Source organism: Lactuca virosa, chromosome 2 (genome assembly GCF_052849685.1).
Source record: "Lactuca virosa cultivar CGN04683 chromosome 2, Lactuca_virosa_CGN04683_v6, whole genome shotgun sequence".
NCBI lineage: Eukaryota > Viridiplantae > Streptophyta > Magnoliopsida > Asterales > Asteraceae > Lactuca > Lactuca virosa.
In genome coordinates, this window is record NC_136427.1 from 124,801,350 (window position 1) to 124,873,438 (window position 72,089).

General features: G+C 35.4%; 1 protein-coding gene and 1 pseudogene across 2 annotated transcripts; one reads left to right on the top strand and one right to left on the bottom strand.

Annotated features, from left to right (window-relative positions):
- The first annotated feature begins 28,239 nt into the window (after positions 1-28,239).
- On the top strand, positions 28,240-30,156 carry LOC145159449 (malonyl-coenzyme A:anthocyanin 3-O-glucoside-6''-O-malonyltransferase pseudogene; annotated as a pseudogene). Its single transcript, XR_013737737.1, has 2 exons — positions 28,240-29,813; positions 29,974-30,156. The product of XR_013737737.1 is annotated as a malonyl-coenzyme A:anthocyanin 3-O-glucoside-6''-O-malonyltransferase pseudogene (transcript).
- Positions 30,157-39,171: 9,015 nt separating this feature from the next.
- On the bottom strand, positions 39,172-40,540 carry LOC145159450 (Thioesterase superfamily protein). Its single transcript, XM_079078438.1, has 3 exons — positions 40,247-40,540; positions 39,938-40,084; positions 39,172-39,439 (listed from the first exon to the last, which is right to left on the bottom strand). The coding sequence occupies exons 1-3, from the start codon at positions 40,421-40,423 to the stop codon at positions 39,296-39,298; spliced, it is 468 nt and encodes a 155-aa protein (XP_078934564.1). The 5' UTR covers positions 40,424-40,540; the 3' UTR covers positions 39,172-39,295.
- Positions 40,541-72,089: the final 31,549 nt, after the last annotated feature.

Below are 72,089 nucleotides of genomic sequence, written 5' to 3' on the forward strand. Positions count from 1 at the left end.
TCTTGGAGAGATTCGGGAAAAGACTTCATATTTTTGGAGAGATTTGGGAAAGGACTTCATATTCTTGGAGAGATTTTGGAGAGAGAGAGAGAGAGAGAGAGATACAATGGGAGAGATTGAGAGAGACTTTGTCGGGGGCCTTTATTAATGTTTTTCTTCGCAGATCAAAGGTCGTAGACTTAGTTATATCCCATTTCGAGTGTTATATACCCCCGAAGGGCACTTACTAATCTTTTATAGAGCTGTTACTTCCTCAATAAGATTAGGGTTTTAAGTTTGGAACATTTAAAACCTTCAAGTGTTACTTTGCATTTAAAATTTAGAGTCATACATTTGCAAACATAAGTAAACCCTAACAAATAAACACTAGATGAGTTGACCAGATGACTCGATGACCTTGACTCGACTTTGACTTGACCAGAAACTTGCCGGTTGTCACATCCTCCCCCGCTTGAGGGAATTTCGACCCGGAATTTTTCCTTGAAGTAGCCTTCAAGGGTTTGCGAATAGATGGGGGTACTTCTGCAGCATTTGATCTTCACGTTCCCACGTGAATTCAAGTTCGCGTTTGGCACTCCAACGAACCTTTACAATTGGGATGCGACTGTGCTTAGTACGTTTCACCTCTCTGTCCATGATTTCAACTGGCTCTTCCACGAACAAGAGATTCTCATTTACCTTGATCTCTTCCAGCGGAATTACAAGGGTTTCATCCGATAAACACTTTTTCAAGTTCGATACATGAAATACGGGATGCACGTTGCTGAGCTCTGAGGGCAGCTGCAGCTTATAGGCCACGGGACCAATTCGGGCAAGAATCTCGAATGGTCCGATGTATCGCGGGTTTAACTTTCCTCGTTTCCCGAAGCGGATCATCCCTTTCCAGGGAGAGACTTTTAGTAGCACACGGTCTCCCACTTGGAACTCCAGCTGCTTTCGTCTTTTGTTTGCGTAACTTTTCTGTCTATCCCGCGATGCTTGAAGTCGTAACCTAATTTGAACGATTTTCTCAATTGTTTCTCAGATGATCTCAGGTCCTGTGAGGGTGCTATCCGGTAATTACACTCGTGCCAGCTGTATGTCACCCACCTTAGCCCAAGAAAGGGGCGATCTGCACTTCCGGCCATACAAGGCCTCGAAGGGGGCGACTCCTATGCTTGTGTGGTAGCTGTTGTTGTATGAAAATTCGACTAGGGGCAAGTGGGTATCCCAGGCTTTGCCAAAATCTATCACACATGTTCGGAGCATGTCTTCTAGGGTCTGAATAGTTCGCTCGCTTTGGCCATCAGTCTGAGGGTGGTAGGCAGTGCTCATATCCAATCGAGTTCCCAATGCTTTCTGGAGCGACTGCCAAAAACGAGAGGTGAATCTACTATCCCGATCCGAGATAATAGATATGGGGACTCCATGCAGTCTCACCACCTCTTTCAGGTATACCCGTGTGAGCCTTTCCATTTTGTACGTCTCCTTTATTGGCAGGAAATGGGCGGATTTTGTCAGTCGGTCAACGATTACCCAGATAGCATCCAGACCGTCGGTCGTCTTGGGTAATTTGGTTATAAAATCCATTGTTATCCTCTCCCATTTCCACTCGGGTATTTCGGGTTGCTGAAGTAGACCCTAGGGCTTCTGATACTCCACTTTAACCTTGGCACAGGTGAGACACTTGCCTACGTAAGTGGCAATCTCTGCTTTCATGTTCGGCCACCAATAATGTTGTTTGATATCTAGGTACATCTTATCGGAACCCGGATGGACAGAGTACCTGGTCTTGTGAGCCTCATTCATTATCACGTCTCGGAATCCACCGAACCTCGGTGTCCAGATTTGGTCCATAAGATAATAGGCTCCGTCTTCCTTGACCGTCAGATTCTTTTCCATTCCGCGCAATGCCTCATTGGTGACGTTTTCCGGCTTCAAGGCTTCGTGCTGAGCTTCTTTGATTTATGAGGATAGATGGGAATAGACGGTCATTGTCAATGTCTTTACTCGGCGACCCGAGTACTCCTTTCGGCTTAAGGCATTGGCTACCACATTTGCTTTGCCTAGATGGTACTTGATTTTGCACTCGTAGTCGTTTAGAAGTTCGACCCATCTTCGTTGTCTCATGTTCAACTCCTTTTGATTCAGGATATGCTGGAGGCTCTTGTGGTCTGTGAAAATGGTGCACTTTGTACCGTATAGGTAGTGCCTCCAAATCTTCAATGCGAAGACCACAGCTCCCAGCTCGAGGTCGTGGGTGGTGTAGTTTACTTTGTGGGTCTTTAGATGCCTTGACGCGTAAGCTATCACTTTTCCTCGTTGCCTAAGCACACAACCTAACCCTTGGTTAGAAGCATCGCAGTATACTACGAAGTCCTCTGTTCCTTCTGGAAAGGACAACACTGGAGCAGTGCAGAGGGCTTGTTTCAGGTTTTGGAAAGCAGCTTCTTGTTTGTCGTCCCAATGAAAAGGTACGCCCTTCTGGGTGAGAGTGGTGAGAGGCTTGGCAATCTTGGAAAAGTTTTGGATGAACCTTCGGTAATAATCCGCAAGGCCCGAAAATTGTCGGATTTCAGTTGGGGTTCTTGGAGTTGCCCAGCCCTCAATAGTTTTGATCTTGGTAGGGTCCACATGTATTCCCTCTTCACTGACTACATGGCCCAAAAATTCTACTCTACGAATCCAGAGCTCGCATTTGGAGAATTTCGCGTAAAGCTTTTCTGCTCTCAATGTTTCCAAAGTTTGTCGTAAATGTTGGTTGTGCTCTTCCTTGCTTTTGGAGTAAACGAGTATATCATCGATGAAAACAATTACGAAGTTGTCAAGGAACGGCCGACAGACTCTGTTCATCAGATCCATAAAGGTTGCTGGTGCGTTTGTGAGACCAAACGGCATGACCACGAATTCAAAATGCCCATAACGGGTTCGGAAAGCAGTCTTTGGGATATCCTCCTCTCGGACTCTTAGTTGATGGTATCCGGACCTCAAATCTATCTTGGAAAAGTAGCTGGCTCCTTGGAGCTGGTCGAAGAGGTCATCGATTCGAGGGAGTGGGTATCAATTCTTGACGGTGAGTTTGTTCAGTTCTCAATAATCTATGCACATTCGGAAAGATCCGTCTTTCTTCTTGACAAACAGAACCGGAGCTCCCCAAGGTGAAAAGCTCGGCCTGATGAATCCTTTGTCGAGAAGCTCGCTTAATTGACTAGATAACTCTTGCATTTCAGCAGGAGCTAACCTGTAGGGTGATTTGGCGATTGGAGTGGCTCCAGGTACAAGATCGATTCGGAACTCGACCTGGCGCTCGGGAGGGATTCCTGGTAAATCCTCAGGAAATATGTCAGGAAAGTCATGTACTTCAGGAATATCGTTAAGGTTCTTTTCCTCCTTTGTTTTATCAATGACATGAGCAAGAAAGGCGTGATTCTTTTTATGTAAACACTTTTGTGCTTGGATGCAAGAAATGAGTCGGAGGTTTGAACCGGGTTTATCGCCATAAACTATTAGGGTTTCATTGTTGGATAGGTGAAGGAGAACGGCCTTCTCGTGGCACATAATTTCAGCATGGTGGGGGCTTAACCAATCCATGCCAACAATCACATCAAAGCTCCTAATATTAACAGGCATCAAACTGATTGGGAAGGAGTGATTATTTAACGTTATCGTGGTAGATATCATTGGTTGATTCTGTTTTACCGTTGGCCATTTCGACCGTATAAGTTTCTTTCAATTTGTGGGGATTTTGATTGAGTAGGTGTTTGAATTTGTGACTTATGAAGCTTCGCTCAGCTCCACCATCAAATAAAATGCACGCATAAGAGTTGTTGAGGAGAAACGTACCAGTCACCACTGTTGGATCTTGCACCGCCTCCCCTTGCCCCATGGTTAGGACCCTTCCAGCGTTCTGATTGTTGTTCTTAGGGCAGTTGCGTTTGAAATGGCCGGTTTCCCCGCATCCGTAACATGCGCGGCTGGCTCCGGCGTTGTTGTCATTGGGTTGTTTGTTTTGTTGTGGGGGCATCTTGCAATACCGGATAGTGTGTCCCTTTCGATTGCAGTTGGTGCATTGGAAATCTTTGCATGCCCCATAGTGGTGATAGTTACACTTGTCACACTTGGGATTGGATCCCGCGTATGGCTTTGTTGGTGCAGTTGTGGTTGAGGCTGGAGCGGTTGGGGCTGGTGCTGCTGGAGCGGTAGCAGAATGGACTGCTACTGTCTGTGGTTTCTTGGATGGACCTGAATTTTGTCGCCCTTTACGCTTGTTGTCTCGGTTCTTCTTGTTCCCTCCTTCTTGTTTGTTCTCTCCCTCGGCTGCTTTGGTGCTTTTCTTATCACTGTGATCGTAAAGTTTCTTGGACACGCGTTTTGCACTGTCGTAGGTCTCGGGTTTTGAGGAAATCACGTTGCCTTGAATGGGAGGTGTCATCCCCCAGATGAAACGCTCGACCTTCTTTCCCTCAGAGGTAATCATACAAGGACACAAAAGGGATAGCTCGTTAAACCTTGAGATGTACGCGTCAACGTCCGAGTTTTGCACTGTAAGGTTCCATAGTTCTTGCTCGAGCTTTTGTATTTCCCCTCGGGGACAGTATTCGGCGATTAACATCTCTTTGAGTTCTTCTCAGGTCATGGAGTTTGCAACGGGAAGTGTCATGGCCTCGATGTGTCCGTTCCACCATGACAGGGCCTGGTCGATGAAAGTGCAGGCCGCGAATTTGACTTTACTTCCTTCCGGGCACTCGCATATCTCGAACACCGACTCCACTTTCTCGATCCATCGTTTCAGAGCTATGACTCCTCCGGTCCCATTGAAAGTACGAGGTCTCGCATTGGAAAAATCCTTGTAGGTATAGGCCTTTACGGGCCCTTGATTCATCCCGTGGTGGGAGCTTCCTGTCCCTTGGCCTTGTCCACCACCATTATTTCCGGCTTGGATGTGGGCTAGAGCTGCTGTTACTGCGGCTGAGACTGCCGCTTGGAAATCCTTAGAGTTCATTTCCGGTGGGGGCGGCGGTGGTGGTGTGTTGTTATTCCTACGGGTTGATCTCCTCGGCATCTTTCTGTCATGGATCAGAAGGACAATGAGTACCCAAAGTATTTTATTTCATCATTTTATAGAATATAATTGGTGATTTGGTTGCATATAACGAGTGTGTGCATAAGTTCAACATGTAATAATGGTAATAGAGCACATAACGAGCAACACATCACAAGAAAATATATATCCGATTTTCATTAATAATAATCTTTTGAGTACATGAAAATTTTGCCTTATAACGGCATACAATACACGCAGTGAAATAAAAGCTAACACGAAATACATAGGGTAGTGCACAGAAGGAAATTGATACGGCAGTGAGTGAACAGGTACTAGTCGCGGCGAGTCCGTTCTGGTGGTGCGGATAATGAAGTAGATGCGCCCTGGAGCTCAGCTAACCTGCGTTCGGAGATCCGTACGCGTTCCTCCAAAGCGGCGTGTCGCTCCCGATACTCTCTGACCTCCGCTCGCGCAGTGGCAAGATCTTCCTCGAGTCGTTCTATTGGGTATAAGTCTCGCTCTAGGTCTCGCGTGCGAGTATCCGTGACCTGCATGGCTGCTCACATCTGCACTACTCGGTCGGCGGTCACTTGAGCCTGGGCACCGATGTCCCTAATTCGTCTGACCACGGCAGGGAGTGCGCGATCTGCTGGTCCTCCATGCCGAAGATCGTAGTAACCTCGGTTCATCCCAAATGGTGGTTGCTGACCCTGGCATCGGCCCCACCTCTCGATATCGTCAGCCCAAGGAGGTGTAGGGCCATTGTAGCCCATCCTATGCGGTGGTACTCTTGCCATGTAGGGAGGGTTGATAACTTCAGACTCTGCGTCCGATTCCTCGTCCTCCTCAACCTCTTCCTCGTCATCTTCCTCATCGATGTCCTCTTCCTCCAACTCTATCGGTTCTTCAGGGTCCTCCATGGGTTCCTCGGGGTCTTCTTCTGGGTCTTCCTCAATCCAACCTCCATTCCCTTGATTGGGAAAGTAAGGGTCTCCAGGGAGATGAAATCCATCCATAGAGTATGTACAAGAGGCGAGTAATCGGTAAGGAGAGTGTGTGCGTGAATAGGTTCAAAAATACTCCTATAGTATTTTAATTGTTTAGGTTTGGTTCCTTACAACTTTTGATCTTAGTTTTGGTAAGTTTCTGGTTCATTAGGCACCATGATCACTCCCAAGCACATGTTAGTCGTATTCTGAATAAATATAGTTGATCAGGCTATATTTACCCCTAATACGGTTACATAACTGCCCGGGTTTGACCGTGATGTCCAACTCTTCCAAAAACTTTTGTTTGTGTCCTTGTTATGATACAGCCTTAGCAAGTATGTATACTTTTAGTCAGAGTGTTTTAGTCCCATTGTATTTATAGTTGTATATCTTGTATGGCTAGATATACTAGTTCACTATAAACAATGCTCTGATACCAATCTGTCACACCCCCGGACCAGAACGGCGGAAACGTCCGGAGGCGGGTGACTTCATTGTGTAGTATCATAACAATTGCATATAAATGAAACATAGCAAATCCAAACATCATACATTATAACAAGCTTACATTTGTTTTACATCGTGTTTATGTTCTCAAATATTACACAAAAGAGACATTAGTAAGCAAATTTCAAAAGATAGCAAAATAATCTTGAGTCTGCGATCCAACAACCTGCTTATTGGTTTCCTGAGAATACAAGTCGTTTGAAAAGCGTCAACATAAAATATGTTGGTGAGTTCATAAGCATTTTCGTATAAAACTTGATGATAGTTTAGAAATCCAGAAAATCCAATATTTTCTTATCAAAATTGTTGTAAGTCTTGTTTCAAATCGAGTATAATTGCATGTGTGTCTTAGTTCTTTGTTTTCAAAATCATATAAAATCGTTTCCTCCAGAAAATCCTATATTTTCTGATGTATAAAATAATAGCTTTTAAAACAATAACACTTGTGTGAAAAGTCTCGTTTGAGGTGATTCAAAACACAGTTAATTATAAACCAAAGGTGAAATCTGTATAATTACACTACTGATATATTCTAGTGAGTCGTTATAACCATACTAATATGACGGAGTGCCTGTTATGACGTTCTTCAGGCGTCGTTTTGTTCAAGACATTTGTCACCCTAGACTGGCCGGTCTAGCTGTAGCGAACAGCGAAGGTGCGGGGTGTCCCGTATAGATCTATTCACAAATTCCCGTTCCCCCTCCAGGAGACTTTGGTTATAACTCTTATAGGGCTTTTAGGCGTACACTATTGTATATAATATATGTACTGTGAAGATTTGTCTGACTAGAATACTAACTGTTTCGAGTAAATCAATGAAATCCATTATTTACTAAATAAATAATAATAGTTGTACTCGTTGACTAAATATTCCGTTTCGTTCCGTTTGATGAAAATAATGCGCTTTAAATGTTTATCATATCGATTTAATAGTAGCAAAGTCGGATAAAATGGCTTTCCTCTCTATATATTACTAAGTGAGATCCCATTTACCGGAAAATGTCAAGTTATGATTTTTGTAAAACTATGCCTTGTGTGAAGTTATGACAGCAGCTTTATGACATGCAAAATTTTCTGTCATAAAGTTTCTATTTGCATATAATTCTTGGTGAACTTACTTATATCAAATTTTTATAAATAACCCCTTTACAGTTTGCAAATAGTCATTTATGGAACACAAAGTTCAAATCTCGAAATTCTAGACTTAATGTCAACATTTCAAGGTCTATTTCAGCAACTTTTATTTCTAGTTATGAAAAGCATGGATTCAAGGGTGCATGTTGAAGACTCCCCAAAACTTGGGAGGCTCCTTTTGTAAATTGTATTGTTCATGTAGTGATTAAAATATTATTTGTTTTCATGGGTTCTGTGAAACCTCACGTTCACAGGGAGTTGCAAAAAAAATATAATAATTCTTTCAACACACATAGCAAACACACGTATACATGCAATCATTCAAGAATTTAGAACAAGAGATGACTTGTACTCTCCCCCAAAATCAATAAAAGCTTAGTAAAAAGATGGGGTATGAAGCTCACCTTGGTTTAGCTTGTTGGGTGATTTGAGGAGGTGTAAGGAGTTTCCAAGTTCCAGCACTTGGAAGTGTTCTTTAAACTTTAGAAAATCCTAAGAATAATTCTATGTGTAAATATAAGGAAGTCTTAGGAATAATATGAAGTGTCACTAGTAAAGAGGATGAACACTTACAAAAATTCTGGAAATTTTCCTTAAGGAATGAAGCTTGAGTCTTGAAGGAGTTTGAGAGAATTCTTAGGAGGTTACTGGATGAGGAAGTGAGAAGTGGAATAAGGGAGGAAAGGTTCACGTATCAAAAGGGGAAGATAAGGGTGACTTGACATTTGCATGGAAAGCTGGTGGGTAAGGCTTAATTCCCTTGGATAATACATGTTTATTTGGAATTTGCATGGGAAATGAGGAATTAGGGTCACATCATAAAGTCAAACCCCTTTATTTGCTTAGAATCTCCTTAAAAATCATGGGTTCTATTTTATATAAATATATTAAAATAATTGATTTTGGCATAAAATAGTGATTTAAGGGGTCTAAGATAGGAAAAATATGAGTTTGGTGTGATTTCCAGCGTCAAAATGCCTTCAAATGATTAAAAGGTCCGAAAATGGAAAAAATCTGGAGTGGGGGCTGGTTTCTGCGAGGGTCTGAAGGCTTAGGAGGGATTCCGGAGCCACTAAACAAATTCCGAAGCATCTTCTCGGATTTTCGGAGCATACAGAGGAGTTCCGGAGCTAAATCTTGCAATTCCGGAGTCATAGCCGAAGTTCCGAAGTCAGGAGGCGGCGTCAGCGGTCCGGACCGACCAGGTGCGAAGCGGCTCAAAATTCCGGAGCAGGTCAAGACATTTCCGAAGCAGCCTTAAGCGAGATCTTCCGGAGTCATGCGAGAAGGTCCGAAATACAAGGGTTCCGAAAATGCACTCCTCTTGGTTCCTTAGAAGGTGTTCCGGACTAAGAGCTTCCGGACCAGGAGGGTTCCGGACCAAGAGGGTTCCGGCCAAGAGGGTTCCGGACCAAGAGGGTTCCGGCCAAGAGGGTTCCGGAGCAAGAGGTTCCGGACCAAAATGTTCCTATTGGGTTTTCTTCTCCGGTTTTGGGCTGATTTCGACTTCGTATGATTTTTCTAAAACAGTGTAGAAAGGTTAAAAACTAGTTAACAGCTTACAACTTTCATAACACTTTGTAGTATGTTGAGCAAAGTGTATAACCATAAGTTCTAAATATTGAATGTATTTTCTGGTTAGTTTATCATCATAAACTTAAATTTAGTCATTCATGATAAGGATTCTTCATTCATTTCGAACACATATAATAAACTATAATAAGCATAGTTTATGGATTTTTACTACATGAGAAAGGTTTTACTCTCAAAACAAATGGGTTTTCATATACTACATAATAGTAATAGTTTATGGATTCATAGCACTAATGTATTTTCATAAAAGGGTTCTTTTACATAACAAACGTTCTGGATAAACTATAATAGGTATACTTTATGTTTCATTTACATTTCAAACTCATTTACCAAGGGGTTTTCAGTTCAGTTCACGTAAATCTATTAATGAATAAATTTGTGAGACATTCGCTTCGTGTTACCTTCAAAGTAACAAAGTCAAAAGTCCTGTAAATTGTAACCAGAGTCTCTTGTAGGGAGAGCGTGATAGTTGTGTATAGATCTATATTTGGGTCTGACAAACCCGCACCTGAGCTGCATGCAACAGCTAGACCGGCAGGTCTGAGGTGACAAGTGTCATTTAACTTGCGACGCCTGAAGAACGTCGTATTACGAGGCCGACTGAGTCATAGCATGGTTATAATAACTCGCATGGGGTATTAACAAAACATAAGATTTACGAGTTTTACTTCTAAATTAAACAAGTTTATGTCGATTTAAACTTGCATGAATTACTTTAAGTATGGAAAAATACTTGTACATTTCGGTCTTGACATTTAGGACTACATGACTTTTATAAAGAAAATATTGGATTTTCTGGAATCATACTCTATCGTTTTTACAAGGAAAACGGCTTTTTCCTCAAACAAAACTCTTATGAACTCACCAACTTAATTGTTGACACTTTTCAAAACTACTTGTATTCTCAGGAAATCAGTGAAACAGGAAACCAACAGCATTTTGAGGATGGGATGTTAAATCGTCAAACAGTTCATTTTGTCATCATAATGTAATTGATTTTGAAACATGTAAACATATACTATGGTGTAACCTTTTAAATTATATTTATGATGGTTGTATTTACTTTGAGCACTATTATACTCGTTGTTGTGATACTATACATGAAGTCCTCCACCCCCGGACGTTTCCGCCATCCTTGGTTTGGGGGTGTGACAGATTGGTATCAGAGCATTGTTTATAGTGAACCAAGTATATCAAACCACATAAGATATACAAACTATAAATGCATTGGGACTAAAGTCTCTGATTTAACATTTTCAAATGACTATATTTTTAGAAATAAATAGTTTCTTGTTAAAAGTATACATGCATGCATACATACTAAGGTCAGCATCATACTAGAACAAAGCAAAAGTGGTGATGGTTGAGCGGCACAAGTAGGCTTGGGGATATATAGTCAGGTCTGGGAATGACATAGCCTGATCAACTATGTCTAACCCAGAAGTGATTAACATATGCCCAGGAATGGTTGTGGTGTTGCAACAAGTCTAAAAACTTACCAACTCTACCTACCCAGAAACATTAAGAACATAAGTCAAACATTTAAAATACTATATGAGTATTTTGTGCTACTATAACTAACTTATGTGAAAACTAAAGACCCCTATTAGTAGGTCTATAATGACTGAGTGCATACGCTAAGGTTATACATAATTAAAGATATTATAGACTCAGAATCTATGACTATGGCTCTACTTCCTGTTCCTTGTTTGGTTGTGGACTTAGATTAGAGTCATTTATTCGAAGGTCTATTCTATCTCAGAGTATGTATAACTGGTATGCACTATGTGGTTATAGACGTGACTAATAAGGATCACCCCTCCTATAAGTAATTATAGGATTAGACACCTATTAATCATCTCTTCTACCCCTATTCTCGCACAAGCAACGTGACGGAAGCTCAACTACCAGGAGACCCCCTATTCTCCTAACCAGGAAGATGGTGGTTAGAACGAAGAAAGCCCCGAAGAGGATCCTGAGGAAATAATAGAGTAAGACCTCGAAGACAATTCAGATGAAGATCCGGAGGAAGTGAAACCAAAAAAAAAGACAAAGACAAAGACAAAGAAGAAATAGGAGAAGACTCTGACGAAGAGCACGAGGCCTACAATACACCCTCCAGTCGCCACACCCCGACGAGGCTTCCATGGTCCGACACCTCGATAAGTTGTAGTATTACAAAGACGGAGTTAAGAACAAGGTTAACACCCTCCCTATGACATGGATGAGGCTTCTACAACCTAAACAGAGGAGGATTGGTAGACAAGGCTCTCCTTGTCATAATACGCTGCATCACTCACTTGAGCGTACAAACACGAGCATCGGTCAGCCGAAATCATGGAGGTTGGCGCTACCACCATGATCACCGCAATTCGCCTTTGTCACCTGGATGGAGACCATGAACAGATCAGAAAGCACATCAAAGCCTTCAGAGGGAAGTGACCGCAACCCGAGCCGAGACTAGGAGTAACGGGAACTTCACATAGTGTTAGAGAAAACGCGTGGCAAAAGCAGAACATCAAATGGCAGAAGCCATGGCAGAGGATAAGACAATGCAGACTTTCATGTCTTCATTCTATGGCCAACAAAACATCACCCGCCACGAGTAGTGTGTACACTACTGACGTATCATTACAGGCTCAAACGCCTGGAGTGTGTTTGTAACACTGCCCCATCATATACATAAATTCGACGCTTCAAATTTAGAGACTACACTATTCAAGGGGTCGTGTCGCTGTCAAAATTTTTCCCATGGCATTAACAAAAACATAGACCTATTATAAGGTCAAATTTTCCTGAACCCTATGCACCAGATTATATCAATAAAAATTGGCATGCATTTCATTTCATTAGGTGTTTACCATACATTTCATAACTTGGTATTACAAACGATTTACTTATGATAACTCTAAAAGTACTTAATGTATACCTCAAGGTTATGTGTAATTAGGAGACGATCGACTTAGAAATGGTGAGTCCGCCTTGGGTCCTGTTCCTTGTTTGGTTGTGGGTTCAGGGCAGACTCATTAAGTTTAACGGCCTATTGGACCTTAATTATACACGACTGGTATATGTCAAGTGATCTTAGGAGGAGACCAGGCTTGGAACAAATCACAAGATTACATTCGACGTACTACTAAACTCATAAATTCATTCATATGGGCTTTCTTTATGAATTGGATGCAAGATACTTTTAAGTCGAATCATAATACAGAAAAATCTAGTTCAATAACATCCGACTTGTCACTGCTATTGGAAATTTACCGTCTGTTCGGCTTTACAAACTTATGACGGAACTAAGATAACTTAGTTTAAACTACACTCGACTTATACCACTACTAAAAGACTTACATTCATTACGTCGTTAAACCTTATGGTTGAAAGATGTCTTCTTCGTAGACCTATAGGGTGCGATCATACCAGCACTAATGCACCGGATCCCATCAGAACTCCGCAGTTAAGCGTGCTTGGGCGAGTATAGTACTAGTTTGGACAAACTTAACACACGTACAAAACTTACCCACCACCATAACCCCGTCCCAAGAATGTTTAGCAGAAACATGGAGAATAGTTCAGTAAAGTGCGAAATTTACATATGTGTATATAAATCATGAGAATGTATATAGTAATAATCATCTCTACTCACGAGATCGTTTCTCGCCATGCAACATAATTATGTCTTCACAAGGAGGTAACTAGTCAACTAGCAAGGCACCAATTCTACAGATAGACTCTACAACTTTTCAAGTTGCAGTCACAGCAGCCGTGACAGCCGCCATGGCGCAAATCAATGCTAACAATGCTAGCGGAGGTGGAAGCGGTGTCGGAAATACTAATTCCTGTAACAATAAGGGACACCAGCGAGTGTCTACCAACAAAGACGCCTCAGACCACAAACCTAAGAGTAATAAACGAAAGTTTTGGAACAAAAAGGAGCGCAACTTATCTCAAAGATTTGCTAAAAGACAACAACCCATGCCCCCTGCCATTACAATAGCAGTCACGACACATGCCTCGGCATCAGCCACAACAATTGTCACCCAAGCACCGGCCAGACCATATAATGGATCACTCCCAAAATGAAACAAGTGTAACTTCCATCATACTGGGGTTTGCCGGGAGATGCATTGCAAAAATTGCAAGAGGAAGGGACACACTGTCCGTTTCTGTAAGGCACCGGCGCAACCCATCAACCAGGTCCCCGACATTGGAATAAGCCGAGCTTGTTACAAATGTGGTGAAGCGGGACACTTTAAGAGAGACTGCCCAAGGACAAGGAAGACTGGTGATGGTGCAAGGGCGCTTATGATCACCGCAGGAGAAACTTCCCCAGAACCGCCCGTAAATACCAGTACGTGTTTCTAACATCAACGTTTAGATTTTAAAATGTTTTTTTACTAAAAATTAGCATCGATTAAAGTATATCAACCATAAACCTCGAGAACACGACAAAACCCGAATAAGTCTTATCTCCTATATAAAAACACAGGGTTTTTACTAGTGAATCTATGATGGCTAGTGTAAACATTATGGCCATATATCATTAAGATTCTATGGACTTAGAATGTGTAATTCCGCCTTATTTCCTGTTCCTTGTTTGGTTGTGGGCTTAAGGCGGAGTTACTCGTTCGACTGCCCTTGTAATCTTAAGGATATACGACTATTTTACACCAAGCGATTATAAAAGATCTGGTAGGACTTATATTCCAAATTTCATCACAAATTGTGGAAGCATTCGTAATACTAGAACTCACTAACTGCAACCTGGAATATTCGTAATGGTAACAACAAGGATAAAACGGGGAGCATAAAGGCACGCATTGAATACACTATCATTCCAAAACAATAACTCCTTTTAAATCGACTCAGCTCAAGTTACAATAAGAAATTCCAAGGTCGTCATGTAACACCAGGCGGATTGGTCCCCACCATATCAATTTCTTGTACTACGAAAAGTTCCCACATCTTTCTCCAACTCTCGAAGTCCCGGTCAAAGTGCTAATTTCGGGACGAAATTCTTTCTAACGGGGGGATGATGTGACAACCGTCAATTTTTGGTCAAGTCAAAGTCAACAAGTCAAACCGGTCAACTCATCTAACCCTTGTATATTAGGGTTTCCATTGTGATTCTTATTGTACTACTCGCAATCTTAATACAAAGTATCACTTAGAGTTTTCACGTGTTCGGAAATTCTAAACCCTAATCAGGGTAAGTGATGAATCTATTCGATAAAACATTATTCCTTAACCCCTCGGGAGCGTATAACATTCATAGCAAGGCTTAACAGAGTGTACAAACCTTGAGTTATGAAGCCAAACACTTAAAAAGGTCGCAAACGAAGTCTCTATCAACCTCTTTCACTCTATCTCTCCCAAATCTCTCTAAGTATGTGAAATCTCTCACAAATCTCTCTCTGTATGAGAAATCTCTCCAAGTGTGTGAAATCTCTCCCAAATCTCTCTCTGTATGAGAAATCTCTCCAAGTGTATGAAATTTCTCCCAAATCTCTCCAAGTATGAGAAATCTCTCCAAGTGTGTGAAATCTCTCCCAAATCTCTCTGTGTATGAGAAATCTCTCCAAGTGTGTGAAATCTCTCCCAAATCTCTCTCTGTATGAGAAATCTCTCCAAGTGTGTGAAATCTCTCCCAAATCTCTCTCTGTATGAGAAATCTCTCCAAGTGTGTAAAATCTCTCCCAAATCTCTCTATCTCTCTCAACTTTTTATAATCACTCGGGGCATCCTGACCATTAATTTAGTCGAAAACCGCTCGAAAACGGAAGTTTACGCGAAAAACAGCTTTAAGGAGCCGAACCCTCTTAAGGAGCTGAACCCACTTAGGAACCAAACCTCCCTTAAGGAAGCGAAACCCCTAAGAAGCCTCCTGGACCGAACAGCCTTAAGAACCGAACTAGGAGAACCGAACCGAAGGTGTTGATCCGATCTGCTGAACCGAACCATCGCCTTCGGTCCCTTCTGGTGAGTTCGCCTGCGTGGCTCGGACCGAACCTCTTACTCTCGGTTCCAATGCACCAACTGAACCCTACCTTCGGTTCTAACCCTCTCAAGACCCAACCTTCGGCCAGACTTCGGAAATTAGCATTTTCTTCCCGATTTTTGACCCAATCTTCGTTTTAAGCCCGTTTTTCGTGATTTTAACGCGGGATTTTCACCAAAACTCGTAATTTAATATAAGAGACCCTAAATATTCATTTTTAATCATATTTTTGGGGGAAATCCTTGTCCAAGAATAAGATCAATTAAGTTAGATTTTGGGGTAGAGTGTTGACTTTATCTAGAGTATGACACAAGCAACCTCCCCCATACCTTCATAGTACAACCCTCAGTGGCTATGCCCCCTACCTAGTCAACTATTTGTCCTTTGACACCCCTCCTCCAGCTGTAAAGGTTCACCAAACGCTGAAAATCTCCTCTCTCCTCCCATTTCACTCACTTTTTACCAAAGAGCAAAACACATTCTCTCTCACTTCCTCTCACCAAGAATTCCAGATTCAAGGCTGATCTTGAGCTCTCCACACACCTTGGTAAGTAAATCTCTTCCCACACTTGATTTCCTTACACTTCTTCACTCAAATCATGAGTTCCTTACACAAATATCGTTATATTTGTTGTTAGATCTTCGAATCTTCAAGCATCATCTAAGTGTTCTTGAGTTGAACACTTCTTTTCTCCATCATCCGTCTACTGAAATCACTCAAGGTGAGTTCATACCCCTATCGTTTCACGTTTTTCTTAAGTTTTAAGGGGGGGAATACAAGTTAAAACACCAAGAACACAACTAAACTCATCCAACAGCTTTCATCAGAAACGTTTAACTCCATTCACGGACTGTTTTGGTCATCTTAAACATTTTAGTTTTCAAAAGTATATTAGATACAAATATTTCAGGTTTATACCTTTAAAATGACTACTTTCACATCTCCATAAGATTTTTCTACGATTTATGGTGATTTTTACAAAACTGCCTATCATTTCAGAAACGAATTCGGACCAGTCTGTGAATATGAACATTTTAACACAAGTTAAAGACTTCTAAAAATCATAATAAAAATTATGAATAAACTAGACACATTTTGTGAACTCTCAGAATTTACGGATTCAGTTTTCGAATTCGTATGATTTTTCTATGATTTTTATAAAACAGTGTAGAAAGGTTAAAAACTAGTTAACAGCTTACAACGTTCATAACACTTTGTAGTATGTTGAGCAAAGTGTATAACCATAAGTTCTAAATATTGAATGTATTTTATTGTTCGTTTATCATCATAAACTGAAATTTAGTCATTCATGATAAGGATTCTTCATTCATTTCGAACACATATAATAAACTATAATAAGCATAGTTTATGGATTTTTACTACATGAGAAAGGTTTTACTCTCAAAACAAATGGGTTTTCATATACTACATAATAGTAATAGTTTATGGATTCATAGCACTAATGTATTTTCATAAAAGGGTTCTTTTACATAACAAACGTTCTGGATAAACTATAATAGGTATACTTTATGTTTCATTTACATTTCAAACTCATTTACCAAGGGGTTTTCAGTTCAGTTCACGTAAATCTGTTAATGAATAAATTTGTGAGACATTCGCTTCGTGTTACCTTCAAAGTAACAAAGTCAAACGTCCTGTAAATTGTAACCAGAGTCTCTTGTAGGGAGAGCGTGATAGTTGTGTATAGATCTATATTGGGTCTGACAAACCCGCACCTGAGCTGCATGCAACAGCTAGACCAGCAGGTCTGAGGTGACAAGTGTCATTTAACTTGTGACGCCTGAAGAACGTCGTATTACGAGGCCGACTGAGTCATAGCATGGTTATAATAACTCGCATGGGGTATTAACAAAACATAAGATTTACGGGTTTTACTTCTAAATTAAACAAGTTTATGTCGATTTAAACTTGCATGAATTACTTTAAGTATGGAAAAATACTTGTACATTTCGGTCTTGACATTTAGGACTACATGACTTTTATAAAGAAAATATTGGATTTTCTGGAATCATACTCTATCGTTTTTACAAGGAAAACGGCTTTTTCCTCAAACAAAACTCTTATGAACTCACCAACTTAATTGTTGACACTTTTCAAAACTACTTGTATTCTCAGGAAATCAGTGAAACAGGAAACCAACAGCATTTTGAGGATGGGACGTTAAATCGTCAAACAGTTCATTTTGTCATCATAATGTAATTGATTTTGAAACATGTAAACATATACTATGGTGTAACCTTTTCAATTATATTTATGATGGTTGTATTTACTTTGAGCACTATTATACTCGTTTTTGTGATACTATACATGAAGTCCTCCACCCCCGGACGTTTCCGCCATCCTTGGTTTGGGGGTGTGACAGCTTGCGTGATAGACTTTGGTAAAGCTTGGGATGTCCATTTACCCCTTGTCGAATTCTCATACAACAATAGCTATCACACTAGCATCGGAGTTGCTCCATTCGAATCCCTCTATGGCCGCAAGTGCAAATCACCTCTGCGTTGGGTGGAAGTATGTGACACCCAGTTAGCTAAAGGACAAATTCCTGATAGCACTCTCACTGGCCCGGAGATCATCGGGGAAACGACTGACAAGATTGTTCAAATTCGTGAACGACTGAAAGCCTCTCGAGACAGACAAAAGAGTTATGCAAACAAGAGACGAAAACCCTTGGAATTTCATGTTGGTGACCGTGTTCTGTTAAAGGTATCACCCTGGAAGGGCATGATAGGCTTCAGAAAGCGTGGAAAACTAAATCCAAGGTACATCGGACCATTTGAAATCCTCGCAAGGATTGGTCCAATAGCCTATAAACTCCAACTACCACGAGAACTTAGTAATATACAACCTACCTTCCACGTGTCTAATCTCAAGAAATGCTTATCAGACGAAACTCTGGTTATTCCACTCGATGAAATCGAGATTAAAGAGAGTTTACTCTTTGTAGAAGAACCTGTAGAAATCTTGGATAGAGAAGTCAAGAGATTGAAACGGAGTCGCATACCGATAGTAAGGGTCCGTTGGAATGCCAAACGAGGACCTGAATTCACTTGGGAGCGAGAAGATTAAATGAAACAGAAATACCCACATCTTTTCCCCAACACTTGAAGTTCCATTTAAAGTTCAATTTCGGGACAAATTCCCTCTAACGGGGGGATGATGTGACAACTCGGAACTATAGAACGAACTAGGTTTGAACATCAACCATGTACCAGTAGTTTCACAATGTAACATTAATACAATAATGGACTTTGTATGCCTAAGGGCATGTTTTAATAAATTTATTATGTGCATTACACTTATTTATAAGGTACAATAAATTATGAAGCTATAACCTGTCGAAATTCACGACAAAACCGACACGATACTAGGGATCGTAAAAAGTGAGTTTTCGATAGATTAGTTTTTAGCCTTGGTAACATAAATGAAAATTGTAGATTACGTCTCCTCCGTCGCTTGGATATAAAGAACGTCAAAAACAGAGCTCGTATGCAAAATTTATGACCTACCGAAGTTTCTGCTGTCTGAGAGCTTCATAAGTGTCCGAAACCCTAGCCTGATCGAGCTCACGACGTGAGGTAGCCAATCGACACCTTTCAAGCCTAGTATCCATACGGCTAGTCTACGGGGTGATTCATAAAAAACTCACGATGTGAACAGTATCTCCTCACGACGTGATGAGTCAACGGGACACCTTCTGAAGCTAGGGACGCAGATGGCGGGTCTACAAGCTTTTCAGGACCAAGCTCACGACGTGAGCTTGTATGGCTCACGACGTGAGTGTCAAAATCTCATAATATAAATAGAGAGCTTGTCCTTTTTGTTTTGGTTACACAAATACACTACTCTCTCTCGTTTTTGCTGATTTCGAGCCTCTTTCCCGAGCCGTCAGTCGCTAACTGTTGTCAATTTTTCTAGCTAGATTCTAACCGCAATCATACTTAAGGTAAGTTCATACCCCTACATTTTCAAGACTTTTTCTATGTTTTTAAGGGGGGAATACAAGTAACACACAATAATATTTTCGTTATAACGCGAACATTTTAAATACGCTACTATACAATTTTATGAAAAGCGTTAAAAACATGAAATGGTTTTACTATCAATCACGTGTGATTTCACGAACAAAACTTTGTAAATCATTACATTATTTGTACAAATATATATATATATATATATATATATATATATATATTTCAAATACGAAAACATCCATTTTATCGAAACTCTACCCCTTTGTAACCCATTGAACAAAAGGTAAAAATGATATAAAATACATATATCGTCGTTTTACGACATTTTCGACGTTATCCTGGAAATATGGGATAACATCAGTTACAACCGTTTTTATTTCAAAAACACGTACACTCGTTGAATAAATTTGTGACACGCTGTCTTCATCGTACCTAACTCAGGTATATAGAAAGTCCTGTATTTATAACCGGAATCTCCGATACGAGAGCGTGATACTTGTGTATAGATCTATACGGGACTGATGATCCCACACCCTGACTACTAGCTATAGTCAGACCGGCGGGTTATGGGTGACAAATGTCATAAATAACTCAGCGCCTGAAGAACGACGAGGCAGACACCACATCTCAAAAGCACGGTTATGAAAACTCACATGGGAAAACGACTATACGTACACTTTACACGAAAACACTTTTCTTCAAATGATTTTATACATGAATAAAACTACTTATTACTACCTTAAGTACGGAAACACTAGTACACTTTGGTCTGGAAACTTTTAATACTACAACTCAATTCTACGGAAAATATAGGATTTTCTGGAACAAACACCCCTGTTCAACAAGTGAACAGCCTACATTTCATTATTAGAAAATATCAGGTTTTCTAGAAACAAATACGATAACTTTTCATGGAAAGGCTTACTATTTTCATATAAACTCTTATGAACTCACCAACTTAATTTTTGACACTTTTTCAAACAACTTGTATTCTCAGGAAACCAGTAAAATAGGTAACCACAGCTTTTGAGGATGGGGCGCTAAGGCGCCAAACAATTCTTTTTGTCATTATATTATAATTGGCTTTTGAAACATGTAATCTTTACAATGATGTAACTTTTCCAATTATATATATGATGGTCATGTTTTCTTTCTTTACTATTATTCAACTGTTATGATACAATACATGAAAGTCATCCACCCCCGGACGTTTCCGCCATCCTGGTTTGGGGGTGTGACAGATATCAAGGAAGGATGATAACTAGGACAGTCAGGAAATGGTTGTGAGTATTTAGGACCGTCGATAGGCTGATCATGAATCTTCTAGTCCATGGGATGATGATAAGAGAGATATGGCATCAAAATTGTAGTAGTTGGATATGCGTCATGACGTATTGTGAACAGATTACTCGAACAATAGTTGTACCTCGATAATAGGTAATGTAGTTAGAGCCTTGAGAGAGGGCTAATTGGTAACCTAGTGTTCATTATAATAGATGAAAAAAAGCCGTATTTTGAGTTTGTCACCAATATTATAATATTGGTTCCAAAGTTTTCAATTCAGTAAAACCGTTGTGGTAATTTTCGTTAAATTTCAGGATGATGGAACTCCTAACTAGGTAAAAAAGATAAAAACAAAAAAAATAGTTTGTAAACTAGGTTCGTGTGTGATTTAAAGATATATATTAAGCCTTTTAGAGGCATTTTCCCGGAAAATAGATTCTGTTAGGACGTTGTAGATAATTTTCCTTAATCGATCGCCTCAAATCCAATCGACCGTATTCCTAGCAAAAGAAACCAATCGACATCTCTTCTGAAGAAGGTCATTCGTCATAGAGTATATGCCGAAATGATCCTTCCTCTCAACTGTCCTGTCTGGCTGATCCTGTATGGCTGATCCTTACTTGATAGAACTATCGGTATTCATTGGGATTAGTGATTGGTCTAGCCTACATTACCAGATTCCCTTAGGATCTAATAAGTTATAGTATCATAGGTTAATACTCGTTAGGCTCATTGCTCGTTAGTAGGATCGTCCGGATAGCTATTAATCTTCGAAGTAACTGTCCAGGTGAGTTCATCTCACTATATTATGTATTCCAATATATATATATATATATATATATATATATATATACATGTATGTTAGCATATAGGAGCCAGTAGAGTAGAACCCATAGTGTAGTTTTCATGTGCCTGTAAAGCCGAATGTGTAGTATCTATGTGCATAATTGTTGGTATGCTTAAAAGTTAGTGAGCGTTGATGGTGGAACGAATAAAGTACGGGAGCCTATTGACCCGTGTTTGTGTAGTTAGGGTTGATGGCGGAATGAAATAAGTACGGGAGCCTACAGACCCGAGTAGATTTTATGGCAGAACGATAAAAGTATGAGAGCCATTATTTGTATGCATGTATAAGTATTGTGGTATATGGTATATTGGGGGAACTCACTAAGCCTAGCGCATACCCAATTATTTATAAATGTTTTTCAAGAGCTTCATTGGTTCATAAGAAGGGCAATGTTTGATTGTGCATACGCGTATTCGCAATCATGTTTCCACATAATGTAATAAATACTCTGATGTAAATGAATATTTTAAATAAATAAAAATGAAAGTTTTGGGTTGAAAATGATTGTGTTACAATGACTATTTGTTTCCGGCGTCGAGTGACCAAATCCCGTTTTTTGTAGTAGTGAATGTTGCTAGATGTTCACCACTATCTATATTAATCTATGACGAGTCTTGTGCAAGTAGGAGATTAAAATATTTTTTATGCCCGAGAGTCATTACACACTGATATTGCTAATAACATATGATCCTATATGGTCACACCTTATAGCAAGTTACCACTAATTGGTTATTTATTAGTATAATTTGATTATTAATAAATATATCAACACTTGTATTTTAATTGTAAGCATAGAATTTTGGGAAATAATAATTTACCAACATATTGAGAATTATTATTTCTAGGAACAAGATTAGTAATATATCATATGGTATGATTATTTATGTTATGTACAAAATATTAGACACTTTGAGTAACCAACTTAGTTCCTATCGAACTACTAGTTAATGGCTTGAGTGTAAGACACATCTTATATCTCTTTTTCATCATTTGGCTGAAAATGACTTGGAATGGGCATAAGATTACTTTTCATTAGTTTATTGTGTCTCCCATTCATGTTAGAAAAGCCTTACCTCTTTTGCTTTTTGGTTTTGGATTTTTGTTACATGCATTGGTATTTAAAGAACACTAAACTAGTGAATGGGTTTGATTCTTCTTGCACTTATTTTTCTTTTTTCTTTGGAGACCAAAACTGTAAGCTAAAAGAGCTCCCAAGGAATGCCAAATTTTGAAGATTAAAGCCCTCTCTTCCCTCTTCCTTTCTTGCACTTGGTGCTAGAGAAAATTCTATTTGCTGCTTCACATTTGAAGATATATTTGGTATATATTTCTAAGGCTTAAGAACAACAAATTACAACTGAATGACTAACATCTAATGGTGGTTTCATCTTGCTTGGTGGATAATTTTAGAGAGCTTGTTTTTTGGAGCTTAAATCCATCTTCATCAACTTCCTAATTGCCAAAAGGAACCAAAGTATTCAAAGGTTGTTTTGTTGTCCTTTCTAAGGTGGTTTTAATATTTCTAAGTCTTGCAAAGTGATCTTTTGGTGGGAATAAAACTAATTTCATTTTGTTTAAACTTAAAGTGTTTCGTTGCTATATTTGTGTTTATGAAACAATTTTGGAATAAAAACCTAACAATCGGAGGTAGGATCCATTTGATATACAGAGTATGTTGTTTGGAAAATCCACTTTATACACCTCACTGGATCTAGCCTGAACATCACTCCTGTAAGTAGATCAATCAATATTATGAACAGAATTACTGATAAATCTTATTTATAAATTCATAATAACGGTTATGAATATAAATATAAGTTACACTTAAAGCGTGGTATGTGTAGCTTAACTTAAAGTGTATAAGTTACAAGTTTCATTTAGACTTCGTCTGCTAATTCACATTCTATTTTTAATTTTACAGTCAATAAGGAATATACTGTAAAATGACGTTGTGTCTACTAATTCACATGCTATTTTTAATTTTACAGTCAACAAGGAATATACTGTAAAATGACGTTGCAAAGCTCATAACTTCTTCATATGAGCTTGATTTTCAACGTTCTTTATATTGATGATTTCTTATTGACGAGTACATCGACTTTCGTTTAGATTCTTTTGGCTAACAATCAACCGATTGTCATTTCGATTTCTGTGTCGCACACTGTTGTACTATGTCGCACTCGAAACTTCAAAAAATCATAACTTCCTCATACAAAGTCAGATGTATGCATTCTTGATATGCACACTTTGATAATTATGATTACTACAACTTTTGTTTAGATCACTTAGGCTAATAAGCATCCTAACACCAATTCATATTTTAAGACACACATTGTCGTGCAGAGTTGAACGCGAAACTTCGAAAAATCATAACATCTTCATACGAAGTCAGATGTGAGCATAATTTATATTTATGGATCGTCATCACGACTACTACAACTTTTATTAAGATTATTTATCCTAAATAATCTTTTATTTTTATACTTAATTTTATCGCTTCAACAAAAAATTTTATAATATGATTTTCTACAAATATTATATACTTATAATATGTGTACATAACGTGACTATATTAAATAGATAAATTATATAGCCCATAATGCGTATAATGAATAATTATCCTATTCGAGGATTTTAATTATTCAATAAAATGAGTTTTTACGGCTATATTTTCTCTGACGACTAGCCCAAATTTGCGGTCGTCACGGTTAGCCATGAATATAATATGAAAGGTGATATATAATGTCATATCTAATTTTTATAATTTTCCATTTGAACCTTTTTAGGGTGAAGGATCATCGAGGTGAGCCAGTTATTCCTTTTAGTTGTTCATTAGTGTTAGGAAAAATCTAACGACACTTATCAAGAATCAGAACGAATCTGATGCCACTTCCCAAGATCTGATGACCCTTGATAGGAAGCAATGTGGATAACACATGAAATCAAAAGCACATAAAGACACAATATTTATCTGGTTTGGTCAAGGTGACCTACGTGGAGTATTCTTATTCATAAAGTTCTCAAATAGATATTACAAGTACAACCAACAAAGATTCGACCTACTCACTAAGGATATAAAAGACATGGAAGACTCAAAGAAATGGCTAACAGACATCCCGATTTATAGACTAGGGATCTGACCTAAAACCTCAATAGGCCAAGCCCATTAATTTATAGGCCCGTGAAATGTATCAACCAATCACAATCCACCGTGCAGCCTATAAGAACCCGAAATTTAGAGAGATTTGATTTTTAGTCAAATATTGACTAAAAGGGCAATATGGTCATTTAGAGGAGTTTTATAAGTTTATGAAGTTGTGACTTCATGGAAAGAGCCAAGATAAGTTTAAGTCACAAAGATGAGATTAGATGAGTAAGTTCAAGAGAAGAATTGTATGAGAAGATGCATTTTGGCCAAAAGGGTAAAATGGGAAATTTTATGCTTTTAGGCCAATTTTTTGACTTAATAGATTAAGACTTGTATTAATTCAGTGAGAAATATCTTAACAGATTTGTAGATTATGTTCTCACCTTCGTGTGGATATAAAGCTTATAGAAAACAGGTTTAAGACGAACAATATTGAAGACTTAAAGATTGAAGAAAAATGTCCCGAAAGATGGAATGGAATCAGCAATGCACTTTTCTGATCTCCACGTACCGTTGCGTAAAAAGTAGATCGCTACAGCGCGGTGAGGGATGACAAGGATTCAAATGAGACCCTTCATCGTAAGTGATAGACAACCTACTTTGCACCATAACGTGGTGAATGGGCACCACGATGCGGTGGCGAAAGTATATTGATGTTGTGGAAAGTAATTGCGGCTCAGTTAGGGCTGATCGTGAGCTCATTAGACGCACCACAGTGCTATGAGAGACCCGACGCGACGTAGTGTCGCAAACAAATTAAAGGCTATTAAGCCTTCATTCTCGCCAAAAACACCCCCAAAACCCTTTGGAGCTAAGCTCCGATGATTTCAAGCATGGGATGTCACACCTTACAAAATAACAAAATCATATATGTTATATATTTTATACATTCAATTCCAAAATCATGAAATATACCTTAGCCAATTTCAGAAAAATTAGACAAAACGAAAAGAACCCCTAAAACCGGAAAACCACACCGTTGTGAAATGCCACCGGAATAACACCCAAAGTCACCAAAAATAGCACCAAATCACCAACAAATCAGAAAAATAGCACGAAATCACCAAAAAATTAGAAAAACAAAAGAAAATACGCAACTCACCAAAAAATATGAAGTCCAGGTCTTACCTATTGTCGGAGGCTATTGTGTGTCATCAGGAGGTGTGTTGTCGGACTGTGGTGGCAGGAGACAAGTGGTGCTCGTCTGTGGTGGTTAGATTTCTAGAAATTGAACCACAACAAACTCAAGCAGTTTCCGACGACTATGAACAATTTGCAAGCGATTGGAAGCGTATTCCAGCGAGTGGGTGGTTCTCTCCGACTTGTTTTCTTGGTGAAGTTGTGCACACCAACAGCTAGGCTAGGCTAAAAACGGGCGGAATTTTTTATTTGCTGATGCAAGAAGTGTCAATCTTTTGTAAAGTTTGGACCAATTACTTATCTAATAACTATAGATGCAAAGAGATTATATATATATATATATATATATATATATATATATATATATATATATATATATATATATATATATATATATATATATATATATATATATAATTGGTTTAACAAGTCCATCCCAAAGGGTAGCTCTGCCATTGCATGTCGACGGCATAGATGTTGAGAAAACCGCGTAATTGTTTTTCGCGTGTCCCCACCGAAGCTATGGTGACGACGTACCGTCGACATAGATTTTCAGGTCAAAGAATGTTGGTCAACCTTGTACCGATGACTTGTCGTCGGTATAGCTATACTTGTAGTGACGACATGTGTCGTAGACCGATAGGAAGATAAATAGAAAGAAATGATAAAAGGATTTGTTTTATGAGCGCATTCAAACAAAAGTTTGGATAAATATCTATGGAGTAGCCGAGTAGGTACGTATATCTTCTAGTTCTAGGTTTTAAACGTTCCAAATTTTAAATTATCCACTTGTCAACATATTAATTATCCATTTCAAATTTTAAATTTCCCACCCTAATTACATAACTATATTTTATTTTCTTTTGCTTATTTTCTTATTCTTATAATAAAATAAAAAACAAAAGCAAAATAAACTCACCACTCTCTCTCTCTATCTATCTCTCTCTCTCTAAATCTTTATATGCCATGAACCATGGGCTATGGTGGTACGTAGGTGAGCCACCAAGACAACAGCCTCATCTCTCGTACTTCTCTTCTCCTCCTATCAAGCAAACTCCACCGAACCCCCACCTGCTTGCCTTGTTCCACCGGACCATTCTTATGTCCACCTTCCCTTCGAGTTTCATTGTTAGATGCCGCCTCCGTTCTTCTTTCTTCGAGTGACCCAAGGTCGGCGATTCTGTTGCTTTGCGTCTCTCATATCGTTGCCGAAGACGAGGAAGAAAAACCCATGAAAGGTCACCGGTCTCAAAGAAATGCTTCATCCCTCTCAACAGAAGGACCTCTGCCTTGTTTCCCTTCTTCCTCACAATGAACACAACGAGCCCTCATGTTCTTTTCAAATCGCCTCGTTCGATTGCTTTGTTCGTCCCCTCTTTATCCTGATTAAAACAAGAGACGGGGACTTATGAGCCCTAATTTCATTAAGCTCCATTCCAGCACCTACACAACCTTATTCCATCAAAGGTTCAAACCTGCACTAGAAAAATCTCAATCCTTCGGCCACAAAGAGATCTAAAAACTCTAGATCCGATGATAGGTCCGGCGATATTTGGGTTTTAGATCTAAGAAGGAGAGGCGTGGTTGCAAATGGATGGAGGCAAGCAGTAAACAAATGGTGTGGCGAATAATGGATGGATGTGGTGGTGAACAATACCCCCAACGAGATTCGAGTTGCAGTAATGGATTTCAGAGCTTTTCTTCAGAAGGGGGTGCAGGTGGTGTTCTAAAAGGGTAGAAGTGGTCGGAGAAGATTGTGGTGCTGGTGGTTCTGATAAAGGACTTCTGGTGGGTCAAAGCTTTTCGCTGGAGAGAGAGAGGTGTTTTTTGGCATTGAGAAGTATAGAGGTTAAATCCAGCATGTGGGAAGGGTACATGCGAAGGGAGGTGGAAGTTGTAAAGAGATGATGAAAGAGAAATTCGTGACAGTCGATGTTAATGGTAGCGAACGGTGGTGTCAATCGGTGGTAATGGTGGCGACAATCGTTGGTGATGGTGGTGCCAGTCGATGGAGATGAGTTTTGTGTTCTTGAGTTTTCTTCAAATACAAAGAGAGAGAGAGAGAGAGAGAGAGAGAGAGAGAGAGAGAGAGAGAGAGAGAGAGAGAGAGAGAGAGAGAGATGTGGGTGGGCATTTTTCTCATTTTAAATTGATTAAAAACATTTATATAAATACAAAAAAATTAAAAAACAAATATAAGGGGCATTAAGGTCATTTTAAGTGTATAGGGACCAAAAACAATAAAAAGATCTAATTTTGAACCAGTGGTGCACCAACATTTAATTTTGGACCAAATCCACATAATTTTGCCAACTACAGGGACCATTTTTGCAATTTTGTCAATGATTTATTTAAAATAATTGATTAATAATTTTGATTTTATAATATGAAAGTTTAATTAGTTTTATAACCGCGGTTTTCACAGGTTATAAACTAGTTTATATAATATAATAGTATCTTTTAATCAGAAAATCCAAATAACTTATTCAAGTTTGCTAATTATTGGTCGATAAAAAAAAGTATTTAAACGGTTCGAGGTTTGTCCTATTGGAATAAATATTCAAAGACAGCTATAGTTTCCAGACGAAGAGCGCAAATTTAAGGGTGCTATCGTCAGTCATGACGTTTCCCTACGATGGATGATATTGGTTATACAAGCCCACCGCTGCAAACTTTGACATAAACCAAACCACTCCAATAATTAAACAAACACCACAACCGATATGCTGACCGTCCTGGAGAACAGTCGAGTGTCTCCGCCACCTGCCACCGTCGGGGAAAGGACCCTGCCGCTTACGTTCCTCGACATGTTATGGATACCCTTCTTCCCTATCCACCAGGTTTTCTTTTATGAGTTCCCTCACTCTAGAGACCATTTCTTGGAAACAGTTGTTCCAAACCTTAAACACTCATTATCAATCACTCTTCAACACTTCTTCCCATTTGCAGGCAACTTAATTTTGTTTCCTGAACCAAATGGGGAAAGAAAACCCGAAATCCGTCATGTAGAGGGTGACTCTGTTTCGGTTACCTTTGTGGAGTGTGATCTTGATTTCAACGATCTTACAGGATATCATCCTCGTAACTGTGACATGTTTTATCCACTTGTACCTCTGTTGGGACGTGCCACAAAAGTATCCGACTACCTTACTGTCCCTCTTTTTTCTGTGCAAGTTACACTTTTTCCTAACTCAGGCATCTCTATTGGGCTCACCAACCACCACTCCCTTTGTGATGCGAGCACAAGGTATAACTTCCTCAAGGCTTGGAGCTCGATTGCTAAACATGGTACAGATGAGTTTTTCTTAGCTAGTAAATCTTTACCGTTTTATGAAAGAGTGATTACATACCCGAGCTCCTTGGATGAACTCTGCTTAAATATACCCGGGATTCCAGCTATTAATATGGAATACCAGCCTCCTCACCTTGTTAGCCCTACAGATAAAGTTAGGGCCACCATTGTATTGACCCAAGAACACATCAATCGGCTTAAGAAATGGGTATCCACTCAACTGCCAACACTGGAATACGTATCATCTTTTTCGGTGGCATGTGCTTATATGTGGCGTTGCATGGCCAAATCACATGTTCTTATTGGAGAAAGGAATGGAGACGATGATCTAGAAAGGTTTGTTTGTGCTGTGGATTGGAGGTCGCGCCTCGATCCACCAGTTCCTCAAACTTATTTTGGTAACTGTGTAGGGGCATCTATTACACCAACAATAAAAAGCACAATCTTAGCAGGCGAAAATGGATTTCTTACTGCTGCTGAATTATTTGGAAAGGCTTTAAGTGAAACACTTAAGAAGAAGAATGGAGTGATTGAAGATGGGGAAACGCTGATTAAGACAGCCTTTATGCCAATTCCGGGGCTTAGTGTGTCAGGAACACCAAGGACCAAGATTTACGATGTGGATTTTGGATGGGGGAAGCCAAAAAAGCATGAGACCATATCAATAGACTACAATAGTTCGATTTCTGTTAACGCTTCCAAAGAGTCACATGCTGATATTGAAATCGGTGTCTCCCTTCCTGCTAAACAACTGGATACGTTTCTGTCCATCTTTAGCGAAGAAATGGAGAGTCTTTTGTTAAAAGAGTACTAATGTGGATCTATCAACACGTTCACCCTTTTTTTTTGTGTCTGATCTTGGGTAAGCATGTGCAAATTTGATATGTTATCAATAAAATATCACTTTCTTGGTTTTACTTATCAACATAGAAAATATGCATGTTAAAATTATCCGTAGGAGGGCAAAAAGACTGGTCCAATTTAATCTGTGCACATAATTAATCTAGTGAGTTTCTTGACAGGAATTCGTCAAGACTAGTCGATGTTTTGTGGATCTAATAATGAGAGATTAAGCTTAGACAAGAACGGATACATCATGTGAAAAGATTCCTAGAGAAGATAATAAATATAAAGAGCGACGACATGGACACTTATTTTATCGTGTAGCATTAAAAGTTATTAAAATCACATGCCATTCGCATCAATATTTTGTTGTTTTCCAAAATATAATATATTGAAATCATTTCATTTCAACATAACAATTTAAGTATTTATATTACTTTATTTTGGTTTAAAATAACTTCGGCTAGCTTTCTATAAAGATATTTATTATATATTAATAAGTGTTTACATATATAACATTTTATATTGGAGAATGTCCCCCACTTATAACATCTTCGGTTGTAGTATTTTAAAAGCTTATTACTATTTGAATAAGTTTTTGTAGACAGAATAAGTTTTTGTATACTATTAGATTGTAAAAGTTTTATAAAAGGTCAATCAAGTATCCAACGACTTAAAATATGTATTGTACATACCCCACAATCTGCAGGGTGCTGAGTTGGTACAGCATCTTCGTGAAGACCATACTCTTTTAGGCTGCATAACCATTTGAAGAGTCCGTCATGGTGAAGAAATCGTTCCCATTTCTCCTTTATTTCAAAATAAGACATTTGTCAATCGTCGATCTTTTATACAACCATTCTATAATTCTCTTTTATTTCAACATAAATTTCTTTCTAATTTTCACCAAAATTAAATAGACCTAACCAATCCGTCAAAACGCACCACCCCAACATCCTACCATAACAAACCTTGACTTAGTATTTCATTCACACCATCGTATGAAAATGTTTTCCATTTTGATTCTTCATAAGGGAAAATGAATTATAAGGCCCACGAAGTTTTCAAACCGTTCAAAAAAACTTCAATTATGTTTTGTTTGTTAAAAAAAACTCAACGAATTTAACCTTTTGTCTAAAAAAGCTCAACTAACTTACACTTCTCATTTAGGGTCAACCGGCTAATGAAAGTCAACGAATGACATGGCTTATGACGTGTAATTAAATATCGGAAAATGACTTGTAAGACCAACAAAGTTTCAAAACCGTTCAAAAAACTCCAATCATGTTTTGTTTGTTGAAAAAAACCCAACGAACTTACGTTTTTTTTTCAATTCTTATTAGAGGCAACCAGATTCATTAGGTGTACAACTAGTTGGCAAATGGCATGCCATTATATTTAATGACATGGAATAAACATATTAAAATTGTCCTTTATATATTGATTTAGGGCTTGGAGAAGAGAAAAATGAACGATGTCTGTGTTCGATCTCTTGTAATAATTACTTCTTCTTCTTCATCTCAATCATTATGTCCAACTCAAGATCTACAAATAAGATATTTGATGATGCAAACTCTTGTAGATGTAGATGTCCTTCTCGGGTTTGGACATCTAGAATGGAGGATCATCCAAAGATAATTTTTAGGGCTAGCTTGTTTGAACAGATGGGTAAGTGTAATTGAAAGCTTTAGCATGTCCATTTTAATAAGTTTTTTTTGAAAGAAACCAAACAAATAGATAGAATATGGACATGATAAAGCTTTCAATTACACTTACTCATCTGTTCGAACAAGCCCTGAACTTTTTTGATGATCCTCCGTTCTAGATGTCCAAAATCCAAGAAGGGCGTCCACATCCACAAGGGTTTTCATCATCAAATATCTTCTTTGTAGATCTTGAGTTGGACATCAACGATTGAGAGGAAGAACAAGAAGTAGTTATTACAAAAGATCGAACACAGGCGCCATTCGTTTTTCTCTTCTCCAAGCCCTAAATTGATATATAAAGGGCAATTCTAATCTGTTTATTCCATGTCATTAAATATAATGTCATGTCATTTGTCAACTAGTTGTATACGTAATGAATCTGGTTGCCTCTAATGAGAATTGAACAAAAGCGTAAGTTTGTTGGGTTTTTTTCAACAAACAAAACATGATTGGAGTTTTTTGAACGGTTTTGAAATTTCGTTGGTCTTACAAGTCATTTTCCGATATTTAATTACACGTCATAAGTCATGTCATTCGTTGACTTTCATTAGCCAGTTGACCCTAAATGAGAAGTGAACGAAAGTGTAAGTTAGTTGGGTTTCTTTAGACAAAAGGTTAGTTCGTTGGGTTTTCTTGAACAGACAAAACATAATTGGGTTTTTTGAAGGGTTTGAAAACTTCGATGGGCTTTTAAGTCATTTTCCCTTCTTCATAACTACCATATTGCCTGCAATTCAATCACATGTTTCCATCCTCACTATTATCTTTTTCGGAGTGGAAACAACCTTTCACATTTTTCTTCGAACCCTTCTTATTTTCCTACGTAAAATTCACATAACCATCCCAAGCTGAATCCTTACCAAAACCGTATGAGAAACCCAACATGAACCATCATGATTAGTGAAGAGCTCTAAAAATAAGAGATCTAAAACAACTGTGACTACTACTCATATTCGTCTGACTACCCTCAACCATGGACTACGACTGAGGAAACCACATTAGCATGTATGCAGATCGAAATCTCAGAGGATAATGAACCTAACTAACACGCAAACTATGGGTACTTTTTAAGGATCATTTTCATATTGCAATGTGCTATGATGCCTATTGCTCGCACCACCATGCCAACTCAACTCAAAATGGAGGGACTTAAAACGAAATGTAGGGATATCCTTACATTTTTTAAGGTGTAGTAGTGAAGTAGAATACCGTTTGGAAAATAATGGGACATCGTTTGTCCACGGATGCATATGGGATGTTCTTAGAAAATACTAAAAATGGGCGACGGTGCCTCAAATACATCATCAAACAAGTTTTCTTAGATGGACAATGACACTTGACTCGAACAATTATACAATATCATCGTATGCATGTTGCCATGCATTTTGACTTCAACAACGAGGATGTCGAGATTGAGTTGCAAGAACGTATGTCAACACCTGATTGGAAGAGATAAATTAAGGAGAAAAAGCTTTATCACCAACTTTATCGAATGAAAAAACAAATTTATTATATAGTAGATAAGTTGGAAACATTTTAGTACTAGCTTCAAGTTATTATCTGCAATGGCTAGGTAATAAATTCTATACGAAAATAATATATTAAAAGATAAAAAATAAGTATCTCACGGTTTGAAAGATGGAGAAAGTGAGGAGGAGGTACTAAGGTGCAGTGAAAATGAAAGCTGAAAATAATCATAACACAAAGTCTTAGGTGTAGTTTGGTTTTTGGAAAAGCCAATAGATTTTGATATATAAATTGAGAAATTCGTGAGGAAGCTGAAGAAATAACAAATGGATTCATCGACTCCATCACTCTCCTCACCACCTGAGATCAATAATCCACAAAGTAGAACAAACTCGAACCCAACTTCACATCCTTCCCAAAACCACCACCATCATCACCCACTCATAGTCCATAATCCTCTATAAAATCTGAAACCACATAATCCTCCGATTCTGATTCGGAATCTTTCGCTTCAGAAGTAAAATGTTTTTTCCAGAAAGAACACTATGAAAGTGGGCAACTCAGGAGGTGGTCGAGCAACATCTCTGCATAACACCCATAATTTCAAAACTCAAAAATTTTTGTGGTTGCATTGCTACCATAATACTCTATCATAGTAAAAATGGACTTTAACAAAAACATTTTAAAATATCAGAGTTGTTACGACCTGGTGTTACAAAATCATTATCCACAACCATAGTAAAAATGAAGAGATTATATCATCTTTTCTATTCCTCCAAAATCCTGTTGGTGATTTTAGTGTCACCATGTCATTTTAAGTAACTGGAACTAACATGTGAGCTAAGGGGCTTCATAATTTGTACTCTATTATATGTACGGGGTTGTGCGAAGTGCACGCATGTATAAGATCGAATTAGAAGCCGGTTCGACGACTAGTCCGGGGTCCGGGGTTTTCAGAAGGGGGTTACGATCTTAAGCTCTCGTTTTTCATCATACTTTCACAGAATCCTCTAGCATTTTGGTTTACGATTTCTGTGCCTAGAATCGTAAGTGTCCACTTGGATTATCCTAGGTTGAATTTCTTGTAACCCATGCATAGGGTAGAAATATCAGTACGGAAAGTGATATCATGATCCAAGTCGGTATCCAGATCTCCACCACAAACCCTAATTTTCCCAAAAAATCCTCTCCAAGCAGTGGTGTCTCAATCCTTTTCACATGAGTACATAGCACCACTATGTTAGTCCGCAGACTAGTGAGTTACATGTGTTTTTAATCAACAATCTCATTCAATTCATAAACTCATATATGTTAAATATTGTAATAATCAAATAAATCAAACAATCAAATATATCAGCCAAATATGAAATAATATCTCATATAAACTCGTTACAATAAACAATTGGAGATATTCTCCAATTCTATACGTTAAATCAACCTCCGCACGCCCATCCACAAATTATCATCATTAATAAGTGTGGTACTTATTTTATCAATTACTTATTTTATGATTTTATCCACTCAAATAGTTTATATGGGATATTAGGTTGCTTGCTAACCTACTTTGGTATATATTTTCTTGTTAACCCCAAATGGCATGTATACAAATAAGTGATTTGGGTTCGAACTTTTTTGACCCGATCCCGATCCTTCTATCCCTTCAAACCAGTCATCGTGGAAGTTCTCCACCTGAATGTCGTCGGTCTCATCGTTGAGGTTGATTATGTTTAGCATGTCTGATTGTTGGGTGTAGCTATTTGTTTTAGAATTCTTGGGTCGTTTGTTATGGATTGCGTTTGAACTTCCGGTTGAATCAGCCATTTCGGTTCTTTCTTCTACTCATGCCAAACATTGATATACCGAAAAGGTTTATGTGGTTTTTTGGGATGCTCGCTATTGTTTGAGCGAGAGAGTTGAGGTCGCTACTCCGACTTTTTTGTTGGTTTTTTAGGAGGTTGTACATTCTGTTAAAGAAAACGCATCATTATTCTAGCAAAACACATTTAACTTCATCGTGGAAGTGAATTATTATAATCAGCTCCTAAAACATTTCTTTCGACTGAGCTTTCCCATTCTATTGTCTCGAGAGGCGAAAATCCAAGCACGTGCTAAAGCAGTTTCTTCATTTTCATCCCAAGCCTTGGGTCCCGTTTGAGGTGACTTTGTTTTTTTTCACTTTTTTCTTTGAAAGTCGTCGGTGCTCATTGAATTGTGTGTCAAATATTTCATTGGGAGATTCCGATGGGGTTGTGGAGATTGTTAGGTTTAAAATTTTGGTTGTTGAAATCAGAATTGTGGTTTGTAAAAAGTAAAAAGTTTGATGGAAATAACTTTGGGTTGGAAAAGGTTTTATTGGGGGATTTGGGAGCCTTGGAGCAAGTTCATGAAGCCACTTATGGAGACTCAAAATTCAGATATAGTGAGAACAGACCATCTTGATTTGGATTTCGATTTGGTGTAGTGTTTGGATTTTGTTCCATGATGGGAGAGTAAGAAAATAGAATTGGAATGAATTCTAATGTTTGTAGTAGATAAAAAAAATCTCAACTCTTAATAAAAACCTCTCCTAGAAGCCACATGTCCATCTTTTAGACCTGCCTTCTGCCACGTGTCCATCTCTCCAGCAATTCTCTTTATTTTCTCACGCCAATTCATCATTAAATATAAAATCTGTAATCAAATATGTATCCGTATAATTCAGCTTCCGAATTTGATGCAATTTCGGTTTTCATCATCTCTATTCCTAAACATCATCGATTAATTTTTAAATACAAGATTCCATACCAATTCATCTTTTAGACCTTCCTTCTTTGATGTTGTCGATCCTTAAATATCTCCAATCCCTTATTTTTCTTCGTTATTTCCTTCTTTTCAATCCTAATCTTCTTTTTCCTCTCTATTAATGGCAGCGATTGCAAGGAACCTCAAGTATCGTCCTCTGAATGGTTTCCATTATAGGTTTTCCTTGATCTGTTGTTGATTTGTCTAATACACGTGAATGGTGTTGTTGCAGCTTAGGTTTTATATGTAATCTAAGATTCAACTGATTAGTGATCTGCTTATTTCAAGGTTTGTAATTTTTCAAGTTCGTATTAATTTTCTTGATAGCAACTATTTCTTTTTTGACTTTTAATTCAAGATTTGAAGCTTTAGATATGTTTAGATTGAAAAAACTGAATGATAGTATGAATAAAGAAAAAAACCAATGATATGTTGTTAAAATGTGACAAGTTTGATTATGCACACCAAGTGCTCGATGAAATGCTTAAACAAGATCTTATTTTTAATTCCTTTTAAATGCTATTAGATAGGAAGAAACTAATTCAACCATTTATCTGCTTGAGGCCCCTTTTGTTGGTTCAGGTTAAGAGATATCACAGTGTTGGCAACTGATAATATGTCAAATGACCATTGTAATGACAATTAAAAAAAGTTATAAAAACATGACCATTGTAATGACAGTTAAAAAAGATTATAAAAACATGATGATGTTGGGAATCATTTTATAATAATAACAACCAATCAAGAAATATTTTTAAAAAGAATATTTCTTAACAAATTTAAATGAGGTTGTTATAATCACTTATAAAGTATCACTCTCAAAACCAAATTCAAAGGTTTTAACCTTATTGTATTTTTTTTAGTTAATAACCTCTCAAGCGATAAAACTTATAAAATTAGTAATGATTATTAAAAAAGAACCAACTTAAAAGAAAAGTTTTCAATTCTGCAACTGTCAACCAGTGCCATCTTAACCAATAGCAAAAGGGCATTTTGGTCCATATAGTATTATTTTAGTAGGTACTGTTATGTTTTTTACGGAAAGTTATGTATAAAATTTGCAATTCATTTAATTTTATTTAGAAAAATAAATGCTATAAAATCCATTTATTATAAAGTTTATATCGTTGCATTGACATGAAATACTAAAAATTGTTGATGTGTTTATCACATGAATTAAAATGAAAATAATAAGTTTGAAAAATAGATCAAATATATGTAACATTCAAATTTTAAAATTTTAAATGCTAGAAAAGAGCAGCATACTTTCATTTAATTGTCTAATATAGCATCATAGTTTAGTTTCTTCTTGTGATTTTAAGTAGCATAATTTTATTCTAATTTTGTTTATTGACAGGAAATGCCACGCCACTATTGCAACCCATTGAAGGCTCCCTTTTGACGATCTTGAGGTGTTTGGAATATAGTTTTATATATCACACGTCTTTATAAATTGGCTTGAATGATATGTTTCATGACTAACAGTGTGTTTCCTGTTATTAGTATGACACTAGGCACTTCCTCCTACCAAGCTCCAGTTCTTGAAAAAACTCAATCAAAAGACTAATCTGATAAAAAAATGCAGTAAAATATTTTTAAACAAGCATTTAGCACTTTTGATTTACTTTATATCTCATCGCCACCCTCCCTTTTCTTTTAACTTTCATTCTTTTTAATAAAAGACCATCACACCCTTCAAAAATATATCCAGTTTCCATGTTTTGCAATTTCGAATTTCCATTCTATTAGATTAGTGATCTTTAATTGATACATTCTGGAAAATTATTCTACTAAGTATCCAAATTATGTATATACATTTAGATGCTTAAACAACTGCTTTTAACTTTTTAATTTATAAAGTTTTATTTGTTTGGTTATAAACTTCATATGCTTCAATCTCAATAAAAAACTAGAACATGGGCTGCTTCACAAAGCACCTTGTGCACCAAGATAATCACAGGAAGAACTAATTAATGTAACAGGTAGGAAGAAGTGAAACCGCTGGACACTTACTCTGATCATATGAACAAAATGAGAATTGGTGACAGAACAGGGATTAGAACTTTAGCTTACTGATTATACCTTGCTCACCAAGGTACATGTGAGATAATCTACCTCAAGCACACAGATACGCAGGAAGGAATTGGGGAAAACATGATACAAAAAATATAATTTGAAAGAATACTTTTAATTGCAAAACTTAGAACTTAAAACTTAAATTTAGATCAAACTACAGGAGCTTAGTTATATGAAACATTAAAAGAAACCTAATGAAATACGTCTACTGGAAAACAGAATCCTAAGCATATACCAAAACTAAAATATGGCAATTTGTCCGAAAATACCCCTGGGCCTAAAATTGTCCCAGTTTCTGGATTATCCAACATATCCCCCCTAATTCAGAAACTGCATCATCTTGACTCTTAAGCATCGTCTTCTTATCTTCGCAGTTGACTTTTCCCAATGATTTACTCAACATTTCTTTCTTTCCAATAATATACCCTTTGAGATAAATCAAACCACAATCTGATACCTTTAATGTTCCTCAAAATGTGATTTATCTCCTCTACAAAATTCTTGGATTTCTTTACAACTATCTCGGGATAACAACATGCATTATATCATCTTTTGTCTTATTTCATTCCTTTTTTATATAACATCCAACTTTCAAACATTATTTTTTCCGGTTGCATAGGTTATTTGTTTGGTTTATCAAATTATTTTGTTTTTTTTTTTTTCCTATAATAGCAACATACTTTCAAAAGTATGGTTGGTGGGGAATCATACCTGACAGGGAAGCAATTTGGGTTTTTATTTATTTATTTATTTATTATTTTTTTTTTGTAATGAAAATGTACTTTCATCCATTTATATATAGATAAGATATTAATAAACTTAAAATTCAATAAAAGTTTATAATTTGAAAATTTTAGGTTCGGGAAGTTTAGTATATGATCATTACTTTCCTATTTTAATGTATAATTGTTTTCTTATATGTACTTATTTTTCTTACAATATAGTTTAAATTTCATATAATATCATTTCCATGAATATTTTCATTTTAAAAAAACTATATTCATAAATTTATTGCATTATGAAAATCATAATTTCTAACATATCTATAAATACAAATTCTCGATCGGATATTCAAACCATTATGATTTTGTAGTTTCAACCTACTGTATCATTATCAAATTACAGACAAAACAACTATATTTATAAATTATTTAATTTTTTTATTACCATTGGTCAATAATTAACTTATAATTTAATTAAAATTAATTTTATCTTTTTCACCCGTGGTGTCCATGGGTTATAACCTAGTAACGGAATAAAATCTTAATTTACTGTTTACTTATTACCATATATGTATGCACGAATATAGTGTCTTGTGATTGAGGGACCCTCTTATTTTTCCCTCCATTTACCAAATATTGATGCCACTTACCCAAATATTTGTCAAACATCATTTATACAGACAATATTTTATTCAAACAGTTTGTACTGTGATTAAGGGGCTTACTCAATATGAGAAGACACCTAAAGTTCATAATTTACTTGATACAGCCAAATACTTAGTATGTCGCCCTTGTGCAATTATTTTTCCAGTTTTCTTCTTCCTAAATTCTACACTCACAACAGCAACAGCCTTCCCAACACGCAATGCTTTAGCCTCTATCTCAATCTCATCCTGTAACAAAACCATGAAATCTTTTTATCATTTGATTAAATGTACATTGCAATACTCAAAGGCTTCAAGTCCTTCATTTCGAAAGATTAAGAGTCAATATATAAAGAAGTCTGTAAATATTTTCAAAGACAATAGTAACATACCAGATCAATATAAGACAATAACATAAGTACTTGATTTCAATCTCCTTTGCTAAACCAATCCATAATTTTAGATCTGGAACAAACTTTTTCCTTCTTAAATTAGGACAAATCATTTTTCCCTAAATCCTATTTCAACAAGGATTCAAGATTCTTGGGACTATCTTCCTATGCTATATATCAAGTCATGGGGAAAAACCAACTTTTTCCCACGAATATATTAACATTCTATGATAAAACCATATATATACAGAGGATTGCAATCAACATCATAGATGACAAATTTTCAAAGTGGAATTAGGATGATATGTTCATAGTAATGAATTATGAATTACGAACAGATGAAAGAGATACGTACACCAACAAAAGCAGCATCCAAGTATGAAACATTAATCTCTACTGAAACTCCGGTGGTCGCTACACTGTCCATTGTCATGATTACAGACGAACCCACCACATCCACTAGCGCAGCCGTAGCTCCACCGTGCAAGGAATTACCTACGTTCTTCCGTCCATAATTTCGAAAAAGAAAATTGGTTACTGAATCTTCAATTTCACTGAAAACAAAGCAACTAAAGGGTGTCTGATTTTCCCCAAAGTAATTTCTTAGGGTTACAAAGATCGTTCATTTTGTTGAATCGATGGAGTGAAAGATGCCCTAACTAACCAGTAAACGAGGAGGAACTTTCATGGAGCAAAGGACGCGACCACGTTCTATGAGATCTACTTTAAGGCCTGACATAATCATGGGCTCGAAGAACCTGAAAGGCATGGAATCAATATCCTCGGATGATACACCGGAGCTGCTTTTCTCCAAGAAACTCTTCACCAATTCAAAATCCATCCTCGTGTGTTTGGATTTGATACTTTCTTCTTCTTCAGGGTTGAGCTGCTTTGCATACCATAAAACCCACCCCGAACTCGTTGGTTTTAAACACAGAGATCAGTGGGCTAGGTAGATGTTAGAATAAGACAAAACCTCATTTTTTTTTCTCAAAATCTATGATATAATTCCTAAAGAATTTAATCAATTTATATCAATTTTTATTTCAAATTATTTATTTATCCTTTTCAATTTCTTTTACGGTTTTCTATAGTTAAAATCATTTAAAAAAAAAAAAAAAAAAGAAATAATTAACCCTACCTGGATTTTGAATCAATGCTCACAATAACGGAGTTTTAACGATCAATTCACATTATTGAGTACCAACGTAAAAAAATGATCTTCTAGTTTGTGATTTGTGAAATTAGTTAGTGATTCAAGGACTTTTTTGTGTGAACCCCTTAGCCACTAGTCTAGCTTTATATCTTTCTAAAGACACATCTGCTCAATATTTCACTTTATAAATCCACTTGCAAGAAATTAACTTCTTTCCTTTGGGTAAATGAACAATGTCCTAAGTGTCATTATCTTTAAGACCAGTAAGTTCCTTCTGCATAGCTTCTTCCCATGAAGGATTACCTTTTGCCTCATGATAAAATGTGGGTTCAAAGATTGGAGCTTGTGTATGAAATGCAAGAGTTGTATTTGTGTATGATTGAGCAATATTGGTGGTTGTATCAACATTCATACACAAATCAATAATTGTGTGATTACAAAAATGCATGGGATCTTGAAGCTAACTGTGATTACATATGTAATCTTGAAGGTGATTTGGTGGGTTAGAAGTTCAATTTTATTCATCTCAAGGAATTATACATCAAAAATCTACACCCTATACACCACAGCAAAATGGGATCGTAGAAAGAAACCATAAACATATTCTTGAAGTGGCAAGGGCATTATATATCCAATCTGGATTAGGAAATGCATATTGGGGAGAATGTATAAGAACAGCGGGTCATTTGATCAATAGAATGCCTTCAACTGTTCTTAAAAATCAAATTCCTTTTGAGATACTTCATCAAACCAAACTTGATGTTTCTTGCCTGAAAAGTTTTGGATGTTTGTGTTATGTAAGTACTAACACGGTTGGAAGGGACAAATTTATGGAAAGAGCTCAATCTTGTATTTTCATTGGTTATCCTCATGGCCGAAAAGCATACAAAGTATTGAATTTATCTACCAAAAAAGTCATTGACTCACTAACTAATTTCACATGATTTTCTTTAAACTTTTGCATCGATGGTTCAAGTTAAATATTTTTATGGTTTTGTTCCCTAGTAACAACATACATTTAAAAAAGTCCATTTGGTGAGCATCAAAGGTCGGGATCATTTTTTCTTTCTCTTGTTTGTTACGTTGTATGTCTAAGTAAAAACATTAGGTCTTTATTGTCTCTTCTTCAACGCGTGCATAGTAAGAGCTAAAGGTGAACATGGGTCAGTTTCGACCGAAAATCAAACCCAAACTCAATATTTTGGTTTTCAAATTTTTAAAAACAAACCTAAACTCATCAGTTTGGTTCACTTGAATAAGCTTAACTCTATTTTTTTTAATCAGAAATGTTATATAGAGGATAAGGAAAGAGACGATGTTCATGTGGTTTGTGTTCCATCATCATTGTAGGACACTTTAAGGCTTGAAATATAGCTTGCAAAATAAAATGCAACACAAATGACAAGTTTCGAACCTATGACTTTTCTTTCCCATCTCTACAACCTTAACCATCCAACCAAGCAACTACTTATATATTTCATTTATAATATGTAGATAAAGTATAGATTTTTAAGCATTTACTATAAATCAGTTCGATCATGGGTTTTTTGATGTTTTCATTCCAAACGTTTGGTTCGATAAGCATTTCGGTTTTCGAAAATTAAGAAACAAAAATGAGAAACAACTTGTGGAATTCTAAAAACAACAATCAAATTAAATATCAATTCAACTCTTTGATTAGTTGAATATCAAGAGTACAATGTTTGGCTCAACAACAATCACATTAAATATCAATTCACTCTTTGATTAGTTGAAGATTAAGAGTAAAATGTATGGCTTAAATGTTATGATAACACAAACACTCTTTGTAACAACCCGTTATTTTCAAATCTGTAAAATGGTCAACTAAGTCAAACAAGAGTAAAATAATTAAAAACCATTTTATTTAATCAAATGTTTATGGTTAAAATATGTGTTTTAGTAAAGGAATAAAATGCATTTAAAAGCGAAAAACCATTTTTAATTAAAAACGGAAAATTTCGCATGGCAAATCAACCACCGAAAACCTCATGAGAAGCCACCTCCTCGGACCGAAATCGAGTTGGACCGCAAACCCTCGCAAGGCCACCACCTCAGACCGAAATCAGTCCAACCGCAAACCACTTGAATTATAAACCTCATGACCGAAGACTCTTTTTGGTCGGACCTTTTGACCGCAAACTTAGTTCTCGGTTTGATAGGATAGGCCGAGAACACCCTTGGCACACTAACCAATAACCTCACTTGTCAATACCTCAGCACCTACCTTTTCTTTTTAATTCTTTTTATTTCCTTCATACTTAAGATACCAATTTGAATCATCTAAACATTTCCAGTGAATGAAACACTCCATAACTTTCTCTCAAATATCAAACTTCTTTTCTCCCAAATTTAGCTTCATACGTTCCCAGTGATCAAGAACTATCATATTTGATCGTAAGTTCTCTACATATTAATTAGTGTTTTATAAAACACTTGTGTTATTAGATCATAATATTTACACCTTACTATATGTTTAAAACAATTAGGACATGAATAACTTCCCGTGTTCTAGCCCGAAGACACCGTTACTATCATATTAACTAATCGCGACTACATACGAGGTGAGTTCATACCCCTACGTTTTCACGATTTTTAAATTGTTTTAGGGGGAGAATACAAGTAAAACACAAGAAATATTGTGTTTAAAAATATAAAATTTCTTATTATGTTTTCTTACCGTTAATAAGAAATTAAACGTGAAATTTACTAAATACGAAAAATATCGTTACTATTAAATTCACAAATGATTTTACTAAACATGTTAAAACGCAACGGTTTTCACAAAAATACAGAAACAAGCTTATAAACTATAATATGTATAGTTTATGAAACAAAGATACTATTTTACAAGGTTCAGGTTACAACACGGAAACAAAACTTATAAACTATAATAGGTATAGTCTATGGAACAAATGATCTATTTTACAAAGTACAAGTTAACATATAAACAAAAAGGGTTTTCAGATAACAGATAAACAAAAAGGGTTTTCAGTTATTATTCGTAAAAACGTTGCAGCAATTTGTGATATGTCTTTGTGTACTTATCTAAGTACTGGTAAAAGTCGTGATTTATAACCAGAGTCTCTTGTAGGGAGAGCGAGATATTTGTGTATAGATCTATTTGGGACTGACAATCCCACATCCCGACTGTTAGCTACAGTCAGGCCGGCAGGCCTGGGGTGACAAATGTCGTTAACATTCCGACGCCTAAAAAACGTCGCGATCAGGACGACTGGGTTAGTATGGTTATAAGAACTCACAATGAGAAAACAACGACTTATTTACGAGTAATATATTTTCAAATAATTTTATTTGAATATTAACTTTACATTCGGATTTCAGGGCAAAACCCAATTTCAACTAGTTTTACTTATGAATAAAACTAGGTATCATTAAATTAAGTATGGTAATTACACTTGTACATTTCGGTCTTGGAACGTTTAAGACTACAAACCGGTTTCATGGAAAAATACAGGATTTTCTAGGATAAACATCATTACTTACAAGTAAACAGTTTAAAATTTTGACTTTCTGAAAACAGATACAATTACTTACCGAAAACAATGTTTTACAATAGAAAGAGTGGAACTAAGAACGTTTTTATGAAAGATTTAACACTTATTTACAAAATAGTATATAAAGAACCCCTAATTGTTAATTCTATGATTCTTTAGTGTATACATCAGAGTTATATATAAATAATATCCGATAGGCAGTGGGATGTGTGATTTCCGCCTTACTTCCTGTTCCTTGTTTGGTTGTGGGCTTAGGGCAGAATCACCCAATCGACTGTCCGTTCGATATTACTCATATATAATTTATATACATTAAGTAATCATAGGAGGTAACAGTACAGGTAATAAAAATTACAGGAATCAGAGCCTCGAATCACAAGTTATAAACATAAGAAACTTATACTTTTTGGCCTCAAAGTACCAAGAATACGATTTATTTACTAAGAAAATATTGGATTTTCTGGAAGAATACAGTAACGTTTTTAATAACAAAGAACATACCTTTTCAAACAAAATACTTATGAACTCACCAACTTTAATGTTGACACTTTTTCAAACCACTTGTATTCTCAGGAAAGTTAGTAGACAGGTACCCTCTCAGGCGTTTCGAAGACGGATCATAGTAGCATCTTGTCTTATCTTTTGCTATAGTATTAATGTTAAACAAGAAATGTTATGAATACAATGTAAATACTATGTTATCAATACAATGGTTGTTGTTGCTTTGATTACTATTATACAACTGTTGTGATACTGTACATGACGTCCTCCGCCCTCGAACGTTTCCGCCGTTCCGGTTTGGGGTGTGACACTCTTAGAAAGTTACTTTTATGTAAGAACCTAAAATTTAGAAACATTTGACTTTTAATCAAATATTGACCAAAAAGGTAAAATGGTTCATTATGAGAAAAATATGAGAATATGAAGTTGTGACATCATCAAAATGGTCAAGATAAGTATAAGTCACTTAGAAGAGGTTAGATGAGTAAGTTCAAGAGAAATAATGCATAAGAATATGCATTTTCAGTCAAAATGGAAAAACGGGAATTCTATGCTTTTTGGGCCAACTTTGTGACTTAATCGATTAAGACCCGTATTAAGACAGTGATAATTGATTTAATAGAATTATAGAGTATGTTCCCACCCTCGTATTGATATAAAGATCATTAGAAATGAGTTTAAAACGCATAAGTTATGAGTGTTTGAAGTTGGAATGGGAATTGGCCAAAGCTGGAATGAAGTATGTGATATGCGACATTGTGGCGTAGTAAGAGCCTTGCCACGGCACTATCAAAAAGTCGACACTGGTCTCCAATACTGGTCACCACGACGTGGTTAGGAAATTGTTGTGGCACTGTTATGCAGTCAGGAAACAAATTTAAGAATGTTTAAACCTCAATCTCGAACATTTTCCTCCTAAAATGGATAAAGAGTTGAGATGGGGAGATTATGGTACAAAGATGGTGCCAAGATGAGTTAGATATGGTGGATTTCAAGAATTAACATCCTTTTCCCCTTGAGGTAATGTTTTCTTCCTTTTATGAAGCTTTAAGCTTCAATTGTAGAATCGTTTATTTGGTTAGATTGCTTGAGTTAATCAGTTTATAACTAAATTATGATGCTATTAGGAGTGAATAGAAGCTTTTAACAAGCTTTATAAGGAATTTCCATGGTGAAATCAATCCATTGAGAGTTAGGGTTTGAAACCCTAACTAGTGAGGATTATGGTTGATACACTAAAGATTAGATTGTGATGAATTAGGTAGTATGGGATGGTTAATTCATTGGTTGGAATAGATTAATAGATAGAGAATGAAAAGATAGAGTTTTGATCTATTAGGTGTCATTTTAACCACAACAATTATTAAGCTCTTAATAGGCTAATACAAGTATTAATATGCTTGTATATGTGTATGATTAGGCCTAAAAGCAAAGAAGATAGATCCATAATGCCTTAATGGTTGAATTGAAGAAAGTAGGAACGTTAGTCGTCACTAACTGATAAGGTGAGTTATAGCTCTCACTCTTCCTCTTTAAATTATGTTATACATTTAATGCATGTATATATGTATGTTTGTATGTAAAGAGTCATATACCTGAGCATGACATAGAGGATATCATGATAAGATTATATTGATTATAATCTTATGTAAGATTATATAAATATGGTTATACATGTAAGACCATGTATCTGAGCATGTATGTATAACTACAATATGTATAGGTGGCTAAAAAATGAATATAGGTATTACGAGTAATACTTGTAACTGTTGATAAAGAAAAATTAGGATTACATGTAATATAATCCTATGCATGAGCAGATGATGAGCATGGTATCTGCTGATACCTAAGAGAGTGTAGACAGAGACAGAGTATTATTATATGTACTATAATCATAAGTGTATATATGTATCTCTAGACATTAATGGTATTGTGTAGAATACCTATATGTTAATAGACAATGATAGAGATTAAGTACTTAATGTATTAAGTACTTAATGTATTAAGTACTAGATGAATAATAGAATATTTCTTGATGAGATAAATAGATAGATGGTTCATGAGACAAGTGTTATGTGATGATTCACATAACAAAGATAAAGATGTAGATAAAGATGGTTCATTCAGGGACAAAAGATAAATGGTTCCTTCGGGGACAAAAGATAGAACTTCCTTCAGGGAAAATAGGTTGAGATTCCTTTGGGAATAAGAGTATGGTTCCTATGGGGACAGAGAGTATGATTCCTTCATGAATGAGATTATGTCCGTACAGGTAAAAGAGATGATGATCCCTTTAGGGATGTAGATAGATGGTTCCTGCGGGAATCCAAATTATGTATGGTTAGAGAAGATAGAGAAAGGTCGCTTGAGAGGAATGAGATAAGAGAGTCATTTGTAAGAACTTAGAGATAATCCATGAGGGATTAAGAGTAAGGAATCCATGAGAGGTTTCAAGATAAGAAGAGAGATTAAGGATGGATGAAGGATCATAAGAGAGATGAGTAAGACCGGATGAGTGTGCTCGATAATGTTAGTGGGATGTTGTTCCCTTAGAGTTTGGTATGAGATGTGCCCATTGGGTCTACATGGGAAAATAATGATGAGGCATTAGAGAATAGTAGATCAGAAAAGAGGTAGAAAAGCGAAGAGATAGAGCAGGGGAGAGATAGAGTAGAGAAGAGACAAAGTAGATTAGAGATAGAGTTAGAGACAGGGATAGAGTATGAGTAGAGCATAAGAAAAGACTAAGAAGAGGCTAAGAGAAGAGTATGAGAAATAGAGTAGATGGAAGAGAAATAGTTCAATGAGATGAGAAAGAGTAAAAAGAAATATTAGAGTTGAAAGATAGAAGAGATAGATGAAAAAAGACTACATAGTAGTGTATGTGTTAGAGAAAGACTTAGATCGCAGAGTATACGAAAGAAGAAAAAGAAGAGAGATAAGAAAAGTAGAAAGAATAACTCACTAGAAACATTGTGTATGATGTTGTAGGGATTTATGTTTTGCAGGTTTAGGTAGTAGTAGTCGTGGCACCAGAAGAGAGTAGTAGGATGCTATTTATGTATTTCTTTGTTATTCATGCAATAGTTAAATTTTTATTGTAAATCTGTGATTTAACATGGGATTTAAAGTGTTTTAATTTGTATATAATTCCGTAATTGTATGAAAAACTCTAATATTTCCCTTAGATGTTATGTATAGAAAATATGGGTTGTTACAGTTGGTATCAGAGCCATAGTTTAAGTGAATTAGGCTTGGTGTATCCATTCCTAGTCTTAAAATGTGGAAGATAGATGAGAAGAAGAGAATGTGAGTTGGTTTTTGTGATAAATCATGTTAAGAGATCAAGGTACACGGCTGAAGATATTGGAAGATAAAGAACCTGAAGAGTTAGAGATTAGTAGACTTTCCAACCTTGAAGGTTTGGGTCCAGAATGTTAGAGAAGAAAGAAAGAAATGTCATTTTGCGAAATGACAAGCATGTGCTCTCTAGTTAAAGATATCCCAAGAGTATGTGTAGATAATGATATTGTAGTGTCATGAAAGAAAGATTTAATAGAGTTGATGTGTCCTAGTAGATGAACACTATGTAGAGTATGTGTCCTAAAGAAGAAGAGAAAGTGAAGATTAGAGAACGGGGACATAAAAAGGAATAAAAAGGATAAGGTTAGAAATAGGGACATAAATTGTAGAAAGAGAAAGCGAATTTGTATACCCATATAAAGAAAAGAAAGACAGAGACAGCCTATCTTAGAAAGAGTTAAAGAGTAAAGAAGTGTATTGATGAGTACAAGATTCGATTGACATTTCATCACAGAAAGTAGCCATGTAGAGAAGACAGTCCATTGTTATTTAGAAGTGTATGAGATGTGTATAGTAGAGATTGCACCATGTTGCTAGATGTTGTAGTGATAGAACTAGCCAGAGATAGATTGTAAGAGGAAAGAAGACAGATATGTAGATGAAAAGAAAGTGATGCAACAATTGTCATGATAGACACTTAAGAGAAAGATAAAGATAGCAGAAAATGATCAATTATGGTTGTGTCTAGAGCTAAGGAACATGAGAAGACAGGTCAACACTTTTGTAGAAGTAAGAGACATAAATTATGATGAGTAAGAGGACACTTTGTTAATATTCTTACAAGAAATAAATAATAAAATGTGTAGCTCCTAGTGTGATAAAAGATAGACCCATGAGATTATGCAAATAGGTATGTGTTATGACAATGTGTTTGTGAGTAAATATTAGAGAATGAAGAAATATTGAACATTATGTGTAATAAGGTACAATTAGAAAGAGAGTGAGAAGTTTCATAGAGAAGTGGGACAGTAGCGGACTCGCGAAAAGAGTCTAAGGGTGGGTGTAGAATCCTAGTGGAGGATGAGATGACTATGTGTCATCTAGAAATGAGAAGTTAGAAACATTGGGAACGTGTGACTTCCAAATGTAAGAAAAGAGTAAGTATGTGAAAATACATCTTTTAGATGTATCAAGTATAGAGTAGACAAGAAGAAGTGAGAAAGTCATAGCAGCTAGCTTGCGAGCAGCTGAGGGCTAAAAAAGATAAGTACCCAAAAATTACAAGTATAGAAATGGGTCATGAGGAAAGATATAAGATAGTTGCCAATCAAGTAATGAAGTAGTAATATTGAAACAGGATAAGTATGATGTGCATGCAGTGTATGTGTGCTGCAGACACATGGTACTTATCGTGGTTCAATGGAGTCACTAAGTTGCCCTGAGGATCAAGTGGTTGAGATTAGAAGATATATCATGGTAGATTGAGAAGAATTTACCATGAAAGAGATAAAATACTTGTGAATCAGGGAATGTAATGGTGAGATTGAATCTATGTAAGTATAGTGTGCATGCATTGTATTTATTATGGTTCAATTGAAACATTAAGTTGCCTGAAGATCGAGTGGTGGGAAAAAAATATTAGCATGGTACTTGGAAGAATTTTACATGTATAGATCAAGAATTGAGGTATCGGGAATACAAAAAGGATAGATATGAAAGTTTGGTGCACAAACTTTTAAGATATTATGTAGAAAGAGACTTGTAATTAGATACAATACTTTAGCATGAAACCGAAGTGATTAAGTGTAACACTTCACTAAGAGTTATAAAATAGTAAGAAAAGTAGTCATGTAGCCGCTTATAGAGTTATAATGGCGTAGTGGAAGCATAGTGGACCAGTAACTTACCTAAGAATAGTAGATAGTTAATAAGTGTGTTAGTATACTTGTGAGAAAAGAGAATGAAAGATGGCAAGTTTATGCACATGGTTGTGAAAAGTAGGACAAAACGATGAAAAATGGTGATAAGTATGCAATGTGATTTCATAAGGGTGGATACAGTAGTAGACGTCTCTTAACAACCATTGTGAGTACATAAATGAAGAAAGATTGGCCATTGCATTGAAAATGCAAAGAAGAGGAAAATAGATTGTTATTTTGGGTTAAGAGGCTAAAGAAGAGAATAACGTTAGAAATGTTCATTGGGTAAGAGAATGACCAAAAGAGTAAGAAAATATTTCTAGTACGAAATCTCTTTAAGGGGTAGATTGTAAGAACTTGGAATTTTGAAAGATTAGACTTTTAGTCAAATATTGACCAAAATGGAAAAATGGTCAATTGTGAGAAAAATATGAGATTATGAAGTTGTGACTTCGTGAAAATGGTCATGATAAGACTCTTTAAAAAAATATCCATGATAAGTTTAAGTCACTTAGTGCCACACCCCCAAACCGAGATGGCGGAAACATTCGGGGGTGGAGGACGTCATGTACAGTATCATAACAATGCACAATAGTAAAACAAGTAACAACATCCATTGCATTAATAATATAGTTAATACATGTGTGTTCTTTGTATAGTTGTATGACACCAAAAATGTATAGCAAAAATAAAAGACGAGTCTTGAACATGCTCCGTCTTCTCAAAACCTGTGCTAGTGTACCTGTCTACTGGTTCCCTGAGAATACAAGTTATTTTGAAAGAGAGTATCAACATTTAAGTTGGTGAGTTCATAAGTATTTAGTGTCAAATGTTTGTAATTGTTTCATGAAAATGTTAGTATACTTTCCATAAAATCCTATATTTTCTTCTTAAAATGAAAAGTAGTCTTTTACCCAAGACCCAACTGTTTGTATATTTTGTTCTCTTGAAATAGTGTAAAATGTATGTTTGAACTTGAAATAGTATAAGCGTATGTTTGTACTTGAAATAGTATAAATGTATGTTTCCATATTTGTAAACTATCTTTACTAGAAAAATAGCATGCCTTGTTCATGTGTGAACACCACTGTGTGTATGGAATGGAAGATAATATCTTTTAGTAGTTTTGTTTAAAATAAAACCATTGAAGAAATGTTTGTCTTGTAAACCGGATTGTTTAGTTAATGCTTAATGTGAATGAGGTTATAAGCATACTAAATTGACTAGTATAAAACACGACGTTCTTCAGGCGTCGAAAAAGATATGACATTTGTCACCCGTAGACCTGCCGGTCCCAACTGTAGCTAACAGCCGAGGTGTGGGATTGTCAATCCCGTATAGATCTATACACAAACTTACGCTCTCCCTCCAGGAGACTCTGGTTATAAAACATGACTTAGCAAGAATGTTGCTAAGTACCATGAAGTTATATTTCACATTCTAGTTAACTTGTTTACGTATAATATGTATATGTTTCTTGTTCTTGTAAATGAGCAGTGTACTTTGTAATGAAAAGTAATAGTATGTATGTATTGATTCATGTATTGTTTCTTTGATCTAGAAAATAGTATGAATTGATTCTCTAAACTATACCTATTATAGTTTACTAGTATGTTTGTTTGAACTGTAAATGATTTGGAGAAAAGACTCATTTGCCCAGCATATGCAATTGACTTAAGTATGTTCTTTGAAAATGAGATTTAATATTCATGTATATATTTAGCATGTATAATTATGATTTAGCCGACAGTCGGATTAGTGATCCTACCCTAAGCCCACAACCAAACAAGGAACAGGAGTCAATGTATTAGCAATAGTCCTAAGTTCGTTAAAGCATGATTATACATAAATATACAAATGAATATGATTTTGATAATAAACAGAAATCTAAAATAGTTTAAAAAGAGTTTGAAAATGGTTTTTAACAATATTTATAAGCATAATAATTCCTTTGTTTGTTTGTTTTCACATGTAAGTGTTAACACAATTCTATTGTGTTTTGCTTGTATTCCCCCCCCCCCCCCCCAAAAAAAAACATTGAAAAAAGTTAAATTGTAGGGGTATTAACTCACCTTAAGTAAGTGATTCGTTTGAAGGTTCGATATAGGATGTTGTTCCACAAGTTAGTGTTGGATAAGGTGTCTAAGTCCATAACTATATTTAGTATGTACTTGACCCGGCTTGGCATGGTCCATTTGGGTTGCATCGACATCCCAACTGTTCGATAGACAAAATGAGAAAAGGACACTTATGATTTGTTAATATATTATAAGTTCTAATATATTAATATGAAATCATATTATTTAATTAGTATTGATCAAGAATTAATTTGGAATTAATTTTGTGATAAAAGAAGAGACTAATTAAATATATGGGGATTGATTTGTAAACCATTCATTCTTATATAGTGGGCTTATGGTTCATGATTCACTAGATTGGGCTAGGACCCATTGGGTGCTCCATGGAGGCTATTGATGAGTTTTGAGCATTCTAACACTCCTATGGTGTACATGCAACCCTATAAACATTGGATCTATGTTTTTCTCTATTATACATGCAAATATTCAATATTCAAATGTTTTATCCTAACTAGCATAATATGAAGTAACTATACTACAAAAGCCTAGTTAGATAACATACCTTTTGGTGTAGCTTGAAGTCTTGAACTTTAAGAGCTTAGACCCAATAATGTGGAAGCCTCAAGTGGAATCACAAATCACCAAAAACACCTTGGAAAACTTGAGAGAATAGCAAGCACTTCTAGAAATCAGCCCACCCTTTGTCCTCACACACTAGTGCCAATATCAAGTGCCAAGGACCTCTTTATATAGTATAGAGGATTAGGGTTTCATCCATGTAAACCCTAATACCCATGACCTTTCATTTCCATAGGATCCATGGGTTAAAAACTCCATGGACTATCCATGCAAGCTTAGCCCAACCTAAATGAACTTGGCCCATTCCATATATATATATATATATATATATATATATATATATATATATATATATATATATATATATATATATATATATATATATATATATATAAGAGTCCATATTTAATTAGTTCCTTTTGATCACTAAATTAATTCTAAATTAATTCTTGATCAATACTAATTAAATAATATGATTCCATATTAATATATTAGAACTTATAATATATTAATATAAATCATAAACATACTATTCTCAAAAGACTATCCATATAAATTGTTTCAGTGAAGTGCAACCCAAATGGATAAGTCTAAAACTATTATTGTGTATGACTCCAAAACCCGACTAGCAATCGTAGCTCTTAAAGCTGCTGCCATACTCTGATCAAATCAATGACGCGTCCATTAGATAAGGGATCATATATTCCTCCATTCTAGATATCATATGGACTGAGACATGGATTATAATCATTCTCTCTGTCCATTTATTGTTTCCCGATTTCCGATTTATGACGACCGGCTAATTGAACAAATCACATCAGTCCAGGCTTGGCCAAACACTTCGGGGTGTCATCACTAAATCATCGAGGGGCCCACAAATATCGCTTTTATCCCTTTAAGTGTAAAAGGAATAGATAAACTTCGACTCATATGCTTGTTCTACTACTTGTTGAATCATACACAAAGGAACGTTTTATAACATCGAGTTACCAATGCGTTTTCGTACAATCAATGTATAATCAACTCTTAGGCAACAACTCATATCTCTAGCTTTGAAGAATATAAGATATTATCGTCTCATGATCACTCGTGATAAAATCCATGAAGTGAGTCAAATGAGCGTGGGTTTAATCCAATACTCAGAACTTATGAGCACTCATGAATGTTGTAGCAACTCTTGCTATGTCCACTACCTTGGACATCTACAACCCAGTTTCATGACAGTCTTGCCTTAATACCTACTTCCAATGTATTATCGACTGTGGATGGTTTGAATAACTTAGTATTCAGGAAGAACGACCTAGTTATTCTGGAAGTCAAAGCATGCAAAGTGAAACACAAGAATAATCGAATCCAATATGGTCTTAGAACTTATGAATATAAATAGAACACCTTTTATTTATCACCAATATTGATTACACATTATTCATTGCATACTGTTTCAAATTATCAACTTTATACTTGAATTAAAACAATAGTTGTCCCATGCTCCAAGCATGTACACTATGTTTTCTAAACACTGGTCATGTCATACACCAAGTACGCACACTATGTTTTTCCAAACATTAGTTATGCCATACACCAAGTATGCATACTAAGTTTGTCTATGATCTTTACTTTGTGAAATAGATCGATTGAACATAATTCCAATGATTCTCATTTCACAATCCCAAATCCTTACCGCAAATGCAAGAATTCCAAATTCCTACCATTTACCGAAATCTTGTTAGATTTTAAACTTATATGCACTGATCCTCTTGTAATGATTATGCACAAAGTCACAAAGACTTGTCAACAGTCACTACAGAGTATTCCAATGGAGATCATTCCATGGAAACGAAGTCTCAAATTCAAAGTACATTGCTTTGAACATCCTTCTTGCATTAAGTTTCCTAATCTTACACATATTTAATGAATAACTTCCACCCATGGGAATATTTCCATATTCTCATTTTGACTATCACTTATGAACAAGAGTTGCCTCTTTTCAGAATATGTCAATATGGTCCTCTCTAAAAATTTATACCATACTTCTAACTGTCCCTGAGCAACCAATCTTTGGTAAACCTTAGATTTTCCTCGACAATTGCTTAATCAAATTAGTCATATCTAGTTCTAGTACTTTTTCCCTCTTAATGCTCTAGGCATTTGGAAAAATTTAGAACAGATGAATATTATAGCACATGCAATCGACCCTATATCCGAAGCATATGGGACACGATTCATGATGTCTCACATAAAGACATGATACTAGACCAGTCTTTTGCTATAATATTTCTATTTCTATTTTCCATGTTCTCACAATTCAGATTATGAAAACGGATGTCGTAATCATAATCGAATTTTAGAACGCAAATAATGTTCCCATATATAGAATTTCCTTATGTTGAACCATTCCAACATAACATTCATGTATATACTTGACTAAATTTGATTAAAATCTCAATCTAAGCTTTTACAATTGAAATGAAGTATAATTTCCTCTCCCTTAATTATAGCAAAACAACTTTTCCCAATTGAACATTTGTTTTTCTATAATTAACATTGCTAACTTGCAACACTTATCATAATTATCATGCTCCCACTAACATGACGATTATTCGCATAACACTTATGCTCCCACTAGCTTTGACATGTACTCAAAAATCAGCTGGACTTCTAGAAATCAATACTTTATTGACTTTCTTACCAAAGTTCAGATTTCCGATACGAGATGCTTTGATAAAACTTTATCAAAATCATACACCTTTCCTTAGATAGCTCATATATGTGTCTAAACAATTTTAGAACTATGAAAAGGGATGTTGTAATTATAGTCTCAATTGTTTAGACCTTTGCCATTTCTCACAAGTCCATGTTAGTGTGCCGGTTAACCACACACGCTCCACTAACGACTTTGAGAATGCAAATATCACAATTGTTATCTACTTAAAATCTACTTAGTGAAAGTGTTTCCTCACCATCATTTTTCATGAATCGGAGAGAAACCTTATGACACTTAGATTTTATGGTATATGTGTTCCTTTCCATGTGAATTTGTCAAAACCATAATCACAAGACACGGTTAGTGACAAATTCATATGGACTGAACTTGTGCAGTCTTAACTTCTTGTCACCTGGCAGCACAAGGGCCTGTCATTGCTTCCAAGTTGTTATGCAATCAATTGAGAACTCTCAGAACTCATATGCAAATCCAACTTTAACTAGAATGGGCACAGAAATAGGAAAATGTCAACACGATAGGTTATAAACCTCAAGTCGTGTGCTAGTGATAAACTACAGGTTTTATTCTTGATTAGACTCTTTCAGAATCTTTTAGACTCCCACTATCCTCTTGACATATAAGACTCTCTTGCCAAGACCCATTCCTTACCAAACAAATATTCAAGAGATAATGCAGATTCTTATCAAGACAAACACTTCACACAATTGGCCTTAGTTGATCTCTGTTTTATCCAAAACATCACAACTTACCAATTTCAAATGTACAAGAGTAGGACACATTTTACTCTTACATTTGACAAGTGTTAATAAACCTTCTTTAAGATGTATCACTCAAACTACAATCTTGGAGTATGACTCTAAGACTTGTTTTGGAACGAAGTATGTATCACCTTCTTGATTTAACCATTTCAATAATTCATGACTCCTCTTCTTAGCCATAGGAATGCACTAAGATGTCCCTAGAGGATGAATTGTGATATGGTCTCACAATCATTAAGATGATCATAAAACATGATACTAAAGTACTCTCCCATCTTTTCAGATTTGAGAAACTTTTATCTTTCTGCCAAATTTGATTCTTCTTATTTGTTCTGCCATACATCGAAACTTTTCCAATGCTTCAGAATTATACTTAAACTTGTAAGTATAACCATATTTACTAAACTTTAGTAAATCATGATGAATAGTCTTATCGATCTTTTGTGGTGGACTTGACCAGTGCACAAGAATGTGTACTCGATCCCTTGGTCCTTCACTTGACTCACATATACATGTGAACAAGGAACTAGTCTTAATTTTCCAAAGATGAAAAATTCTCATTTACCATACAATACAACTTGCATAATTCCAAGTTTCTATCCAACTGAAATTTGGTTGATGAGAATCTTTCCTTATTTGGTAAATTATGACACTACTACAAATGAAAAAATCAAATCCATTTTCCAATGTTGCTATCAATGGAATCATATAAACAATATTTTTTTTTTCACAAATGCCACTGTAAGGATATTTAAAATAAATAAAATCAAAAATTTTCTTTTATTTTAAAACTTGCGGAAAAACTTATCCATACAATGCAAATGCATATGAAAAACTATGTTGTTATCTATTCCTAAGCAATCTATCACAACTCTTAAGCAACAACTCAAAATTCTGATCACCGAACCATGCGATCGAAATCCATCTTCACGGTCAGAATCAGCTTACTATTCTTTAAGCTTCCTCTCTTTTCTTTGATTCTTAAAACTTCAACATGTGACCCAGTCACATCATGTAATAAGAATCTCCAAATAGGAACTTAATAGAGTTAGATAGTGGACTTACCTGAAGTAGAGTCAAACTTTTTGACTTGACCAACCTTATGATCTTTCAGGTAAATAGAGCAGCTTTGCAACCAATGCCCCTTCCTTTGGCAATATAAGCATATGGACTCTTTGGGAATGGTACACGAGACTGTTTCAGACTTAGCCTTTCTCTTTACCATTTGGTCAACCGAGTTGACTATGGCCGATCCCTTTCCATTGGGAAGAGAAAGCTTTTCTAGATTTTCAATGTTACCATTATCAATGTCCATGGAAGTTTTGGAAGTTGATCTTCTAATCAAATTTGCTTTACCAGTGCTCCAAATCATTGTTGATTCAGCAGCACCTAGTCAAATAGATAAGATCATTAAGGGTCATGTCATAGTTTGTTTCATAGTAGTCCCAAAGGAAACTCACTATGTGAATTAGAAAGTGATTGAACAACCAACTTTCTCAAGACTTTGACACCCAACTCTCCCGGCTTTTCAATATGTGAGTTCATCTCCAAGATGTGAGCACACATAGACCTTGCTTGCCAATAGGGCTTGAGTGACCTTGAACTATTCAAGAACTTGTGGGTTAGGGAGAATAATTGGAGGAGGTGAAGGAAGAGAAGTATGATTTCCATGAACCAACCATGGGACGTCATCTTCATTAGGAAAGCTTGTTCCTAGGGATTTGGGAAGATCATAGTTGTCTGAACCAGACATCTACAATAGGAGATATTCAAGTTAGTTGATTTAAGTCCTCAATATAACACCCAATATGAAATATTAAGGCTAGGACCTAACACAATACTTTTATAACTTGGAAGAGGGATGTCGTTATCCAAGCTATAAAATATTTGATGGTAGGTGAATGACGATTCACCAATTTCCACCATGAAAAACAAAATAAATTATTAGGTTTTTAATTGGCTTTGAAACTCCTATATCTTTTGAGATTCATTGAACTTTTCAATGGCATGTTTCAATCTCGATTGTGCCCTCTCAAGTTTTGTGACTAGGATGCCGAGGATCACAAAACAAGGTGTGAATAACCATGCAAATATACTTGGTACCCTTAATATTTATCACTTAATCAATGTGTCGGTTAACCACACGCGCTCCACCGATCCTATCATAAACATTAAGTTACCCTTTGCCTACCTTGTTAAATCCAGGTTAGTGTGCCGGTTAACCACACACGCTCCACTAACGACTTAAGCAAAGTGCAAAGTATAATTTCATGGGTTAGCACCAAATTCACATTTTCCTAAGTAACTAAGATTGGGAATTTATAAAAGGTTTAGTTACTTTATATTTATCATTATACTTCTAATGAAAATTATCGTCCTTGTCCTACCCGTTCGGCTAACGACCCTCCACCAGTCAAGGAAGCGGTGGGTGAGAGTGGACACCCATTAAGCTGCCATTTTATAAGCAACAACCTTATACCCCCCCCCCCCTTATAGAACGGCTTCGTGAATGAGGCCTACTAACGGTAAGACTGACTTGCTCTTATATATATATATATATATATATATATATATATATTATTAACTTATAATACTATATATTATAAGAGTTGAACTTTAGGGTTTGGAATTAAAGTGTGTGTGAGACTTTACAAATTCCAAAACTTGAGGGCAAGTTTTGAACTATTCAAAAACTTTTGGATTTTCATTACTTATGAGTTTAATTAAGGTTTTAAAAACTTTAATGAAGAGACTCTTGAACATCCATAACTTGCGGACAAGTTATGGAGTTCATAAAACAAAAAGACTCTTCAATTTTTGTAACCTATACATTTTAATGGATCTTTAAAAGAAAAACTCTTCATTTTCCATAACTTGAGGACAAGTTATGGAGTTCATAAAAACCATTAAGATCAAATTACCAATTAACACAATAATCAAGTAATTTTTCTATGAACAAGATCAAACTCATAAGTAAAGATAATTCATATCAACAATTTTCAAGAACTTAGCTAATCACATAAACTAAAACAAGTCTTGAAACTTTGACAATTATCATTTATTTGGATGAGAATAAACATTACCATAACATCAAAATCAAGTTTTATGAACAAAAACACTTTGTGGTAATTATTCTAATCCAAAACAGTCCAAAAACTAATTTTTTTTCACTGAACAGTCACCACCTCGTGGTGAACTGGCAGATTAAAAAAAACGATTTTTCTTGCAAATAGCATCAAGTATAATTGAAAACAAGCCTAGGCTCTGATACCACTGATGGGTTTTGAGCATTCAAACACTCCTATGGTGTACATGCAACCCTATAAACCTTGGATCTATGTTTTTCTCTATTATACATGCAAATATTCAATATTCCAAGTTTTTATCCTAACTAGCATAATATGAAGTAACTATACTACAAAAAGCCTAGTTAGATAACATACCTTTTGGTGTAGCTTGAAGTTTTGAACTTTAAGAGCTTAGTCCCAATAAATTGGAAGCCTCAAGTGGAATCACAAATCACCAAAAACACCTTGGAAAACTTGAGATAATAGCAAGCACTTCTAGAAATCGGCCCACCCTTTGTCCTCACACACTAGTGCCAATTTCAAGTGCCAAGGACCTCTTTATATAATATGGAGGATTAGGGTTTCATCCATGTAAACCCTAATACCCATGAGCTTTCATTTCCATAGGATCCATGGGTTAAAAACTCCATGGACTATCCATGCAAGCTTACCCCAACCTAAATGAACTTGGTCCATTCCATATATATATATATATATATATATATATATATATATATATATATATATATATATATAAGAGTCCATATTTAATTAGTTCCTTTTGATCAACTAAATTAATTCTAAATTAATTCTTGATCAATACTAATTAAATAATATGATTCCATATTAATATATTAGAACTTATAATATATTAATATAAATCATAAACATACTATTCTCAAAAGACTATCCATATAAATTGTTCCGGTGAAGTGCAACCCAAATGGACCATGCCAAATCGGGTCAAGTACATACCAATTATAGTTATGGACTTAGACACTAATCCAACAGCTATAACCCATGGATCATGGAGGAAATGAAAAGCCATGCACATTAGGGTTTACATGGTGTAACCCTACATGTGGCACGCTATATAAAGAGCTCCATAGCTAGCAAAATCGGCCACTATTACAAGACAAGGAGGGCTAGCCGATTTTGTGATCAAAGTGTTCTTCTCTCAAGTTATTCCAAGAGTTGTGGTGTTGTGTGAAACATTTGAGGCATCAAATTTGAGGTGTTAGGCTCACAAAGTCTTAAGGAATCCAAGCAACTACAAAGGTATGTCATTCTACTAGTTTTTATATTACAAGTACCCCATGCCATGCTAGTTAGGATGTAAACCTTGGAAAATTCTTATTTGCATGAATATTAGAGAAAACATAGATCCAAGGTTTCTAGGGTTGCATGTACACCTTAGGAGTGTTAGAATGCTCAAAACCCATCAGTTAGATCCCGTGACAAAAACAAGTCCTAATTGCATTTCACGTAATATATATGTATACAATTAGTGAATATAATGACAAGTATGTTAAGGAAATAGCCTAATTTGTAAGTTTCACTTACAAATAAGAGTGTTCGACGTGATTTTGGAAGGCTGCAATGAGTTTTTGGCCAACCTTTGGGTTTTCGGCCAGCTTGAAGATCTTGGTGTTCTTGGTGAAACCAAGGAGATTCAAGTGTTTTCGGCCCAAAGATCACCAAAAGGAAGGTGATTGCTTGAATAAATGAAGAACACTTGATGTTCTAAGCAAGATCCGAAGGAGATACAAGGCTTTTCGGATGATACTTGAGAGAGAATAAGGGGTTTTCGGTTGATGAACTTGAGAGAGAAAGGTGTGTTTTTAGTTAGAAGTGTAGAAGTGAGGTGGTGATTTCGGTCCCCCCATATGTATAGGGCCGAAATCGATGATGGGACATGTTCGTTGGTTTGCGCACCGAGAGGATAAGACCGAGGTTTGCGGTCAGAAACAGTTTGCGGCTGCGAACCGAGGGTTTACGGCTTCGGACGTTTACGGTCCGAGGAGTTTACAGCCCTTGCAAGGGTTTTCGGTTCCTGCGAGCCTTCTCGGATTTTTGGGTGTTTTTGCTTCTTAACTACTCAGCAATTTAAAACATGGTTTATACACATAGAGTTTATTATTCTAACAATAATAAGTTAAATCAAAACAAGACTTTGACTTTTATTTGACATGTTTGACTTTAGTTGACCCAAGTTTAACTTTGGTTAACTTTTACAATATCTAAAATAACGGGTTGTCACACTTAGAAGAGGTTATATGAGTAAGTTCAAGAGAAATAATGCATGAGAAGATGTATTTTTGTTAAAAAGGTAAAATGGAAATTTTATGCTTTTTAGGCTAACTTTGTGACTTAATGGATTAAGACCCGTATTAATTCAGTGAGAAGTGACTTAATATAATTACAGGGTATATTCCCACCTTCACATGGATATGAAGATCACTGAAAATGGGTTTGAAACGAATAAGTTATGAGTGTTTGAAGTTGAAATGTGGAATTTGCCAAAGTTGGAATGGAATCTGTAAAATGTTACACTGCGGCGTGGTAAGAGCCTTGCCACGACATGCTCAGAAATTCGACATTGGTCTCCAACACTGGTCACCACGACGCGGTCAAAAAACTGCCATGGCACGGTTACGCAGTCAGGAAATAGATTTAAGCCTTTTTAACCCTTATTCTATTTTCCTCCCAAAATCGATAGAGAGTTGATATGGGGCAATTATGGTACAAAGTTGGTGCCAAGATGAGTCAGAGATAGTGGCTCTTAAGGATTAACGTCATTTTGCCCTTGAGGTAGTGCTTTTTTCCTTTTATGAATCTTTGAGCTTCAATATTGGAATCGTTAATGTGGTTAGACTGCTTAAGTTAATCAGTTTATAACTCGATTATGATGCTATTGAGAGAGTATAGAATCTTTTAACAAGCTTTGAATGGGATTTACATAGTGAAATCAATCCATTTAGAGTTAGGGTTTGACACCCTAACTAGTGAGAATTATGGTTGATGGATTAGAGATTAGAGTGTGTCGAATTATGTAGTATATGATGGTTAATTATTTGGTGGGAATAAATTAAAAGACGGAGAATGAAAAGATAGAGTTTTGATCCATTAGGTGGTCATCTTTACCATAAGAGTCATTAAACTCTTAATATGCTAAGACAAGTATTAAGATTCTTGTATATGTGTATGATTAGGCCTAAGAGCAAAGAAGATGGATCCATAATGCATCAATGCCATAATTGAAGAAATTGGGACATTTAGTCCTCACAAACTGAGAAGGTGAGTTATGTATCTCACTCTACCTCTTTAAGTTATGTTATACATTTTATGCATGTATATATGTATGTTTGTATGTAAAGAGTCATGTACCTAAGCATGACATAGAGGAAGACATGATAGGATTATACTGATTATAATCATACGTAAGATTATGTAAGTCTGGTTATACATGTAAGACCATGTATCTGAGTGTGTATGTATAACCAAAGTATGTATAGGTGGTTAAAAGAAGAATAAAGGTATGATTAATACACGTAAGAGTTGATAAAGAGAAATTAGGATTACCCATAATACAATCCTATGTGTGAGCAGATGATGGACATAGTATATGTTGATACCTAAGAGAATGTAGACAAAGACAGAGTATGATTATATGTACTATAATCTTATGAGTATGTATGTATGTCTATACATTAATTGAAATATCATGTATGTTCAAGACTCATTATAGAATGATATTGTCAAAAACATAAGATTCTATAAGGTCACACCTTATAGTAAGTTACCATCAATTGATTATTTATTAGTATAATTTGATTATTAATATATATATATATATATATATATATATATATATATATATATATATCAACACTTGTATTTAATTGAAAAACATTATTTTGAGAAATAATATTTTACCTACATATTGGGAATTATTATTTCTAGGGAATAATAATAATAATAAAACAGAACAAAAACTAGTTATATTCATAAGGTATGAATATATATGTTGTGTACAACATATTAGACACTTAGAGTAAGTCCTTTAGTTAGGTTTTAACTAATAGTTATGTACTTGAGTGTGGAACACATTTTGGTTCCATTCTTTATTCATGAAGCCAAAAATTGTAAGGAGTGAAAGGGTATGTTTTCTTGTCTTTTGGTAGACCATACTCTCTTACAAAAGCATGGGTTTGATAATTAATAAAGGTATGGGGATTTTCTCCTAACTTGTGAGTATAAAGGAAGGAATAGGAAAATAAAAAGCTATCTTTTCTTGCTTCTTCTTCCTCTTAGAAAATCCAAATATTTGCTCTCATCTCCCCTCTTATTGTCTTGCATTTTGTTCCTTGAATTATGTTCTTAAAGTGTTGCTTCTCTTTAGACATATTTTGGAATATGTCTTAATGCTTAAGAACAACATTTTACAAGTGTTTACTAGCATATTTGGTGGTGCAAAACTTGCCTAATGGATACATTATAAAGAGCTTAATTTAGAGCTTAAAGCCATCTTCATTAACTTCCTAATTGCCAAAAGGAACCAAAGTCTTCAAAGGTTGTTTTACTTTCTTCTTCTTTGGTTATGTTTAATCTTTCTAAGTTCTTGCACAATGATCGTTGGTGGGTATAAAATTGTTTTAGTTTATTCAAACAAAATGATTTTGTTGTTAATTATGTCTAATTTTGTGTTTATAATTGGACTATTTTGAATAAAAACTCAACAATTGGTATTAGAGCAATTTTTGTAAGATTAGTTAGATTTTTTGTTAAGTTGATGAACCTTTGTTTTTTTAAAACATGGATGGTGTTCTCTTGGCAATAAAATTTCATACATATTTTATTTAACAACTTTATAATTGTTATTTTTTGTGACAAAAGTTTACATGTATTTTTGTCACAAAAGTTGTTTTAGAAAAACAAAGAGTTATTTTATATAATTTTAAGTATATATATATATATATATATATATATATATATATATGTGTGATGTGCATAAACTAGTCATGGACCTTTGTGTTGTTGTTTGTGTTGATTTATTTAAAATGGTTGTAATATTTATTTATTCATATGGTATGTAATGATTAAATAGATTAGTTTTCTTTGTTTATTTTGTAAGTAATAGATTAGTTTTAGAAATAATTTATTTCGTACAAAAACATAACAAGAAATAAAGATGGAGTCCCTTTTCAAGATCAAATGGGGTTATTTACGCAACTTTTAGAGTGCAAGTACAAATGCAACCTTTTCTGAAAAGTGTTGTTGTTGGAAAAGTGTTGCATCAATTCTCCTAGTGCAGGTCCTAAGGCAACACTTTCCTATTGTGTTGCATGTGGCTGAAAATACACCCTTCAAGAAGCTTTCCACTTTTTTGCAAGCAATTGATGTTTTCTCAAGTGAGAACTTCAACAATAACATTACAAGAAGTTTTATGTCCCTTAAATGTCCCCTTAGGAATGGACTTGGAATTTTTGTGATGACTCACAAAAATGTCACTAGACTTGGTTGGTTTATGCACATATGTTTTTAACATGCTTGGGTTGTTTAAATATTTATGTTGTTATTGTTATGATATAGTTGATAATTTAGTTTTCAAATGATAAATAATATTTGAACATAAATAAACATCACAAAGGAGTTTGGTTCTAATGAAATTTACCTTTTAACATAAAATGATAAAAATAGTTTTAAAATAAAATAAGCTTTATTTATTAAAACTAGTAACCGGTAAAATTTCGGGATTAAAATTATATAAGTTTAAAATTGAGATTTATAAACTTATCAAACTCCAAACCTTATTTTATAAAAGGAAGTTTTATAAGGTTTACAAATGTTCTAAAAGCGCCCAAACGGTAAATCTTAATACTAGCTATTAATTTTAAAATGTGGTCGTGTCAATTATATAAAATCGGGTTTTATAAAAAACCATTGTTAAAATGTGATTTTACATAAAATAAGATTTTTAAAAAGGTATACCATGAGTTATTGGATACATGCAATAATCATGATATAATATGTTGTTAAAACTAGAATTATAAAACATCAAAGACACTTTGAAACCTCAAATCTATGCAATCCATTTTGAAAAACATCCGCACATCTCTTATATACGCTAGTGGAATAAAGGGTACCCAACCGTTTAATGTTATCTTTTGATGGTCTGGGTGTATTCGCGATTTCTATAACCAAGTTATAGGCTAATTACAAAAGTTTTTTAAATTGGATGATTTGATCGGAAATCTTTTGTGATAAAGGATACCTAAGCAAGAGATTTTCAATGCATAGATGTGATTAAACATGTCTAATTAAATTTTGTTATTAGTGATCCCATAAATCTAGGAATTATATACTAACTAGTATATAATTTATAATCGATATCTACCTACTTGGATTCAAATAAATGGGATAAATGATACCTAACCATTTTTTTACAACTTGGATCCTAGACTTTAATAATTAATGTTTTTGGAAACTAAAAAGGGTATTAATTATTAAAGATTAAATATCGAAAATACTAAATGAATTTTGTTAAAAATTTTGAAGATAAATAATTCATTCTCATTTACCATGATTCATCATTTGCTTAATGATCTGAAAACCACAAGATTCAATAGATATGATTTCGATGAATGGGTGCATGTTTTAAGAAACTAGAAATTGTACACTCTTAAAGGACCTATTCCTAAATCACCTGCATTAAGCAATAGACTTGAATATGATACCTAGTAAAGGCATTATTATGATCCTAAAGTTGCTTCCAACATCAAACTAGGAACAATTATTCATGACTTCCAGGAAGTCTTAGATAATATAGATGTATATCTTATGATATTGTAGGTTATGCAAATATTCCCATAATACAATGATATTTTGTTTTAAGCCAGTTCAAACAATGGAATAATGCAAGGCTGAAAAGAGTAACCATGTGTGATCTAAGAGGCTCATAGTTTATGGAATAAATACCTTTGGGCCCAATAAATCCAATACGACCCACATCGATGGATCTTGTTTCTTTTGTGGAGAAACATGATATTGGAAAAGAAACTGCTCATATATCTAAAAAGAAAGTATGGAAGAGACTAGTACTTCAGGTATCTACTAAATAGAACTTATGTTTTTTCATATAAAACTCAAGTACTTCGTACTTAAATGTTAATATAATATTTTTAACTTGGTTTCAGATATTTACAGAAGAGTATCCAGCCGAGCACATGCAAGTTGGAATTTCACTCTCGAAGTTTAGTTTATAATTTATGTTTAGAACATAATATAGTTGTATTGTAAAACAGTGTTTGTTTAGGAACAATGTATGTTTTAATTTAGCATGTATAAATATATGTATCATTTAATTTATTAAAATCTGATTATTTACTTTAATCGTTTTTCATAACGATAATATTCATTTTTTGAAATGATTAACATCTATTTATAAGATTAGATCTCATAATAGAATTACAAAGTAAATATCAATATTTTTATAAACAAATTGTTGTATATGCAAATACTTTTGACATAAACTTGTTTTGAATCAAAGTTATCTAAGATGTTGTTATTTGTATTATATAAATGAAATACACATACTCCAACTTCAAGAAAGAGAACTTTGAAGGCAAATAATATAGTTTATTTAACATATGTTGACCTTATATATATATATATATATATATATATATATATATATATATATATATATATATATATATATATATATATATATATATATATATATATATATATAGACACACACACACACACACACACATATATATATATATATATATATATATATATATATATATATGTGTGTGTGTGTGTGTGTGTGTGTGATATCCCCATTTTCACGGCCAGAAAAGACCGATTTGTTTATGCTTTGTTTTGAAAATCAAAGTATCCTTTTAAAGAAAAATGTTGCGGAATTTGTTCCCAGAAAAACATGATAAATACTTTATCAAATCATTTCCGAAGAAATGTATTTTATTCATTTTAAAACTCTGAGATGTCATCGTCAATATAGAAACATAAGCATAAACAGACCTTACATTCTTTTACACTAGTGATTTACATCTCCTTTAATCTCTCAGTGTAATGTAGCTTCGTATCGACACCTGTGATACAAATAAACTGAGTGGGTCAGGTTGGGAAACCTGGTGAGTACATAGGGTTTTCAACCCACAATAATATAATTATTATGTTTAATCATCAAATAATTAACCCAATTGCCCATCCCCAATATCTTCTTTATTCTTAAGGGTCAACCCTAAGAATCATTTATCCTACATTCGTTCAATCCGAAGTCCATTACTTCCAGGGTTAAATGACATGCACTAAGTCCATAGTTACCAATGCTCGTTCGTAAAGCACAAAATTCATAGCTGCTAAAGTTCATTTATCAGACACTAAGTCCACAGCTACCAGCGTTTATCTAACAGGTACTAAGTCCATAGCTACTAGCGTTTATCTAATAGGTACTAAGTCTATAGCTACCAGCGTTTATCTTACAGACATTAAGTCCATAGCTGCCGATGTTATTTATTAGGCACTAAGTCTATAGCTGCCAATGTTTACTCATATCATCTTTCATCTCTCATCGTTCATCTACCCATGTTTTACCCAACATATTCGTAGATATAAAATATATATACAATTTAAATCATTTAAAAATGTATAAAATCTTTCATCCAGCATAGATAGCAAGTATACTGTGACAACCCAAAAATTTTATTCTCGTAAAGTCAACTTTGGTCAAACTTATTCCTTCCATTTTATTAAATTAGTTGGAAGGGAAAAGCCTTTAGGAATCTAGAAACTTCGCATGGCCGCAAACCCTTCGCGACCGTGAACAACTTCGGAGCCGTGAACTTTGGAGCCGTGAACACTTCACTGCCTTCGGGCCATGTACGAGGTTCACGGCCGTGAACCATTTGCCGACTTCGGACCGTGAACCCTTCGGCAGTGAACCCTCGCATATATATATGAATGTTAACCATTTTCACCACATTTCTCATTTTCTAGCCGAGATCCTCTCAAATCTCTCTCAAGTATCATCCACAAGAACTTCATCTTTCACTCTTTTTCATCCCTTTTCGTTACCATATTCTTGGAATACATAAAAGGGCCTTCAAACACTCACCAAACAACAAGATCTTCAAGTGTTCTTCACCATTTCTGGGTCGTGAACCCTTCAACATGGGCCGTGAACACTCATGTGTTCTTGGGTCGTGAACCCTCCTTAGGGCCGTGAACACCTTTTCAGCCTTCTAACTTGCTTCTAGTACTCTTTTGGTGAGTTATTCTAGCATCCTAGGTTGTTTCCTAAACACCTTTGTAGTTATATTCACTAACTATATACATATATGTGTCATAATATACTAAATAAGACCCGTTTGTGCTTCGAGATTTCACTCGGGAAATTTACCAATCTATACCAAATCTTCTATTGAATCCCTCAAATAAGGTGAGTTCATACTCCCATGTTTTCCAAGCTTTTTAATGTTTTAAGGGGGGGGGGGGGGGGGATACAAGTAAAACACAAGATTGTTTGTGTTTAAAAACATAATTTACTTATTATGCTTTCTTACTGTTTAAATGTATTTGAACTTGAAACTTGTTAAAATCATAGAAATCAACTTATAAACTATAATAGGTATGGTTTATGGATCATAGGAACTATTTTACAAAAATCCAAGTTAAAACATGGAAATAAACTTATAAACATGGTTTATGAAACAAAAGGAAATCTTTTTACAAAATTACTTGTTAATTATAAAAAGGTTTTACATTTTATGTAAATAATTAATACAGGATTGTGAACCACTCGATGTACCACTCAGGGTACCCGTTCGAATCTTAATGATAACCAGAGTCTTCATAAGGGAGAGCGCGAGTTGGTGTATAGATCTATACGGGACTAACTTTGTATTAGTATGGTTATAATGAATATTCACAATAGTATTAACTAATTATTTACATAAAGATATACTTTTCCTAAACTTTCCCAAGGAATACCAACTATATGATTTCTCAGTATATATAATAGGGTTAGATAAAATTGAAGTCTGATAGACAGTGAAATGTGTGACTTCCGCCTCATTTCCTGTTCCTTGTTTGGTTGTGGGCTTAGGGCAAATTCACCAATTCAACTGTCTATTCGATTTCGGTATTATACAACTCGTATGTACTAAGTGATCATAGGAGGGTAGTATCGTCACGTCGAGTTTTCAGGGTAATTACATGTTCAGATGGGTTACTGATAAACAAAACTAGGTATCATTAAGCTAAGTATGGTAATTATACTTGTGCTTCTCGGTCTTGGAGTGTTTAAGACTACGTTTTATAGAAAATATAGGATTTTCTATGGTTTACATCGTTATTTTGGAAGATAAACTTATTTACAAAAGGTTTAATATTATATTATTATACTAGTATTACATAAAGGACCTTTATGGTTAATTCTATAATTCCTTAGTTTATACATTCAAATTATATATAAATAATATCCGATAGGCAGTGGAATGTGTGATTTCCACCTAATTTCCTGTTCCTTGTTTGGTTGTGGGCTTAGGGCAGATTCACACATTCAACTGTCCGTTCGATATTAGGTTATATACAGTTAGTATAAACTAAGTGATTATAGAAGGAACTATTGTGGTTACCATTTTACTAGAGATTCGTTAATGTTAATTATGTAATTACTTGATGAATGCATTAGTATTATATACAATAAAGATCCGGTAGGCAGTGGAATCTATGACTTCCGCCTCATTTCTTGTTCCTTGTTTGGTTGTGGGTGTCACACCCTAAAACCGGAACGACGGAAACGTTCGGGGGTGGAGGACGTCATGTTTAGTATCACAAGACATGCATCATAGTAATCAAAGTAATAAACAACCATTTCATTAGAAAGAAAGTGTTTACAAAGTATGTGGTTCACATAACATAGACTACAAAGTAAATAACAAAATAAGACATGAAGCTATACTGCTCCATCTTGTAAATCCCAGTGCGCGTACCTGTCTACTGGTCTCCTGAGAATACAAGTTATTTTGAAAGAGTAGATCAGCATTTAAGCTGGTGAGTTCATAAGATTTTAGTGATGTAATGTAAGTTGTAAGAAAGTTATAGTAAGTTGTAAGTTCTTTTAGAAAAGTTCGCATGTTCCTCCAGAAAATCCTATATTTCTTGCTTTGATGAAAGATAAGTAAAAATGACTCTACAATCCTTTCTATGAGTCCTAAATGGATACAAGTTATATAAAACTCAGAGTAAACAAACAATCGGTTGTGTGTATCTGCCCTAAGCCCACAACCAAACAAGGAACAGGAAATGGGGCGGAAGGCACACACCCCATTGGTTGTTAGATCTTTGATGTATATAACCCTGGTGTATTCACTTGGTACTCACGGAGTTAACTGTAATAGTTCCTTTATATTTGATGAAAATATTCTTTAAGAAAACCCTTATTTCTTTTGGTAAAAATGGTAACCACAGTGGTTCCTTCTATAATCACTTAGTTTATACTAGCTATATATAATCTAATATCGAACAGATAGTTAATTGTGTGAATCTGCCCTAAGCCCACAACCCAAACAAGGAACATGAAATGAGGCAGAAAGCACACATCCAACTACCTATCGGGTATTAATTATATATAACCCTGATGTATAAACTAAGGTATTATAGAATTAACCACCTAAGGTCCTTTAAGTTATACTGGTTTAATAAAATGGATTAAACCCTTTACTGGTAAGTTTCTAGTTTTGTATAGCAAATGTTCTATTTGAAAAGTATATTTTGTACTAGAAAACTGTGCATTGAATTAGTGTCCTATGAACTGACCCATACATGGTACCCCTTATGATTACTTGGTGTATACGGAACATATATATAGCTAATATCGAATAGATAGTAGGCTGGGTGAATCTGCTCTAAGCCCACAACCAAACAAGGAACAGGAAATGAAGCGGAAAGCACACATCCTACTACCTGTCGGATCCGATTAATATATATCCATGATGTATAAACTAAGGAATCATAAAGTTAGCATTATAGGCCCCTTTCTACTGAATGTACTAGACTCGACTGTTCTGTTTGAAAAGATGTAAGTTTTCCCTAGTTTATAACTATCTTAACTCGAAAATAGTTTGCATTAACTTTCAAGTGGAACTGTCACAATTTGAAAGTAATGGGAAAATGTAAGTACACAGTCTTTTGAATTGACATCCTGACATACTGATTACCTTAAAACATGTTTGTTTTATTAAGGTCATAATGTGATGGATAGTACCCATACTATACGCTCTCCCTGCAAGAGATTCTGGGGACCAAACGCGACTTCCGCAAACAAATTGCTAGGCCGTGTAAATTCACATTAAAGTTATATGATGATGTATACCCAATTTACTATCACCTTTTGTTTAGAAAAATGAGTTAGTGATTATTGGTATAATTAGATCCTGTATTGTTCTCCTGTTATAACATTTAGTATGTTCTTTCTGTTATAGTATCTTAGTATGTTCCTCCCTGTTTCTCTTTATAGTATGTTCTCTATGTTATCGTGCATTGTATCTACCTCCCTGTTTCTTTTTATAGTATGTTCTAGCATCTAGTATGAACTGAACCCCTAAACTATACCTATTATAGTTTACTAGTATGTTTACTTGAACTGTTACTGAAAAGACTCATTTATCTACTAAGTTATTATTGTACTTTAAAAACGGAGTTTTATAAACTATAAAGTAACATAACTTAAAAAGAGTTTTTGAAATGTTTTGATCACTTATAAAAGACATAAGTAATATTTTGAAAGATGTTTATAACAAACATTTACACAATTATCAACTGTGTTCAACTTGTATTCCCCCCCCCCCCTA

What these genes read in the sequence shown, in the direction of transcription:
- LOC145159450 (XM_079078438.1), bottom strand. Translation starts at nt 40,423, where the DNA reads ATGGATTTTGAATTGGTGAAGAGTTTCTTGGAGAAAAGCAGCTCCGGT. An exon ending in AAGTTCCTCCTCGTTTACTG is followed by an intron (nt 40,085 to 40,246) that starts GTTAGTTAGGGC and finishes TATGGACGGAAG; the next exon opens with AACGTAGGTAATTCCTTGCA. An exon ending in TGGATGCTGCTTTTGTTGGT is followed by an intron (nt 39,440 to 39,937) that starts GTACGTATCTCT and finishes GTTTTGTTACAG; the next exon opens with GATGAGATTGAGATAGAGGC.